This window comes from Podarcis liolepis (genome assembly GCF_965112155.1).
Source record: "Podarcis liolepis genome assembly, chromosome: 3".
NCBI classification, from domain to species: Eukaryota; Metazoa; Chordata; class Lepidosauria; order Squamata; family Lacertidae; genus Podarcis; species Podarcis liolepis.
The window spans coordinates 92,481,689-92,553,777 of record NC_139557.1 but is presented as its reverse complement, the minus strand read 5'-3'; the positions used below and the strand labels follow the sequence as shown (position 1 = coordinate 92,553,777).

At 45.0% G+C, this 72,089-nt stretch overlaps 2 protein-coding genes across 3 annotated transcripts in view; one reads left to right on the top strand and one right to left on the bottom strand.

Moving 5' to 3' along the window:
• Nucleotides 1-3,561, top strand: part of H3-3A (H3.3 histone A) — a 7,209-nt gene extending 3,648 nt beyond the window's left edge. For both annotated transcript variants that reach the window (XM_083493886.1, XM_083493887.1), the window contains one exon: nucleotides 2,909-3,561. In XM_083493886.1, the coding sequence (XP_083350012.1) occupies nucleotides 2,909-3,037 (129 nt within the window). In that variant the 3' untranslated portion in view covers nucleotides 3,038-3,561. The remainder of the gene's footprint in view (nucleotides 1-2,908) is intronic.
• A 27,510-nt stretch (nucleotides 3,562-31,071) lies between these two features.
• Nucleotides 31,072-50,440, bottom strand: ACBD3 (acyl-CoA binding domain containing 3). Its single transcript, XM_083496110.1, has 8 exons — nucleotides 49,835-50,440; nucleotides 40,900-41,041; nucleotides 40,470-40,610; nucleotides 38,803-38,961; nucleotides 37,649-37,823; nucleotides 36,093-36,282; nucleotides 35,320-35,604; nucleotides 31,072-33,377 (listed from the first exon to the last, which is right to left on the bottom strand). Exons 1-8 carry the CDS (start codon nucleotides 50,166-50,168, stop codon nucleotides 33,166-33,168), a joined length of 1,638 nt encoding a protein of 545 aa, XP_083352236.1. The 5' UTR covers nucleotides 50,169-50,440; the 3' UTR covers nucleotides 31,072-33,165.
• Nucleotides 50,441-72,089: the final 21,649 nt, after the last annotated feature.

Genomic DNA, 72,089 nt, shown 5'->3' with positions numbered 1-72,089 from the left:
AGATTTGTCAGGAATATGATCTACATTACGCTGCATCAGAATACAGTGGTGCCTCGCAAGACGAAATTAATTCGTTCCGCGAGTCTTTTCGTCTTGCGATGTTTTTCGTCTTGCGAAGCACGGTCCGTCGCAACTGCGCCTCTTCAAGTGGCTTTAAGAAAAAAGCGAACAAACTCGCAAGACCTTTTCGTCAAGCCCATAGGGAAAATCGTCTAGCGAAGCAATGCAAAACCGAAAAACCCTTTCGTCTAGCGAGTTTTTCGTCTTGCGAGGCATTCGTCTTGCGGGGCACCACTGTACTTAGCAGCTTCTGCCTTTGTCAAACCTCCAAGTAACTTCCACACACCTTTCCTCTTTCCACACATCATTAGGAAGAGCAAGGGGTACCTGTTAGGATGTGGTTGGGATACACCTGGTATGTGAGATGTACTTTTTGAGCCCTTTTATTATAAGATAAACCATTGAAGGCAGAATGCTGCACTGGAAGGACTTTGGTCTGATCCGGCAAGACAATCTGTATGTTCTCCAACAAAACACAAAGCTTGCATTAGTGTTAGATGTGGTGATTTCCAAATATGGAGAGGGAACTCGTGCTGTTTTCAAATTCTCTTTCTTGATTTATTTCCACAAATTACTGATGTGTAAGTAGCTATATGTGAAGAGCATGACATTGCCAATTCTAGGCAGATCCAGTGTATTTTCCAAAAGTAGAAAGGCACATTATCCCTTTTCATGCAACAAGAGTGATGTAAGCTTGGCTAGGTTGTGGTGAGGACAGCGACTTAACAAGGGAGAAGCAGCCCTTAGTTTGTAAGCGCTACACTCAGGGGCCTTGTTTAGTCGTTTAGTCATGTCCGGCTCTTCGTGACCCCATGGACCAGAGCACGCCAGGCCCTCCTGTCTTTCACTGCCTCCTGCAGTTTGGTCAAGAGCATTTAATACTTTACAGACCTATTTGACATTCTCAGAAACAGTTCCCAGACAGAACTGATTTGTCAGTCATTGGACTCACATAAACCGAAATGTTTTGCAGCATGCTTTGCCTGCTCTGTATCATGTAACACTGTCACCTCCTGCTCTAAAGGGACAGAGGTACAAGAAAGAAGTCCATTAGCCATCCTAAGAATAATGTCGGCATATCACAGGATTTGTGCGTGAAACATGTACAGTTCTACACAGCACATGCAGAATTCAAGCTAAAACAGGTGTCTAAAAAATTCAGCACAGCCTAGAATCTAGACTCTAGATGAAGCCTGCCTTATTTGTGGCCCATCAACTCTTAACACAACCCACTGTGTTTGCAGTCCCAGACTGATGACCAAAGAATAGGAATTTTATTGACGGCCGTATAGGGTCAACAGGCTGCACTTGTCTTGTGTACGGTCCTCCAGCCAGGGTGCTATGAGGTTTCTGGCTAACCATTGCCAGATTATGATTTTTAAAGCAAGACTGAATGGCTGAGAAATCAGAGTGCAGTATGGACACCAAAGAAATCGCTTTATTGCTGGTAAAAAGTAGCAGTAGTGGTGCTGCTGCTTCATAAAACCCATAATACACGTACGTTCCTTGTCCAATCCTGACCTTATTTTAATCCCAGGATGAGCAGGCATTAGGCTTTAATTTTTATACCACAGCCCTGAGACCTACCAGCCATAGCCAGGTGCATATAGTGGCTTAGGAGGGATAACATAATGAGAATTAAGGACAGTGTACCTCTGAGCATATGCCTGGTCCATATTAAAAATCCACATCTATCTTCCTTTCTTTCAGAAGCCAAAATTAGGGTGGAGTGGGAAATACCTATTAATTGTTGGTTTTGCTAGATAGTTGGGAGCCAGAAAACTTGACTGTCATACTGTAAATCCCCCAGAGATGTCTCAGTAGATCCTGATCTCCCTACTGCTTTTCCTGTGAAGATGGATTCCAAAGTTTTATACAGTGCTTGTGCAAGCAGAAAACAGCTTGCACAATCAGCCTTTCCTCTTGCCTCCGTTCTGCAGAAGGTTTTTTCCCTTTAATTTGGGGTGGGGGGTGGGGAGCATCTCCTGAACAGTGGGGCTTTCAGTCATGGCTGCTGTGGGAACATGCCCCAAATCAGGCAGAAAGGGCTTGCATCCCACTGAAGGAAGAGTCCCTCTGCCTGATTTTGGATGATTCTCCACCCATTTCACTTCAGTCCTTACAACATGGCCCCCATTATCCAGGAGGGCCCCCAACCCTCTGAAGAGAGTTTTTGGAAGATACAAGTAGGAGGACGGGAATATCTGTTGTGTAAAGAGCATTATGCTCATGTAACTACTCAAAACGATCCTTTAACTGTTGTTCCCCTGTGGAAGAGTTAACTTGCTGCAAACCAGCTTAGTGGTGGATCAGGATCCAGAAGGGGCTTTTGTTTTGCAAGCTACAAGAATGTTTTGGAGAAGATAATACATACGTTAATTATGATGGTTAATGCCCAATCCAGGTGTGGAATCAATCAGAGACAGGATTTTATAGATGGGTGTATCAGAACTCTAGGGCTACAATGCCTTGTTTTCTGTTTACCAACATTTGTATCCCACTTGATTTTAACAAATGATTTACAAGGAACATCATGTAATTAAAACATGGAACACACATTTAAAATCAGCAGTAAACTAACCAGAGATTAAAGCATGCCAAGATCTATGTGTGGATAGGCTTTTTGGCAGGTGCCAAAAAGGATACAGCAAAGGTATCTGATGTCAGACATCAATAGGCAGAAAGCGCCAAATTGTAGGTGCTATTGCACCAAAAGATCTATTTCCCCCTCCCAATTGCATAAGACAATTTAGAAGAGAGACATAGCTAAAGTGTGCCAATGTTTGTAATTATTTGAGAGTCCGTGCACTATGGTTAAAACATTCGAATTATTTTCTTCTCTCAACAGGAGGCAAGTGAGGCCTACTTGGTTGGCCTCTTTGAAGACACCAACCTGTGTGCTATTCACGCCAAACGTGTCACAATCATGCCAAAAGATATCCAGCTAGCACGCCGCATACGTGGAGAGCGTGCTTAAATTCTTCTAAGATGGATTTGTCATTCTCAAAACAAAATAAATCTCTTCTTCCTGTTATTGGTAGTAATGAACGTTAGATATTTTTTTCCATGGGGTTAAAAGGTACCTAAGTATATGGTTGCAAAAATGAAAAAAAAAAATAGAGGACAGAATCGGGTATTGGCAAGCTCTTTTTCATTTTCATTTGTGTGTGGATTTTTAATATAAACGTGGGGACATATAATGCATTATTGCTATCAAAAACCATTTCAGTGAACATATTTCAGCAGTTCAACTTTATAACAATTATAAATATGCCAGTCAAACTTTTCTGGACAATGCCAGCATTTGGATTTTTTAAAAAAATAGGTAAATTTCTTATTGATGGCAACTATATGGTGTCTGTAACATTTTTATCATACAGTAGATTCCATCCATTCGCTATACTTTTCTAACTAAGTTGTCCTACATGCAAGTACATGTTTTTAATGTTGTCTGTCTTCTGTGCTGTTCCTGTAAGTTTGCTATTAAAATACATGAAATAACATTTGTTTTTTGCCTTTAATTTTTAACCCTGCCACATTGACTGCTAGTTTCTGTAAGTCAGCACCAATAGAAATTCAAGAAAGATGCATCTCTTGCACTGCTTCCAAACTAAATGTAGGAAAGTGTGCATTTCTGACTCATATTGAGATCTGGAGCCATACCAAAATTTATATGTGGTGGGAAAACACACATGGATGTAGTTACTAGTTCGCACATGTGCGCATCCACTTCAATAATGGCAGTAGCACTTTCAATGAACAAAGCTTCCCTTCCAGCCAATTCATGTGAATTGATCTTTTGGATCCCTCTTTCAGTTTACAAGTATAAAAGTAGCACACTTACTACACGAATTGGCCACCACCAGAAGGAATGAGTGTCTCACATCTCCTAGGTGGTGTGTGCCTGCAGCTTATGGTGTGGAAATTAGGAATCTGTGGTCATGACCCTCTGGTTTGAAATTACTATTTTTCTAGCTTCACTTTAATCCTATGGGGGGAGGGAGGGAATCTGCTTCCTGCACAGACTGAAAAAATCCCTAAATGTAGCTGTGTGTGAATCTTGACTACTGAGTCGGAGCTTCCATTTTGAGTGTTTTCAAACTCTTGCTGTTTCCAGCCATTTTCCAGAGCGTATTCAGTGGTACCTCGGGTTAAGAACTTAATTCGTTCTGGAGGTCCATTCTTAACCTGAAACCGTTCTTAACCTGAGGTACCACTTTAGCTAATGGGGCCACCCGCTGCCGTCGCCGCACGATTTCTGTTCTCATCCTGATGTAAAGTTCTTAACCTGAGGTACTATTTCTGGGTTAGCAGAGTCTATAACCTGAAGCGTCTGTAACCTGAGGTACCACTGTACTCTAGCTAGTTGGGTCAGTTTCTCAGATTCAGCTGATGTTCCGTTTTCTTCTGTGATTCTTCCTTACAATCATGCTGCAAACTTGCACAAATCAAATTGCACTTCCATCCTACAGAAACTAATATACAGTTGTACCTTGGAAGTCGAACGGAATCTGTTCTGGAAGTCTGTTCAACTACCAAAACATTCAGAAACCAAAGCGCTGCTTCTGACTGGCTGCGGGAAGCAAACGAACAGGCACTTTCAGGTTTGCGGCGTCAAGGAGCCAAAATGTTCGAGAACTAAGCTGTTTGAAAACCAAGGTACGACTGTATACTCTTCCCTTGCCTCCAACACGGTTACAATGATGCAGACCTGTTGATGGGTCACCCTGGGAGAATGCTCACAGTTCATGGGTCGGGCCCCCAGCAAATGGTTACTGTAATGGTTTTAGGGGTTGCTCGTGCGTAAGTTGCCGCCACTCCTGGCTAGGTTACCTGGTTAACCCTTTCTGACTGAACAGCCTCCAGCATCGTGACTGTCTCAGTCGCTGGCAGAATCCGTCAGTGGGCGTTTCTTAAACCTTTTCCAGCATAAAAGCTGTTTGATGCCAAGTCTCCTCCTACTCTCCCTGCGCGGAAGTCTTCTGCGCAGGGAGGGTGTGGGTAGCGGAGGACCCGTACTCTCTCCGCTGGTCTCCAGTGAAGAGTCTTGGAGATTCCTCTCCGATTCCCCCATCTGCCCCCCTTCTCCACTGGTGTTACGCTGATTTCCTTCCCCAGCAGATGGGCTGCCTCTCTCCCTACTGGGACCCTCTCCTGCATCCCTTTGGAGCCTTCCCTCCGCCTCTAGCTCCGATGGCAGTTCCCTGACAGTTACCCACTTCTGTATGCCCCATATATGGAGTGGGGGAAATACATTTTTCACTCTTTAAATTCCTAAATCTAATCTCGTGCATAGTTAGGAATATTGAAAGAATTAAAACATCTTCGAGGAAGGTTTTGCTTGACACTTATTTAATACAAATTCATTTTGACCCTATTTTCAACAGTCAATCAAGTCACAGTGGATAGAAAAATAAACCTTGAAAGCGAGAGGTTCTAAGAGCAGCACACCAGAAAAGACTGGTTTTGAAGCAAGTGGGTTATTAGATTTAAGATGTTTTTTTAATGCTACCATAATGGGTGAAGGAACATTCACAATGATGTTTGTTAAATAATTAAATGGCTTTCTTTTAAAAGGAAAGAAGTTCAATGTAATTTTATCTCAAAAAAGCAGAAAACTTGGTTGTTGGTACTGCCAATCAATATAAGGGCAGTTATATTGGAACTTGAACTGTGTTGGTTTGTGGAAGGAGACAGTAATACAAAGAACAGAAAGTACTTGGCCAGCACGCAGCAGAGTATTAATTTATGCATTATGTAGCATGGGAGTCAATTCACTTTGTAATTGTTGGCATCCCTCTGTCTTGAGAGGCAATGGAGTGAACCCCCAGTGGTGAAGTCAAACAACTGTTAGCAGCACCTTAAACCCCCCCTCACACCTTTGTTTTGGGCCAGAGGTGAGGATCCTGTGCCCCTTTAGATGACATCAGCTCTAGCCATCAGGGCTAATGATCAAGGATGTTGGGATTTGTAGTCCTCTAATGTTTAAAAGGTTGCAAGTTACCCATTCCTGGTTAAGGACATGAAGTTCAGACAGTTTACCAGTAAATCAGCAGCCATACAAAATTCAGCATGTTCTGGCAGTGTGGAAGCTATAGCTCTGTGACACAAAGTAATACAAATCTCATAAACTATTTAATTGATTCAGAAAATATGAATTGCATTGATTTTAGTTGGTATGTGTGTGTGTGTGTGTGTGTGAGAGAGAGAGAGAGAGAGAGAGAGAGAGATGTTTTAATATGTAAAGGTAAAGGACCCCTGGACACTTAAGTCCAGTCAAAGGCGACTATGAAGTTGCAGCACTTGTCTTGCTTTCAGGCCGAGGGAGCCGGCATTTGTCCACAGACAGTTTTCTGAGTCATGTGGCCAGCATGACTAAACCGCTTCTGGCACAACGGAATGACGTGATGGAAACCAGAGCGCATGGAAACACCATTTACCTATTTATCTACTTGCGCTGACGTGCTTTCGAACTGCTAGCTTGGGAGGAGCTGGGACAGAGCAACGGAAGCTCACTCCGTCGCGGGGATTCGAACCGCTGACCACCTGATCAGCAAGCCCAAGAAGCTCAGTGGTCTAGACCACAGCGCCACCCGCGTCCCTTTTTTAATATGTCCACTCTTCTGTCAGGTGCCACTGAATAACAGGCCTTCTCCAACTAACTAGTTGGTCTAGGAGTAGCCAGTGCTGATAACACACTAGGAGCCTGCACCCTTTAATCAGCTCAAGGGCAGGGGGGTCTCAGAAAAGATTTTTTTTGTGGGGGAAGGGGAAGAAGGTTCAATAGCACAAGGATAAGCCTTTCACTGAGAGAATCTTAGTGCTGTGTTGATTACAACCCATCATTAGTAATATGGACTTACCTATCAGGGGTGTGAGGGAACAGAGGCCAAGCAGCCTAGTCTTGGGTAATTCTGAGGTTTCTTCGGGCTTTAGTAGGTTTGTGATTATGCTGTGAGAAATTACTAATTGCAGATTTGTAAGATAAGTTGCACACATGCACTGAAGGTATGAGACGGCAGGGAATGGAAGAGAAATGGGGATGTGCGCCAACTAGAACAAGAAAGGAAGGGGCAACTCCCTATGCAGGGATATGGGGGGAATCTATCTGTGTGTGACAGTGATGTGAGTGGCTTCCAGATAATTTCACCAGATAGCAGCTGTCTAATGAGATGGGCATTAAATGGAATGTCAGGGAGGAGAGCAAGCTCTTGGAATAGGTTAAATTCTCCTCTGCAAAAAATGCAATATCCACTGGTATCCAGGCGATTGCCAGATGGTATCTGAGCATCTGCAGGGGATAGTGATTACTCTACATAGCAAGAGGAGAAAAGGGAGGGTGAGGGGCAGGAAAGTAGGGTGAAAACACAACAAAAAGATATTTCAGAAAGGCTTCTGTGCCACCCTGGGATGCTTCTCTTTTTATTTTGGGAATTTCCATTCCACCCCTTAAAAAAAAAAAGTCCTTCAGGTGAGATAAAAGCAACAGACCAAATATACATCATCATAAAAGCATAATAATAAAGCAATTGTAAACCAGCTATTTTAAAAGCAGCTGAAACCATTTTAGACTGCTGAGGAGACCCCCCCCCCTTTAAGCTTTTATGTAGTGCTGAAAGGAGAACAGTGCTGGCACTAGCCAAGTCTCCTTGGGGAGGGAATTCCAAAGGTGGAGGCCACCACTGGGAAACTTGCTCTTTCAGGCACCACCTGCATTGCCTAAATCCAGAAAGCCTTGATAGATAATTTAATTCCAGGGGCAGGTTAGTGTGGCAGCAGGCCTTTATTATTTCACATGCTCAAATCCAATGCCATATACATCTTTAACTGTGAGCACCGGCATTTTGACTTCTATTCTGAATCAGAGCACAAAGTAATGAAGCTCTCCAAGTAAGGATGTTGCCAGTGCCCAGCCGCTTTTAGTAAAAATATATAACAAATAAGTCAGATTCATGTGCTTTTTCATACAGCAGCAAGGTGAGGGGGAGTGACCTAGCTAAGCCTGGCAGAACATCTTACTCTATGATCTTAACCCATTCATGAATTAATTAGAGTTGAGCATGATGGTTATAGGAGACTCGATATCCCATAATATGCATCTGATTTAGGCCGATGTTTGCCAGCCTACCAGATATGTGCACATGTGATTGCTTCCACATAGTCTAGGAATCTTCTTAGTTTAACAGAGGGTCGTGGGGATAGGGGTCAAAAGAAAAAAAACAAGGGACACTAGAGTATAAATAACAACCTTACCCTGTTTGTTGATTGATAGCTACATGGTCATTTAAAGCCAGGATGATCACAGACATTTTTTAAAAAACCAAAACCCTGGTTTTACACCAACGATCACTACCTAAGTGTCCCCACCACATCCACTATTCTCATTCCCTTTATTTTGATATTCAGAGTCCCATTGCTTATTTACCCAAAATGGCACCATCCGCTCACTGGATGGCAGTACCATAAGACTTGTGGGGAGCCCCAGGGTTTTCAGAAGCACAAAAATATTTAGAAGAAAAACTCAAGTGTGTGGGTAGGCAGGGGGAGAGAGACGGGGAGAGAATCAAAGCTCCCCAGTGAGGACTGAGCATGCTCAGCGGCCGCAGACTCACAGGGGGGTGGGGGGTGGAATCAAAAATTTGGCACATGGAAAATGGAACAAAGTGGCTGGAATATTGGAGATCCCAGCATTCCACATTGCAACCATTTGTTGCCGGTCCCACTTACATCTTGTCAAAGACTCTCTTCTACCTGCAATATAACATATTAATTTACCCTATAGTCATCCTTCCTACACTGGATTCTGAAGCAGGTGTTCCTGACTGGCACAGTTGTTTTTATTTCAGCTACACAGGCACGGTTTAATAGAATGTCTTGATATAACCACAAGCCTGAAACTCAAACACATTCTGCATCTGGGTAGGTAGTTAGAGGAGAAATGATGGAAAGGAAGTGACTGCATATTTTCACACAACAACAGATATTGCAAAAATGGGATCTCCAAAATATCCCATGAGACAAAATGGGAATAATGATTTATGAGGGAAAGAGACCAGAAAAGGGGGGGAGGGTTTCTATTCCTTGTACATCAGTATTTATTTAAAACATTTCCCCTCTTCTAAAAGGATTCTAGGTACATAGGAACAGTTGGGGTTATGTATAGATTATTAAGTACTGGGGGCAGGGGGGTGGAGCTGATAGCATATTCATATTGCCAAGCTATGCGGAGTTCAGCACCTTGTGAAACAGTCACGACTGACTCTGCCAGAGCACAATTCAACCCAGATTTAATGTGCTGCAAACAGAGCATGCGGTGAAGGAATCCTACAGCCACGAGCTACCTGCTTAAATCCTGCCGTTTGAAGTCTGGAAGGAATGTCAGGCAGTACTAATGTGGACACTCACTGGCACATATACACCCTCTGTTATTGTTTCTACAAACATGGGAGTGCCTTTATCTCCAGCGCTGCCTTTGATCAGAATGTGGGACCGAACCGAGAGCCGGTGTAGATGCAATTAGTAAAGAGAACATGGATGGTTCTCTGCTGCAAAGTGAAGCGAGCCAGCAAAGCTGATTCTGCCCACAGTCCTTAGTCACAACCCCTCTCTAAATGCATGAGTGCCTGGCAGCTGTGACCTTGTCAAACAGCTTGTGAAAGGGGTCTTCCCAGACGAGCGCATGAGCTGGATGTGGGGGACTCAGCGGCTGTCACGTGAGTGCTGTGAGCAGTCTTGCCACTGAGCGAGGCAAGAGGTCCCATCTGGAAGCAGAACTCAGGACAGATTAGGGAGAAAAGCTGCGCGACAATCCACGTCCCCGGCTGGAGCAACTTCAAACAATTTCCATGTGCCAATTCATTTGAGACTTTTCAATCTGGTGGCTGTGTGCTGTATGTTGTAGAGGACAGTCCTCTGTTTTGGGCATCTCCTCTTTCAGGGGTGGGTGACCAAATACAGCCGTCTAGGCCTCTGGTCTCTTTGGACATGAGACTTAGCAAGCACACAGGCCACATGCTTGCAGTCTAACCCACTATGGTGACTTGGTTTTACATTAGAATAATTAATTATAAGTTTGCATCTAGGTGTGTGCATTATCCTGTGCGACCTTTATGCAAATCTGTGCCCTCTTTTGTGGTAATGTGTAAGAGGCCGCCCTGCTATACTTATGGGGCAGGCTGAGCACAGTGGAATCCCAAAGATGCCCCCCCCGCCCCCAAGTCTCTACAGTACAGTGGTACCTCGGGTTACATACGCTTCAGGTTACAGATGCTTCAGGTTACAGACTCACTAACCCAGAAATAGTACCTCGGGTTAAGAACTTTGCTTCAGGATGAGAACAGAAATCGCGCAGCGGCGGCACAGCAGCAGCAGGAGGTCCCATTAGCTAAAGTGGTGCTTCAGGTTAAGAACAGTTTCAGGTTAAGAACACACCTCCAGAATGAATTAAGCTCTTAACCCGAGATACCACTTGTCAGGGGTTCAGGAGCAGAGACGCAGAGAAGGGAGGAGACAGAGAGCGAGGGGGAGGAATACGAAGGAAGGATGAGTGGGGATGACGACCCGAGATCACCGAGCCTGTCTAGCGAGTCCGAGGATTCCCAGAAGGGAGCGCCAGCAGCCAGAGCAAGGGGGGAGAGCAGGGGAACACCCCAGGAAGAAGGGTCCAGAGAGGGATCAGAAAGCAGCAGTTGGAGATCGGGACCCACGTTCCCAGCCGGGAGCAGCGGGGAGAAAGGGGACCAGATATCGGGCTCCGGAGACTTTCAGAAGGAGGGAGGGCATGAGTCAGGAGTAGTCACGCCCACCTCGGGGAGCGAGGAAACGATCAAGAGGAAAGTGGAGAGTTGGGCGCGCGCGCCAAGTTCAAATGTAACGGAAGCTGGCGCAGCCAGCAGCCCAGAGAGTGAACCGAGTCCCAAAGCCCGCCGCAAGGAGGCGGAAGGGTCAGGGGGGTCCGCGTCAGAAGAGAGTAGGAAAAGAGAGACCCAGGGGGGCAGGAGGACCCAGAGACGGAAGGAAAGGCGCAGGAGGTGGAGCAAGGCTAGGGTATTAAGCTGGTGCGCTAGAGGCGGAGACTCAGACGGGTCTTCGTCGTTCTGACCTAGAAGAAGTAGGGCTGCACGTTGCAGTTTGGAAATGGAACCTGTAATCCAATAAAGACTCTTCGAAACTGAACGCTGGCTGACTTGGTCCTATGTGAGCTGGGACTGGGCGGCAGCCCTGACAGTAAGACCCGTCTCAACAAGCTTCTGACACCTGATACCTCGCAGCGGAGACAGAAGCAGCTGGAGGAGGGGATCGGTGTGTGGGAGCAAGCTCACGACGGTTGGCAAAGATGACGGAAGCAGAGAAAGTTTCAGCGCTGCAACAGGCAGTTACCCAATTGAATGCGGAGGTACTGGCATCCAAGAAAAGGGAGGAGGATGTGGCAGCCGCCTACCGAGATCTCCACGCCAGGTTTGAAGCATGGGTTAAGCATGGGCAGCCAGGACCCAGACCGGAGGGGGTTGGGTTGGCACGGAGAGCAGGAGGGCTGGTGGCTCACTTCGATGGGAATTTACAACAGTACCCCAACTTTCGAGCAGATGTGATGTGCGCACTGCAACTGCTGGCAAAAGACTTTAGAGATGAGCAAGAGAAAGTGGGGTTTATACTGTCCCATTTGCATGGGGATGCGAAGGCGTGGCTGCGCAATTTGTGGAGGGATAAAGATCCGGCGCTTCAGAATGCAGATGCCTTTATCAAAGCGATGGATGCATGTTTTTTGTCTACCATTGATGTGGATCTTGCCCGACGGGAGATTCATGGACTGAAACAAGGGAGGGCGAGCGTCCGACAGTACCACGCCCGCTTTTTTGCGCTGGTCAGTGCATTGGAATGGGACCGGGACTCGCCCCCAGTCAGGGACCTGTTCTGGGAGGGTCTCAGCTCTGCTGTGAAGGATGAAATTGCGAGGGGGGAGAGGCCCCGAAGCACGCAGGAGGTGGTCCAAAGGGCGCTGACTGTGGGGGTGAGGCTGGAAGAACGTCCATGGTGCAGAGATGAAGGACGTGGAGGGCGCGAAGCAGCGAGAAGTTTCTCTTTCGTTCCAAGGGAAGCAGCGCGTGCGCAATCCACACCTCCGCCAGGAGGGGGAGTGGAACCTATGGAAGTGGGAGGCGCCAGGGCTCAGTCAGCTAGCAGAGCCTCTGCACCGACAGCAGGCAAGACTAAACCTCCTAGAGGGACCAGGAAGTGTTACATATGCGAGAGCCCTCAACACTTGGCGAAAGAGTGTCCCCAGAGGAGCTCCAAGCACACTGCAGCCTCCACAACGGTGAAAGTGGCCACACAATGCAGCGAAGACCAGCAGGGAAACGACGATGTCTGGCTGGAGACAGAGGCACTGGGGCCCAGCCAGACGCATCAGTGAAGCAGTCCCCAGCGATATTGCAACCCACGGACCCCCTCCCACCCAAACCAGTAGTGCAACTCACAGCGTCTCTCCAGCTACCCAATGGAGTCACCATCGAAGTGCCGCTTTCTGTGGATTCTGGAAGCAACGCAGACTTTATAGCACAGGATTTTGTGGAGCAGCACGCTATAAAGCTGCTGCCTGCCACTCTGCCCCTGCAAGTCGTCACAGTGGATGGCAGAGAGTTGCTAGGGGGGCAGGTGGTGAAGCAGACGCCACCAATGGTGATGCAACTTGGTAACCACAGGGAAGTCATCAGTTTTAATGTCACCCGACTGTCGGACACGCCCATTGTGTTGGGCATGAGTTGGCTGGACAGGCACAGTCCAACGCTGGCTTGGTACCAGAGACAGCTGATCTTCGGCTCCTCTTACTGCGCAGAACACTGCATCCTGCCCAGGCAGGAGGGGGAGGAGGAGGACTCACAACTGCAGTTGGGAACGTTGCAAGCAGTTCCCCACAAATACGCGGACTTTCTGGAGGTCTTCTGCGAGAAAGAGGCAGACAAGCTACCACCGCACAGGCAATATGACTGCAAGATTGACCTCCTGCCAGGGGCGACGCTGCCGAAGGGGAAGCTATATTCCATGTCTGAGGACGAACTACAGGAACTCAAACAGTTCATCGATCACAATTTGCAGCGCGGTTTCATCCGGGAGTCCAGCGCAGTAGGGGGCAGTCCTGTTTTCTTCGTGAAGAAAAAGGACACGCCCCAAAAAAGATTGGTCGTGGATTACCGCCTCTTAAACAGAATGACCAAGCCCTCCGATTTCCCTATGCCCAGGATTGACGACCTGCTGGCGACGGTGCGCAAGGGACGCGTGTTCACCAAGTTGGACCTGCGAGGAGCGTACAATCTCATCCGTATGAGGGAGGGCGATGAGTGGAAGACAGCCATGTTCACGCCTCTGCGCACCTACGAATATAGAGTTATGCCTTTTGGATTGCAAAATGGCTCCCACGTTTTTCAAGCTTTTATGCATCACGTGTTGGCGGGACTCCTCTACAAGAAGTGCGTCTGCTTTCTGGATGACATCCTGATATTCTCTGACTCGCAGCAAGCACACGACCAGGACGTTCGGGAGGTGCTGAAGAGGCTGCAGCAGCATAGACTGTACGCCAAACTGGAGAAGTGCCAGTTCGACACGACGGAGGTGGATTTCTTGGGTTACAAGCTGTCGGACAAGGGGCTAGCCATGGACAGCGCCAAGGTTCGTGCGGTGTTGGATTGGAAGAGCCCGCGCAACCGGAAAGAGGTCCAGAGGTTTGTCGGATTCGCCAATTTCTATCGCAAGTTCATCAAGGGGTTCGCGATGCAGACGGCAGCTATTACGGACACGCTAAGCTCCAAGAAAAAGAAATTCATCTGGACGGAGCAGGCGGAGCGGTCCTTTCAGACACTCAAGCGTCTCTTCGCGTCGGAAGAGCAACTGCTGCATATCGACCCCAGCAGACCGCTGAGGGTGGAGACAGACGCGTCCGATAGAGCAGTGGGAGCGGTACTGCTGCAGAAGGACCCGCAGGGGGTCTGGAGGCCGGGGGCGTTCTACTCCAGAAAGCTCAGCAAGTCGGAGCAGAACTACACCATCTGGGATAGGGAGCTGCTTGCCATTCATGCAGCTTTCAAGGCGTGGAGGCACTTCCTGATCGGCGCCAAGCACACGGTGCAGGTCTGCACGGACCACAAGAATCTGGAGCACTGGCGCACGGCTCGGTTCCTGAACCAGAGGCAGATCCGTTGGGCGGAGTTCTTTGCTGACTTCAATTTCCGAATTGAGTACGTCCCGGGCGACACCAACATCATGGCGGATGCCCTGTCCCGAAAACCGCAGTACCTCGAAGAGGCGACGCCAGCGGCGGCCATGCACATCTTCGCGCCAACAGCGTGGGCGTGCGCTTCAGCCACAGTAGACCTGGATGCGGTGCGAAGGGCGTTGCAGGACGACTCCTTCGCGCAGGCGAAGATGGCAGAGGTGCACAAGGGCACGGCGAAGGGCGACGAGTTCCAGATACGAGACGGCTTGCTCTTACGTAAAGGGGCCGTCTACGTGCCGGGAGACGAACTTCGCGCCCGGGTACTGCAGCAACTGCACGACGCACCCACGGCCGGGCACTTTGGCACAGAAAAAACGGTGGAATTGGTCGCAAGAGACTTTTGGTGGCCCAGACTGAGGGGGGAAGTCGCGGACTACGTCGCGAGGTGCGACACCTGCCAGAGGGCCAAGCCGGTGCACAAACCACCGGCGGGACTGCTGGAACCGCTGCAAACGCCGTTTGAACCATGGGAGAGGGTGGCCCTGGACTTTGTCACGGATCTACCCAGCTCGAGAGGCAAGACAGCTGTACTAGTGGTGGTGGACTTGTTCACCAAGATGGCACATTTCATACCGTGTGCGAAGGTGGCCACGGCAGAACAAACAGCCAAATTGTTCATAGATCACGTGTTCAAAGTGCACGGGCTGCCACGGTCTATACTGTCCGACCGCGGACGCCAGTTCATCTCGAATTTCTGGCAAAAGCTGATGGGCTTCCTGAACGTCAAGATCAACCTGACATCGGCAAGGCACCCGCAGACCAACGGGCAAGCGGAGAGGGTCAATGCCATCATGCAGCAGTACCTGAGATGCTATGCCAATCAACAGCCGGCGACGTGGGTGGATTACCTGCCGCTCGCCGAATTCGCCTACAACAACACGAAACACGTATCCACAGGGGTGACGCCGTTCTTCGCCAACAATGGGAGGAATCCCAGAACCTTCCCGGGACTGGACAGAGTGGGGGAAGGGGAACCACAGACGGCGGACGCTTTCGCATCTGAGTTGCAAGAGGTCCACGATCAACTCAGACGGCAGCTGGAGCTGGCGAAGCACGCATACAAGGTCCAAGCTGAAAAGCACAGGCGAGTTGGCGAGGAGATCCGAGTGGGAGACTGGGTCTGGTTGGCAGCCCACGCGGTGCCGACCCGATCGTTAGCCAAGAGGAAGCTAGGGCACAAGCAACTCGGTCCATACCGAGTCGAAGCGCAGATCAACCCGGTGGCTTTCCGGCTGGTGCTACCAGAGGGTTCCAGGATGCATCCGGTGTTCCACAGGTCGGTGCTCACTCCCTACAGGGCACCGCACAGGTTCCAGGAACCAGGAACGGCACCGAGTCAGTCTCCGGAGCGGACGGAGGTGGGAAGATTGCCACAGCAGGACCCCATCAACGAAGTCACGGAGATTTTGGACTCCAGATGGGGGGAAGACGGAGTAGAATATCTACTAGCAAGGGAGGGCACCCGGGCCAGTACTAATAGCTGGGTGCCGGACTACGCCTTGGAGGAACCCCTGCTCAAGGATGAGTTTCATGCCCTTTTCCCACACAGACCTATGCCAGCGGGCTTCTTCGACGACTGGTTGTTCACGCCCACGCTTTCCTCCAGCACGTTCCATGGCTTCGACTCGGAAGGGGAACCCGCACCGCGCACACGTTCCCCAGAGGGGTCACCGGAGGGTTCGGCGTCCGACAACTCGTATTGGTGGGACGATCGGCCAGAGGAGCAGTGGCGCCGGAAGTGGCAGGAGACACCAGGTCCAGCGACAGACGCAGAGACGGACATGGACGTTTGCGGGGAGGACCTTGGTTTCGAGCACGGCGGCACCGAGATGGAGGCGGAGGAGACCACCGTTGACGAACGCGGGGAGGAAGACTCGGAGGTCTTCAGTTGGCGGCCAGCAACGGGGAGCGTACTGTATCCGACATTCACTCCCGTGATGACGGAGCACCCACCAACCACCCTTGAAAGCGGGGAGGGGGGAAGGGGAGGCTTCGAGGGGGGGATGGATGTCAGGGGTTCAGGAGCAGAGACGCAGAGAAGGGAGGAGACAGAGAGCGAGGGGGAGGAATACGAAGGAAGGATGAGTGGGGATGACGACCCGAGATCACCGAGCCTGTCTAGCGAGTCCGAGGATTCCCAGAAGGGAGCGCCAGCAGCCAGAGCAAGGGGGGAGAGCAGGGGAACACCCCAGGAAGAAGGGTCCAGAGAGGGATCAGAAAGCAGCAGTTGGAGATCGGGACCCACGTTCCCAGCCGGGAGCAGCGGGGAGAAAGGGGACCAGATATCGGGCTCCGGAGACTTTCAGAAGGAGGGAGGGCATGAGTCAGGAGTAGTCACGCCCACCTCGGGGAGCGAGGAAACGATCAAGAGGAAAGTGGAGAGTTGGGCGCGCGCGCCAAGTTCAAATGTAACGGAAGCTGGCGCAGCCAGCAGCCCAGAGAGTGAACCGAGTCCCAAAGCCCGCCGCAAGGAGGCGGAAGGGTCAGGGGGGTCCGCGTCAGAAGAGAGTAGGAAAAGAGAGACCCAGGGGGGCAGGAGGACCCAGAGACGGAAGGAAAGGCGCAGGAGGTGGAGCAAGGCTAGGGTATTAAGCTGGTGCGCTAGAGGCGGAGACTCAGACGGGTCTTCGTCGTTCTGACCTAGAAGAAGTAGGGCTGCACGTTGCAGTTTGGAAATGGAACCTGTAATCCAATAAAGACTCTTCGAAACTGAACGCTGGCTGACTTGGTCCTATGTGAGCTGGGACTGGGCGGCAGCCCTGACACCACTGTATTTGGTTGACTGCTGTTGCTTGAGTGTTGTCACCCTGTGATTTGCATGGCTGCCACCAGATGGCACCATAAGAGAAAAGGAGGGAGGGGGGAAGTGTAGGAAAAAGGAGTAAGGTGAAAATGCAGGGTGCATTGTGGTGCTGCAGGATAGAAGAAATTTTAGCAATTGGGAAGTGGGAAGTAAATGCATGAGGTGGGGAGATCTCAGGGATTACATAGGCATCTGTGCTCAAAGGAGAATGTGCAAAAATGGAGCAAGGTGGAGACAAGACTATGGGGAGAAGGGGAAAATAGGGTGTACAAAGAGGGTTGCAGAATAGAAGGGGTGGTGGCTTCAGAAGGGGGGGGGGGTAAAAAAGGGGCTTAGTAGTTACAATGTGTGGGATGAGGAACATCCAGAAGGTTGGTCCGTGTGCAAGTGGTTGGTTTTATTGTATATGCAACGATTGTCGATGTTTTTGGATGATGCCATGGCCTTTGGCTAGTGCAGTTAAGTTTACGATGGTGGTGGTGGTGGTGGTGTACAAGTGTGGTGGCGGAAAAGAAGGGGAAGGAACAGGCATGGTAATGAGGGTGAAGGTGGAAACAGGAGTGCAAGCAGGGCTGAACAATAGAATAATAATAATAATAATAATAATAATAATAATAATAATAATAATATTGAGAGACATTGCTTCAGAAATGTGGCTGGGAAGGTTGAAGAAGGGCTTAGTAGTTGCATGGTGTGGGAAAGAGTTGGTCAGCAGAGCGAGTGGGGGAGCAGAGCCCCCCAAGTTTGTTATATCTCTTGGGAATGCTCTTGCTTTGGATTTCCTGCTTTGAGCAGGAAGTTGGGCTGAGTGTTCTACAAGCCCCAACTCTATGGTTTGATGAGTCTGATGGCCTGCTTCTCCAGGTGCCATCTTCAAACACCTGAAGGGCTGTCCCACAGAAGATGGAGGAAGCTTGTTTCTGCTGTTCCAGAGGCTAGGACCTGAACCAATGGATTCCAATTACCAGAAAGGAGATTCTGACTAAACATCAGAAATAACTAGCTGTTCATCTATGGAATGGACTCCCTAGGAAGGAGGTGGACTCTCCCTTGCAGTGGCGTAGCATAGGTTGTCAGCACCCAGGGCAAAGCAAGTAATTTGCGCCCCCTAACCCGTGGATTTGCACCCCCTAACCCCCAGATGTTGCGCCCAGTGCGGCCGGGCCCCCGTGCACCCCCCACGCTACACCACTGCTCCTTTGCTAGGGGTTTTTAAGCAGAGGCTGAATGACCATCTGTCAGGGCTCATTTAGCTGTGATTTCTGCAGAGCGGTGGGACCAGTTGACCCATCACAAAGAGCAAATCGGTTGAAAAAGCATCATTAATTCCAAGGAGAGAAGAAATATTTGAGGGGAAGGGAGGACTATCGCCCTTCTCTCACCTCCAAGGAAACAGCAACCTATTGAGTGATATATCCAAAGTCAAGAAGAAAATTGGTGGGAAAGCTAGGTACTTGCTATATATCTCTACGAAGTTGCAGCCAGCTGCTATTTATCTGCAAGATCTGTTTAGGAGAATATTTTAAGGCTCAGCTCTTCTGTGAAAACAGATGTTGAGGTGGCGTGAGGAAGTGCAACTCTCTGAAAATGGTCAAAATTGGATGAGGAACGGCTAACTTTCCTGATACAAAAACAATGTTTGCTGAAAAACCGATTGAACGGCAAGACGTCAACATAGATGGCTGTAATGCTGGTGAGTTTCAGGCAGCGATATTGTTACATCTGGAGCGTGATTGGGAAGTGGGGGATGGGATGGAAAGCTGGAGACGCATGTTTTCGAGTCTCATGTGGAATAAATCTGCCACTCAGGAGAAAAGCTTTAATCCAGAGATCTGACATTAAGGTCGTTCCCTCGCCCTGACTCTGCCCTTCCATCAATAGCACAATACTGAACATAATACACGCCCTTAGCAAAAAATGGTTTTGCAGCTGCACCAAGCTAAAGGCCTGCAGTTCACAGCAGTGTGGCATTGACAGGGGTGATTAAAAAAAAGTTCAAAGAGGGTAGTGACACCCACTAAGTTCACAGTAGAAGGAATCAGGCACTGCTTGCTTTAGTGTCGTAATGCTGAACTTCTACATCTTCATTCCAGAGCAGCTCACAGGCAGATCGGGGTCATGTCTGGTACTGTTCCTTTCAAATATGGGCTTTCCTTGACATGGAAGCAATGCAGAGGAGGACACGAAATGCCTGGCCAACTTTGGCCAGCCTTTGCTAGCCTGATGCCCTCCAGATTGTTTCAGAGTACAACTCCCCACCAGCCCCTTCCGGCACAGATATTGGGAAAAAGTTTTCAGAGAAGGGAAACCAAAATGATCCAAGGGGATGGGGCAACTGCCCTAGGAGGAAAGGTTAGGACATAATGGAGCTTTTTAGTTTGGAGAAGAGGTGAGTAAGCAGGGACTTGATAGAGTTGTGTGAGGTTATGAACAGTGTGGTAAATCTTATAATTCTAAAAATACTAGAATGCTGGGATGCGGGTGGCACTGTGGGTAAAACCTCAGCGCCTAGGACTTGCCGATCGCGTGGTCGGTGGATCGAATCCCCGCGGCGGGGTGCGCTTCTGTCGTTCGGTCCCAGTGCCTGCCAACCTAGCAGTTCGAAAGCACCCTCGGGTGCAAGTAGATAAATAGGGACCGCTTACCAGCGGGAAGGTAAACGCCGTTCCGTGTGCTGCGCTGGCTCGCCAGATGCAGCTTGTCACGCTGGCCACGTGAACCGGAAGTGTCTGCGGACAGCGCTGGCTCCCGGCCTATAGAGTGAGATGAGCGCACAACCCTAGAGTCTGGCAAGACTGGCCTGTACGGGCAGGGGTACCTTTACCTTTTTACCTTTTTACTAGAATGCTAGATATTCAAGAAAGCTGAATTTTGGAAGATTCAGGACAAAAGAAAGAAAGAAAGTAATAATTGTGGATGGGGAGAATGCTGTTGCACTAATGCCCTGATTGTAGGCTTCCTCTAGCCTAGAGCGTTTTTAAAACAGAGTGGTAGTTTAGATGGGCCTTTGGCCTGATCTAGTACAGTGGTACCTCAGGTTACAGACGCTTCAGGTTACAAACTCCGCTAACCCAGAAATAGTACCTCAGGTTAAGAATTTTGCTTCAGGATGAGAACAGAAATCGCGCAGCAGCAGTGCGGCAGCAGTGGGAGGCCCCATTAGCTAAAGTGGTACCTCAGGTTAAGAACACTTTCAGGTTAAGAATGGACCCCCAGAATGAATTAAGTTCTTAACCTGAGGTACCACTGTACACTCTTCTTATGTTCTTCAATAAGACTTAAATGAAACCAAGTTTTAACAACATAGAAGTGATTGATATATTTGTAAAATATATAAATGTATTTTGCTCTTTGTGAAGAACTCATTATGATGAGTTATAAACGAACTTGCATTTCATATTTGAGATGCTTCTCAATTAAGGTATTTGCAACTGAACTCAAGCATTCAGATTTTGCCCACTCTATATATTCCTGTAGAATAATGTTGCTATAGTGATTAATCTTCCCAGCATAAATGAATAAGACATCTTCTCAACTGCACTGACACTGTATAGTTGCTTGCCTCTCACTACCTTGAATGCCCATTGTAGAAATTCTTCTACTTTCCCTTAAAAAGCCTTTTACTTCATGACTTCAAGGATTTTCATACTGAAAGTCATCTGAACTCAATAACACCAGGCACTGAAAGCCAAGACTTTACATTATGTGTTGTAGATCGCCACCTGCTGGCATGATGTCTACATTGCTACTAATATTGAGTTTTGCTTGGCAATAATCTTTTTTTTTTTTGGCAGGGGAATATACAGTCAGCTTCTCATCTTTGCTCAGTTTTGTGAAGCGGAATTGTATTTGAAAGTTTCTGATACATCTGCAGTGGCTTTTAGTTGGGGAGACAAGGGAATTTAGTGATTAAAACAATAGTGTTACTTTGGGTGAAAATAAATGTATTGGAGTAGACAGCAAATATTTCATCACTAATCTAGCACAGTGTTTCTGAACCAGGGGCCATGTAGGCCTCCAGGATATTCCAAGGGGGCCACAGGTGAAAAATGCATAAATAGGGGGGAACAGCATGAGGCTAGGGGGCCACAGAGAGAAGTGAAGGGGGGAAATTGCTGTAAGGTGACTGAGGGTCAGGCAGCAGGCCGATGGCAGCCCGACTCTAGCCTTTTGGGCTGAATCTGTAGGTTTCCCCCTCTGTGTCAAATTTGTTGTCGTTTAGTTGTTTAGTGGTGTCCGACTCTTCCTGACCCCGTGGACCAGAGCACGCCAGGCACTCCTGTCTTCCACTGTCTCCCGCAGTTTGGTCAAACTCATGTTGGTAGCTTCGAGAACATTGTCCAACCATCTCGTTCTCTGTCATCCCCTTCTACTTGTGCCCTCAATCTTTCCCAACATCAGGGTCTTTTCCATGGAGTCTTCTCTTCTCATGAGGTGGCCAAAGTATTGGAGCCTCAGCTTCAGGATCTGTCCTTCCAGTGAGCACTCAGGGCTGATTTCCTTTAGAATGGATAGGTTTGATCTTCTTGCAGTCCATGGGACTCTCAAGAGTCTCCTCCAGCACCATAATTCAAAAGCATCAATTCTTCGGCGATCAGCCTTCTTTATGGTCCAGCTCTCACTTCCATACATCACTACTGGGAAAACCAAAGCTTTAACTATACGGAGCTTTGTCGGCAAGGTGATGTCTCTGCTTTTTAAGATGCTCTGTGTCAAATAACTGGGGTCAAATAAGTGTTGTTTACTTTTTATAATACATGGAAGATGGATCTCCCTCTGGAGGTTCTGGACTCTCCTTCCTTGGAGGTTTCTAAGCAGAGGTTGGGTGGACATCTGTCCACGATTCTACGTTTTTCTGCTTCAACAATATTTCATTATGTTCCTATCATTTGATGTAATTGTATTTTGTATATTTACAAACACAACATTTAAATAGCTACCTTTCTACCAATAGGATGGGGGTTTTTGTTAGGGGGGCAGAACCTCAGATTTGTATTGATTCGTGTTGATTTTGTACTTTTGGGGGCAGCTGCCCCCCCGGCTATGCCGGGGGAGCACAGGAAGAAAACAAGGTCGGAAGGGGGTCGTGGTCGGGAAAAGGTTGGGAAACACTGATCTAGCAGAACATTCAATCATCATCATACATTTAAAGTACATTCATTAGGAATATTCTCCTTTTTATCATGATGGATAGATGTCATTCTTAAAGGCACAGGCAGAGCAGTCCTATGCACCAATTATGTTGCAGGGTGGAAATAAGCTGGTGAAACAGTCACCGTATCCTATACATTCTCAGCTGTGGGGAGGAATACACAGTAAGTAAATACAAAATAGCAAGAAAATAGCAGGCATACACCCTGCAGCATCCCTCAAAACATATTCTGCTTGTGGTACAACAGTCATATTTTATAAAAATATAAATAAATACATACATACATACATACATACATACCCCACCCTCCCCGGCCAGAGCCAGGCTCAGGGTGGCTAACACCAATAAAATTACAATAAAAACATAATAGGGAAAAAATGAATTTAAAATATAGGTTAAAATACAATTTAAAATGCAGCCTCATTTTAAAAGTAGTCCATAGATCAAAACTTTAAGGGGAGGGAAATATTAGGGTCAGATTGAGTCCAAACCAAAGGCCAGGTGGAACAGCTCTGTCTTGCAGGCCCTGTGGAAAGATGTCAAGTCCCGCAGGGCCCTAGTCTCTTGTGACAGAGCGTTCCACCAAGTCGGGGCCAGTACTGAAAAGGCCCTGGTCCTAGTTGAGACCAACCTAACCACCTTGCGACTTGGGAACTCCAAAGTGTTGTCATTTGTGGACCTTATGTCCTCTGCGGGGCATACCAGGACTGGCGGTCCTGTAGGTACGTGGGTCCTAGGCTGCATAGGGCTTTAAAGGTCAAAACCAGCACCTTAAACCTTAAATGTCCTTGAGGAGGCAATGTGTCCTTGGTTCCCCTGCCTTTCCTTCCTATGTTCTCCATCCCAGCTGTCCACCATCAATTTGTAACATATGCAGTGAGTGGTGATGGTGGAGGCAGAGGAATGTGCAATCTGCATAGCAGGAACTGTTTTAATAAATGGGGAGCGAAGGGAAGGTACCTGTCTTTGCAGTGTCCCAAACTTGTTTATTTTGCTCATTTCTGTCTTAGTGTACAGGTTGATGGCCCCCTGGTGAAAGATGTGCATTCTGGCATGATATAAACTATTGGGGCTCAGAGGTCAGAAATTGTGCCTCCCCACATACTGGAGTCGCAATGTAGTTTTGTTACTATTAATTTTTATTATTCGCCAAGTGTTCACAGCCTCATTTCATCATCTCAAGGAATTACAATAATTCCCTCCCACCTCCCCACCCTTGGTTCTATAGCAGTGACACAATTTCAGGAAGTGGTGGCTTTTAATATTACATTCCTGGCAATATGGTTAAGATCTATGCGTGGGAAATGTCTGCTTTCAATAATGCCAAGAGATTCAACAGCTGAGTTTAATTAATGTATGGCACCTAAGAAAGCTATTGGATGAGTCCCAATCTGCACTATACATCTAAAGCAGTATCATGCCACTTTAAATGGTCATGGCTTCCCCACTCTCAAGTAATTATGGGGAATGTAGTTTGCTAAGGGTACTGAGAGTTGGTAAGGTAAAGGTAAAGGGACCCCTGACTGTTAGGTCCAGTCGCGGACGACTCTGGGGTTGCGGCGCTCATCTCGCTTTATTGGCCAAGGGAGCCGGCGTACAGCTTTCGGGTCATGTGGCCAGCATGACTAAGCCGCTTCTGGCGAACCAGAGCAGCGCACAGAAACGCTGTTTACCTTCCCGCCGGAGTGGTACCTATTTACCTACTTGCACTTTGACATGCTTTCGAACTGCTAGGTTGGCAGGAGCAGGGAGCGAGCAACAGAAGCTCACCCCGTTGCAGGGATTTGAACCACCAACCTTCTGATCAGCAAATCCTAGGCTCTGTGGTTTAACCCACAGCCCCACCCGCATCCCACTGAGAGTTGGTAGGAGACCCCTATTCTCAGAGTGGTTTGACAATCAGTCTCTCTTCTCAGAGAGCTCTAAGAATTGTAGCTCTGTGTGGGGAATAGGGCTTTCCTTTTTCAGGGAAGGCTATGACTGTTTGAAGTGTTATAATCATAGCATTGTAAATCTATAGTGCAGATAGACCAAAGTCTACCAAAGGAAGAACAGAAGAGGAGCTCCGTGGGAAAGCATCCCAGCCTTCGCCAACCTGGTGCCCTCCAGATGTTGTCAGACTGCAACTCTGACAACATCTGTAGGGTGTCAATTTGTTGGAGCTGTTTTTAAAATTGTGCTTTAATGTTGTGAAGGGCAGTGAATGAATGAATGAATGAATGAATGAATGAATGAATGAATGAATGAAAGCAGTGGCTCTCCAGCATCTCAGAAACAGGATCCCTTTTGCATCATCAGCTAGTTCATACCCTCCAACATTTCTCTGATGACAATAGGGACTTCCCATTCCATAATGATAATTTTACTATTTATACCCCACACATCTTACTGGGTTGCCCCAGTCACTCTGGGCAGCTTCCAACATATATAAAACATAATTAAACATTAAACATTTTTTTAAAAAAAAACCTTCCCTATACAAGATTGCCTTCAGATGGCTCGGGTATTGGATAACGCCATACCCTCCAACATTTTTCCAACGAAAATAGGGACATCCTAAGGAAAACCGGGACATTCCAGGATCAAATCAGAAACCTGTGATGGTAAAGAATGTGTGTTGTTTCTGTGGTGATTTTTTTTTAATGTAAAGAAAATGTGTCTGCAAAACCAAATGAAAAACAGATTAAAAAATGATTAATAAGGGCGAAGATATAGCCTAACAGTTATATATATTATGATGGCTAAATCAGGGGCAGCAGAAGGTAGATAAGAATGTACTGGTAAATCTAGCGTTGGTTTGAAGTAGATCAGCAAGGATTTGTGACTCCCCAATTAATTATCAGTGACAATGGTGTGTACTCAGCAACAACAACTCTTCTATATTAATAAATGTCCCATAGGAAGGAACAGACTACATTACCATTTCAGAGCCTGCTTAAACTTTCCTGTTTAGCCAGACATTCCTGGCTTCATAACATCTTGATAACAAATGCTTCTGATAACTCTGTAAATTGTATTACATCAGCAACTGGTGTGTTCTGTGTTTTACAGTTTTCTATGTGGTTCTTTTATTTCATTATTGTTGACCACCTAGAGATATTTTGACATACAAAGCATTCTTACAAAATTCCCCAGAGAAAAATATAAATAAAAGACTCTAAATGCCAAAGCATTTAAGTTAGCTGAAACCAGAGTTTCTTCATAATTATGACAGGTATGAAATCAGCTGCAATAAGAACAACACAAAGATCAATTTCTTGATGGACTCAGAAAATTGTAATTTGTTTCAGGTCTAGCAATAATTAGCACTGGGCAAGGAGGGGGGCAGCCAAGGCCTCTGTAAGCTCTAATAATAAGTTTAGTGCCTGTGTGCTTTTCTAACGAGTCCCGTTTTAAAAGCCTTTAGCTGCAGGCCAGTTAATAAAACGGAAATGCAGATTCTGTTGGGGAAGATGAGGAGAAGAAAGGGTCCTTTTTCATTCAGGACGTGGAGGGAGCACAAAGGCAAGCTGAAGTGAAAGGGAAATTGGGCTCCCGGATTAACTGCAGGAGATCTGTGTGAGTGTGTGCGCGCCTGCACAATGCTTGAACTTCACGTGCCAAGAAAAACAGGGCACAACCTCTCTGGGGCCTGTAGAGGCAAAGTAGCTCTCTGCCCAGCAGGCCTTCAGCCTTTCCACATTGTATGTGTTAAGGGGAGTGGGGAGAGAAAGGATAATCCCCCTAACCAGGTTATAATGTCAGGTCACCTGCTGAAGCAGAAGATAACCACACCTCCAGCCAAAGTGTTCATCCTACTTGCCTTGCTTCTGCCACCTCTCTAAAATACAGAGTCCTTAACATCAGCAGTCAGGAGCGCTTCAGCCGTGTTTTTGAGTCTGTTTGAAACTTAAAACCTCAATTTCTTAATAGGGCTATGTTTAAAACTTGTTTGAGTCTCTGCCCTGTTTTTGAGTCTGTTTGAAACTTCAAACCTTTATTTTGTATTACTATTGCTTGGTCCTCCTTAACAGGGCTATGTTTAAATATTGTCATTGAGGTTTTCAAACCTTTAACATCAGCAGCCAAGAGCGCCTCAGCCCTGTTTTTGAGTTTGTTTGAAACCTCAGACCTCAATTTCTTATTACTACTGCTTGGTTCTCTTAAATAGAGTTATGTTTAAAACTTTTTTGAGTTTCTGCCCTGTTTTTTGAGTTTGTTTGAAACTTTAAAACCTCAATTTCTTATCACTACTGCTGGATTCTCTTAAATGGGGCTATGTTTAAAACTTGTCATTGAGGTTTTCATACCTTTTTTGTAAACTCGAGGAAGCATTTTCAGCCCTGCTCTTGAACTTGTTTGATATCACTTAAAATCTTATTTTTTCTTTATTTCCTTCTGAGGAAACTGATTAGTTCAGTGAAACGAGTTTTGTAGCCGGCATCTCGTAAAGTCTTTGTTTAAGTCTAGTTAATTTTTTGATTATTGTTATTCTATAGTCGATTACTTCTTGTTTCAGGGATTTTCACGGTAATTTTTTGTTTTGTTTTGTGTAATGTCTCTAAAATACAGCTGTTAGAGCATCTCACAATATTAGGAATGTTTTATTAATACAAACACGAATCAGGAGCTGCTGTTGCAATACACCTAGCTTTAAGATCCCATCACCTTATTATATAAGTCATCCAAGAGGCTCAGTGGTTTAGACCACAGTGCGACCCACGTCCCCCTCTTGGGCTTGCCAATCAGAAGGTCGGCAGTTTGAATCCCTGCGACCGAGCTCCCGTTGCTGTGTCCCAGCTCCTGCCAGCCTAGCAGTTTGAAAGCATGCCAGTGCAAGTTGATAAATAGGTACTGAAAACGGCATTTCTGTGCACTCTGGTTTCCGTCCTGGTGTTCCGTTGCGCCAGAAGCAGTTTAGTCATGCTGGCCACATGACCCAGAAAGCTGTCTGTGGACAAACGCCGGCTCCCTCGGCCTGAAAGTGAGATGAGCACCGCAACCCCATAGTTGCCTTTGACTGGACTTAACCATCTGGGGGGTCCTTCCTTTTTTATTCTTATTCTATAAGTGCTTAAGAGCAGTCATCTTCAGCCTTTTCAGATCTGGAATCCAAACATTTATTTGAAGACCTACATAAACAGCAATCCAAACTATGGGAACCTGGCACACAACATGTCCACTGGTCTAATTTTTGCTGAATCCTAAGTTCATCTAGTATCTGGGGTTTAGGTTGTAGGTTCCTTTAAAAAACCCAACAAACCCTAAATAGATGTCTGGTTATCATGCTACTGTTGCACCCCATATGAGGGCTGACTCCAAACTGTTGTGGGTCCTGATTCACCGGTTGAAAGTCGTTCTTTTAGAGCATGCAAAGTGGTTCACAATGCTACATATTCCTTCCTATTACCATATTGATTCCATTCATTCTTTTAATATTAACATCTTAGCTCCCTTTCTAATTTCCTTCAACATCCCACAAGAGAATCCTGTTGGGATACTGCCAGGGAGACAAAGTCCATCATGGCCCCAAGCCGTCTGCCGGACAATCCATCGATCTCCCGTAGGCACGCAGTATCAGCAATTAGCGACATGAGTTTCTAGAAAATATCTTGCCACATTCCAGAGCTCATGCACACTCTTATCAGCAGATAATGCACAGCAAAAGTCGCACTCAGGAGAGCACTATTTATAAGTTTTATTCAGCGTTGATCAGAACAAAGAAAGACATGACTGCCTGCGTCAGTGTCTCCGACACAGAGAGAACAAAAGCAAAGACACAACAGAAACATCCTGTGAAAACAGGAAATACGCAGGCTGTGACACAAACATCCTGCTCCCTTTTAAGGTGAAACGGAAATGCCCTAACAAATCCAGCATATGGGGAGGGACTGGAACTCAGTTATAGAGCATCTGCTTTGCATGCAGAAAGTGCCAAGTTCAATCTCTGGCACCTGAGGCAAACCACAGAATGGCTCCCCACTCCCTACCAGGGAAGAAGGGCTGAGTGAAGATCTACATCAGGAACAAGGGGGAAGGAATAAGGATCTACATTGGGATCTTCCGCCCGAGGCAGTTGCCTCACCTTGTCTCATGGGAGGACCAGCACAGCTGGCGTCTCCAGGTAGGACTGGAAAAGTCCCTTGTCTGAAATTCTGGAAAGCTGCAGTCACTTCACGTAAGCAATACTGAGTTAGATGGCTCCAGCTTATAAGCCAGAGTTTCCCAAACTTTGGTCTCCAGCTGCTTTTGGACCACAATTCCCATCATCCCTGACTACTGGTCCTGCTAGCTAGGGATGATGGGAGTTGTAGTCCAAAAAGAGCTGGGGACCAAAGTTTGGGAAACCCTGTTCTAAGCGGTTCCCACTCCTTATTACATCATTGCATTCAAAATTGTTTTTTCTTTGCCACCAAATGGTAAGCGTGTTGAACAGCAGTCGGCTTCTGTAAATTAAGGCCACTATACAGATGGGGTAAATTGGGAAAGGGTCACATGCTGGGAAGAATCAGCTGGAGAGAGAGAGAGAGACTTTAAAGCACACTTGGCCATTTTTAGCCCAATGGTTCCCTTAGCCACCAACTGTCCTTGCGTGGCTTGATTCAGATGAGAGAGAATATGGAGTCATTTGCCAGCTTTACATTATTATGTAACTTTAATCTCTGCAAAGCTGAACGGAATGAATACATTTTAGCCCTCGGCGTGTTTCGTTAAGTAGTGGGGGGGGGGTATATGGAAGAGGGGGAGAACAAGACACAAGAAAGCAACAAAATGAGAAGCATCCCAGATGGAAGGAGACACGTTTCAGAACTTTATTACAGTGGTACCTCAGGTTAAGTACTTAATTCGTTCCAGAGGTCTGTACTTAATCTGAAACTGTTCTTAACCTGAAGCACCACTTTAGCTAATGGGGCCTCCCACTGCTGCTATGCTGCCGGAGCACGATTTCTGTTCTCAACCTGAAGCAAAGTTCTTAACCTGAAGCACTATTTCTGGGTTAGCGGAGTCTGTAACCTGAAGCATATGTAACCCGAGGTACCACTGTACTAGCAAGAACTTTAGGACAAGCTCAACTGTGTTTGCAAGAGAATTAAACGTGATACTGTACCCGTACGATGCGTTTTTTAAAATTGTGAACCTGAAACATAGTTCTGCATGGGAAAAGTACTCTTCCCCCACCAAGGTTGAGACAGAGAGGATTCTTGCCAGCACATTCAGTTTGCAGTAACCTCTTGAATCAATGGCTGCTTGTGTGTTCTGCTTGGGTTTGCCTCAGAAAGCAACCCAGAAGCTGTGGCTAGTGAAGATTCCCTGAAGCTAAATTTCCCAGGCAAGGCTGAACCACAAGGAGCATTTTACACCTATTCCATTTCAGCTGCCTATTAGCTTTCATTTTGAAGTGGAGATGCTATAAAGCCCTCAATGGCCTGAGCCTTTCTGGATCTGGGGCACATTTGGTACAATAACCATCTCACAGAAGAAAATGATGCTCAGGATCTCCCCTGCCCCAATAGGCAACACACCTGCACCCCCCCCAAAAAACCATATAAATGGTCACAAACAAAAAGTTTAATGTCTTTCTTTTTTAACCGGCAGAGGCAGGTGGTCTTGTTGAGGACCCATCGTAAGGGGGTCTACTTCTTTGTGAACCTCCTTGTTCTCAGAGATGCTTTCTTCCACAACATTGCTCAGAGGTGGGGAACACTGTACAGACCAAGGGCCACATTGCCTTCTGTGCATCCCTGTGTGGGCCACGTGCTGTTGGCTGCTGGCATCAGAGGCAAAAAGCAGGCAGAGCAATGAATGTACTTTTCACCTTGGCGCAGTAGGCTGCTTTTGGCACATACACAGACTTCTCTATCCTCCATCAAGACAATCCTGGGGAGAGTCCTAAGGGCCAGACGGAAAGGCCTGGAGGGCCACATTCAGCCTCCAGCCCGGAGGTCCCCCACCCAGTCCTTGCAAAGACCCTCGAGGGGTCAGTATTTTTTCTGCAGTGGCACCCACCCCCTAGAATACTTTATCCTTCTGATGCCCTGAAGCTTCTCCCGCTTAATCTCTGGTCACGTTTTGTCACCGAGCAAAGTGAAGCCATTCCTTGGCAAACTCTTTGATTTGGTCTGCTGCTTTCGTGGTTGCTGGGAGTTTTGAGCTCTTTCTTAACTCCTAGCTTTGGATTTTTTACCATTTCTGCCTTTTTCGTGAATTTTCCATTAGTATGTGGATTGCAATTCACTTGTGAGACCACCTAGTGGCTGAAGGCACAGGCCGCAACTTGCAATAGCATGTAAATCACCATCCCTTCCCCCTCCAGGCACGCCTGGGAGCTACGTGCCTACTTATAATCCTTGGCAGAAAGCATAATGTACACACAGCTGTTCCTTTCTACAGGCTTGGTCGCTCCCACTATTATTCTGCACCTCTTTTTCAGGATGTGGCCACCGTGGCTCAGCTATTAAAAAAGAGAGTAAGTGGTGGCCCTCCGGATATTGCTATACTACAACTCCCATCATCCCTGATCACCAGTCATGCTGGCATGGGCTGCTAAGTGTAACTGCTGCACTGCCTCCCCCTCCCAGAAAAGGTTCCATATTCCATGAAGTAATCTGAATTATGGAAGCAGGAAAATATTCACAATTGTAATACACCATGCAAAGTTGATACTAGACACATGTCTGCAAACGATGAAACCACTAGTCCCCATCATCTCAGTAGAGGTCAAAATTTTGCTTCTGTAAACTCTCCGTGTTCCAAATCTTATTCTTCAAACTGTAGTGATGCTGGTAGTGCTAAGAAGAAGCCAAGCGATTCCATATAAGCAATTTTAATTCAGATTAAATATATTATTCCAAGGTATTTCGAAAGCGCACTTTTTCTGTACTAATCAACAGTCAGAGGCATTTTTCTGGAGTTTGGATACCCAAAGCTTGACAGTAAAAATTACTGCTTTTTACAAGAAAACATATACCGCTTCCCAACAGTTGTTAAATCATAATTTTGTATGGACAAAAAAGAAATCTAATGTGTTAAATGGAATTAGTGCCTTCCTCTATTATTATTTTTTAGAACCTTTAAATACAGCTTTAAAAAAGAAGCTACATCCTAACTCCATGTGTTTATGTACATGTGAGAATGAAACATGTTAGAGCAGAACTGATCCGAGTTGACTGGAGCAGCACTAACTAGACAAAAGCTTGTAAGGCAATGCTAAAATCAAATGAGCTGGAGCAACTTAGTGCTTTTTAGAGAACCACCTCCATAAGGTGAAATAAGGGGGGAGGGAACCTCAAATATAAATGTATGTACAAATATTCAAACATAAACCCCGCTGAATCCCAACAGACCCACTTCTAGTAGAATATATATGCTTGCAGCTAATCCATAGATATTTTGCTGCAAAACAAACTTTTTTTTGGGGGGGGAGGGGTTTGCATTCCTCATGCATCACACATTTACACAAGTCATTTCCGAAATACCTGAACTCCACCTTGTTTCTCAGAAACATGGTTCTATACAAAAGTTACGTTGCTGCAAAGGCCCAAACCCCCACCGACCTTAGTCACAGCTGAGCAAACACACAATTTTGCAGTTTCGCTCTAAACTCACTATGCAAATTAGAACAAAGCTACTTGTTTATCTGAAAGAACATCTTACATTTCTTTTCAACACGTAATTACCAACTAGGATTAAAGGGTGCTAGAATGAGTGCACAAATGCAACCTGAATAAAACTAAAATGAGTGTGTTCCTGGCAGTGATTTCCATAACATTAGTGCAACATTAATTCCTACAACAGTTCAGACATTCTTTAATTATGTAGATGCACAAAGTGCCAACTCGGGTTTACAAAGAAGGGCCCCAGACAAACTTGAAAAGCTGTGCAGGCAACTGGTTCTAATTTGAAGCCTACCCATATGATTGCAAGAGATAAGTACGGCAACAGAATGTCTTGTACACATACCTGACTTTTCACCAACTCAACAATAAATTGCACACAAAGGGAAAACCCCTTTATTTGAATGTGATATGTACAGGAACGCTTCTGGGGGATTATCCAAATGTCAAGGTACTTATGATCCAGCTCAGAAGTCAAAATCCTGCACATAACTTGGTCTCAGGATCTGCAGCAGATATTGGGGAAACAAAGTCTCGTGTAGTTGGCACCCTAAATTGTTACTTTTCTCCAAATTTTGCAATTAAAAAATAGTAATTCCCTGATGTGTACATACAGACTTGTTCTTTGCTTGCACGCGCATACATACCTTCTATGTCTCATCCAGCAGCATGATGTTTGGCCAGAGAGGTGCCAGATAACTTCTTGAATGAGAACACAAGACAAATCAGTTTCTAAACTGCATCCACTAAAGGTTTCAAGTTTAATGGTGTAAAAATCTGGACATTCAAATACAGCTTTAAGAAACTTGCTTGCTACAGTGCAGATTGCATCTGGCTCCCCTCCACACACACCCTCCACAAATAAGGCGGATACCCTCAAATGAACAACTAACAGTTTTTTTGTTTCAAACGGTCGGTGCTTACTAGGGCAGGTAACATCATACCGACTGCCCCCCATGAAACATTTCCTCCTTTGTGTGTGTGTTTAAGAGTTTGAGGGTTTTTAAAAAGTCCATCTATGACATTTTGCATGACCTTCTGTCTGAAAGCTCTGGCAAATAACCAGGTCACCAGAGAGGACCGGGGTGGGGTGGGGAGATCCTAACCTCACTAGCTGCATTAACACTGAGCTGCAGAAGAAAGCTCAACTCCCAGTTTCCAAGTTCACACACACGCCATACAGATATACATCAGACAGAGTAACAGAGTCAAAAAGTCCAGTATGCTTGACCGAAGTTCCAAACAACATGACGTCCTCTGCCCAGCCTCCAACACAACATAATGATATTTATCTAGTATAATAGACTCTGTAGTAAACTGTTTTTGACCTCCATAATGAATAGGAGTTGTCAAATTTAAGGAGATAGACCCCTCTTCCTGGGTACTGATGGCTGCCAGCATATACTTCTTCATGACAGTCCCGTCTGTACACAGGCACGATTTCATCTAGTTGAGGCTTGTTGGCATTCTTTTTGGCTTTTTCTTCACTACTAGCGTTTTCTGAGAAAAAGGATCAGAAACAAAGCATTAGTCACTAAATGCAGCAGGCCAAACAAACTCCGCAACCAATTCTTCATGGTCAGTGCGGATTAATCCGCAGGAAGCACAGCAAAGACACGAGCAACTTGTTTAATCTAACAAAAGCAAAACAGCCCATTTTCATCGGGGCTACAACTATCAAGAAAACAGTGATGACCAACTGTTCACAAGGAGGATTTTGAGCAAGATTACCAAGGCACAATGCTTAACACATCAACATTTTGATAGAAGCAACTGAGGTTAATCCCTTCTTTCCCCTCTTGGGAAACCTTATCCTGAACAAGCTGGGCTGCTGTACTGCAGGCTTCGCCAACATGCCCTGAGAATGGAGGTGTTAGTTTTGTTCCATCACTTAATAGCTTATTTTTCCCTTCCAAATCACGCATTTCTACCACTATCAGGGAGCAATAAAATTATGCTCTAAAGGTCATGGCTTTGCGTCTTCCTTTACTACTAAGAGGTACCATACCTTTGCATACATGGTGAACTTTCTGTAATAGTTGATGCTAAAGGGGAATTTTAAAAATTGCTTAGGTGACTTATCAGCAAACTCCCAGTTACTGATTCTAAGACCAACTTGATGTCAATAGGAACAGAGGTCCTCAATCACTTGGACAGAACTGGTCCACCCTACAGCTTGTAGATATACCGTATTTTTTGCTCTAAGACTCACTTTTTCCCTCCCAAAAAGTAAGGGGAAATGTGTGCGCATCTTATGGAGCGAATGCAGGCTGCGCAGCTATTCCAGAAGCCAGAACAGCAAGAGGGACTGCTGCTTTCACTGCACAGCAATCCCTCTTGCTGTTCTGGCTTCTGAGATTCAGAATTTTTTTCTTCTTGTTTTCCTCCTCCAAAAACTAGGTGCGTCTTGTGGTCTGGTGCGTCTTATAGAGCGAAAAATACGGTAAATCATAGCCTGTTATTCCCACTAGGAAATAGCTGAAAATGGGCTACTATTAATTTCAACACTTTATTTGTAACTAAACTGGGACATGAAGTACACAAGAGCTACTGTCAAAGATGGCAAGTCAGTCAGCCCAAGTGTCATGTTATATGGAAGCTGATAAGATCCTAGCATGAAGTTGGAGTGAGCAAAAAACAGGTGTACAGCTCCAACATCCACAGATGTTCTTTCCTCCCACACTACAAGGACCAATACTTCCTAGTCAAAGGTTTAGAATCTAAGCAATGTACGGAGGCAACAAAGCACAGCATCGCTCCATTGGATAATGGTCCCGCAATGCAATCTTCCCCAGTTACAAGGAAGAGATGCCAAACAGGCCCTTTGAGTGAGTAAAAGCTGAGGAAACAGAATATCTGCAAAGTCACACATAACCACAAAGGGTAAGGAAGAAAAGTTATTAGGCAATTACAAGACAGTAAAATCTGAAAGTGGGAATTGGAAGCAGATTAAGGGCCTACACACAAACCTGTATTCTTTGAGTTTAGAGCCAGGAGTGTCATGGCAACTTGAACAACTGAGCTCTAAGCACTGAGACTTCATGTTTGTCAGGGACATACATGAAAGTGTATTGAAATAACAACTTTCCAATTAATTTTAATTCTGCAGTGGTTTGGAAATTCCCTCCAAGTTGAGAAGTCTCCTGTTAAGGCTATATAGCAGGAGAACCACCACCATCCTGGAACCTTGCTGTCAATCAAGGCTGCATAAAAACACAGCGAAGGCCATTTAACTTACCTTAAATGGCTCCTACGAAAGATTTCTTTTCCTACACTAGCTAACCCGCCAACATTCCAGGGTTTTCCATCACTATGTCTCACTTGCCTGCACACACTGGACACCACCTTTCTAAATTCCAAGATGACAGAAAATGTAATGCAAAGCCTGCTACAGCTTCTTTCGTGACTCAAAACCCCTACGAGGTATATAAAATAAAGATACCTTCCTCCTCTTCCTCGTCCTCACTGGATTCACTAACATGTACGCTGACTGCTGTGTTAGGGGAGTCTGTCCATTCAAAATATACCCCAAAACCAATGTCATAATTGTCTGTAGCAAACTCCCAGAAGAGATAAGAGCCCTCTTCATGAGTTGGTACACGAACGGTCACGACTTCTCCTCTGCCAACCGTTATCACAGAGTCTGCATCCTGGCGGATCTTCTCTTTGAAGTCTGCAATCTGGGGTCGTGTCCACATGGATGGTGCTGCTATGACTGGAACAGATTCTAAAAAAAAAGGAGGGAGACCAAAAAATGCTCAGTTTTATAGTTCAGACAGAGAATTGTGTTGCAGCATCCTAGAAAACGCCTCCTGCAAATAAGGGGCAACACAGCAAGGCCTCCCTCCCAAAGATGCTCCTTGCAGATTACTCTGAAGCCGAGGAAAATCAGCCTCATCTGGCCACCATCTCATAGCCTTTCTCACTTGAAGGCTGGTTTAACCAAGTTTGCTTTTGTATATTTCACCCTATACCATATATGCTACCTTACAGCCCTGCAACAACGTGGACACAACAGGAAAGTGCAATACCCGAATTTTTCTTCCAATGCTCCTTAGTTAAGCAGTGGGAAACCCTGGTTCAGAGATGAGAGAATGTGTTTTGCATGCCCATACTAAGTTGGGGTCATTAGTTGCCAAAGGCAGAATGCTACAAAAGATTCAGCCAGAAACATGGAAGTAGTTTCTTTCAGAGTAGAAGAATCTTTACTCTTACCTTTTGGTCCATTCTCCAGTGCTTCTTCTAAAGCATCAGTTTCCGGGTCTTTTTCAGGGCTGTCTGTATGTGCACTAGCCTGTCCATTAACTGATGGGATTTCCCCTATGTTAGGTGGGCTTGCTTTTGATACAGAAGTAACTGAAGTCCCCGCTGTGGCTGCCGCTTCCTGCTGCTTTTGTAAAGCTGCCTGCAAATTAAAAGCCAAAGCAAAACATAAGGACAATGAAAGATGCAGAGCACATTTTGGAGAAGTTTGCAGAGTGGGAAATATGGAGGTGGAAGTTGCACGGAATCTACTACTGTGTTTTAACAGAACAAAATGAGACAGCCAGATTCCAGTAAGTCAGTTTGAAGGGGATGGGACACTGGCAGAGTTAAAACACTAGGCAGGAGCATGACTTGTCAGATCGTTTGAGGCATATGGGACTGAGAGATGAAGCATCAAACCCCCTGATGATAAGAGTAGCAGTGTTTATTGCTATGCAGAGTAGCAGAAGCTGGATTTCCACTTGAGAACTGAGCCTGAGTGTTAAGTTTAACACAGCATAACAGTGATCCACTCCAATCTCTGAATGCTTTTTTTTTAAAAAGCAATCTCTCCAGTAGTTGTTATGTCCAAGGTGTTATGTGTTTATTTGCCTGAATTGCTTCTGAACAATATATAGTTCAAGCTAGTCTTGGAAAGTGCCTATTTTACACTGAAGTCAACCAAACCTCATCTGGGATGCGGCTAACTTGTGGCGCATGGGCTGGATTGGGCCCCTCAAGTCACATGAAGTAGCCCTCAAAGTCCCATAGCAAGATTTCCTGATCTGATCAGGAGATAAATGCTATCTCTCTCTGCTCTTTAGAGAGCAATCACTAAAGAGCAGACAGGGTGTTCTATTTCCTGATGGGCGCATAAAATCTCTCTAAACAGCAGTCAGAGGGGTATTTTATTTCTGATCTCACTATGTTTTTCTAGGAGAGGGGTGGGCAGACTTCAGTCTTGCCAGATCTATTTTGCTTTTTACTAGAACCCCAAGATTTACTAATCAGAACCAGGTGTGAAATTTGAATTAAAGAAGAGGGTGCATCTCAGAATATTCTGAGTTCTGAACATTGTTTTCTGCAAAAGAACCAGTTCAACAGTACTTTCACACAAAACGTTATTTTGTGAGGGAAGTTACTTTGCTGTTTGCTACTGTTTAGCAGTTGGGAATCAATAACCCTTGCCAATCTACTGAAAATCACCCTAGAGATCCCTCGGAAAAGACCCCCACTCTAGTAACAAGATACCTGCTTTCAAGATTTCTAGAAAGGTCTGAGAAATAAGGTCAGCACAGACAAATCATTGTGTGTGTGTTAATAGATTCTTAACCTTCTTCAGAAAGAATGCAGAAACGCTGGATACATTTTCCAGAAAGAATTTTATAGACCCGATACACCATTAGAATTTGTATTTCCACCTTCACCATTAACTGCAATATAGACAAATGGTCTCACTGAAGTCTCCAAAGTCAGCTATACATCTATCATTTTATAAGCTGCACTGCCAAGATTGTGCAATATACCTGTTGCTGTGCAAGCTGGACCTGATAAAGTTGCTGCATGTACTGTTGATAGTGCTGTTCCTGAAGTTGCCGAATCAGGACCTGCTGCTGCTCGTAGTTGCCTGGGTACTGCTGGGCTGCATACTGTTGGAACTGAACAGCCGTCTGAGAGTTCAGTGCTGCCATGATCTGCTGTCTAGATAAGGGACAAAGTTACCCTGAAATGCAACTGTGAAGGCCTATTTGAGGAGTAAAATTTTCAAACATAACACACTGTTATTGCAATTTAACTATGAAACACTTGGCATTTATTTCAGGAAACACAATAGTTGAGTAAACATGACAAGGATGAGTGGAGTGCTAGGGGACACCAAATCATAAGGCAGAGCCTCGTTAGCTATGAAAGACTCCTTCCTACACAATGCAAATCCACAGATCAAATTTTCTAAACATGGCTGGTTTCTAAACAAGACAGATTCTAAGGGGACTTACTGCCAGAATGCGCCTTCTGTCTAACACTCACTTGGTGGTTCCAGCTTCTGTCAAAATGAAACTCCCTTGAGGTTCTGCATTACAGTCATTTCAGGGCCCACTTCTGGAATAGACAACTCAACCATGAGAAAGTGTATCATTCCATAAGTGGTCCTATCCATCATTTGGAAAGTTCTCTTGTAACCAGCCAGATAAGGAATTTCTACTTCATAAGTAATCCAACCTACAACTTTCATTACTTTTTCAGCGTGTGATTTTTCATATAATTATAGCCCTAATTAAATACTCATTTTTATAAGCAAATTGCCATGTAGGCAAGTAATATGCCCCTTTTAGGATTTAAGGGGCGGGAACAACTGGACTCATCACCAAGGAAATGCTTTGGCTATACTAGATGGGAACGTTAAGCTTCTGATATTCGGTTTAAACTACAAAGATATGGAGGCAGGGCAGATGTTTAAACCACTGGTGTAGGGTATATTGCACAGACAGCGGAATTTGATACAGGTTCAAATCCAATCAGCTGTAAAGCTTACTGTGTGGCCTTGGGCAAGTCACCACTTCCCCAGCAGTAGATTACTGTGAGAATAAAAGGGGATAACCCCATGTACAGAGGTTATTTTCAGCAAGATGGGATGGAAGGGTGATAAATGAACAAGGGATGAGTCCTGCTGACTCCTTACTTCTGCTGCTCCATTCGGAGCCTCTCTTCTTCTATCCGCCGCCTCTCTTCCTCTTCTCTTCTCAGCCTCTCCTCTTCTTCTCGTCTGCGTTTCTCTTCCTCCTTTTGCAAACGCTCTCGTTCTTCTTCTTCACGTTGCCTACGTTCTTCCTCTTCCCTCCTGTAACAGCCATGTTTACCAGACATTTGGACACCAGGCAATAGGAATCGCGAAGAGCTGCTGTTTTACCCTCCCATTTAATGCAGTTTTTTGCTTCTGTTTTATCTTCTAGGCAGAAATTTGAAAAAGTTAAGCCTTTTCTCATGCCACACCCCATGGCAGCCGTTTTGTGACTGGCACCCCCAAAATTCATTAATAATAATAATAATAATAATAATAATAATAATAATAATAATAATTAATACCCCGCCCATCTGGCTGGGCTTCCCCAGCCACTCTGGGCAGCTGCCAAAAAAAATATTAAAATACTGTGCTACATCAAACATTAAAAGCTTCCCTAAACAGGGCTGCCTTCAGTTATCTTCTAAAAGTCTGGTATTTGTTGTTCTCTTTGACATCTCTTTGACATTAAGTGTTGGTGACCCCTGTTCTAAACTCTTATAGAAAGGAACCGTTTCCACGCAATATGAAATATTGTGAAGGATGGCACCAGCATGTAAGCAAAGGAACATGACTGACAGGAGGTACAGTGTAAGGCACAAAGTTCAACTTTTCAACAAGTATCCAAATCATATACTGATATCTTCCTAGAATTTCAGTTAAACAGATGAGGCTCCTAATCTAAACCACATGTAAACGTTAGATAAGATTCACCCATAATGGTAGAAAAAGTAAAATATCCGGGTATCATGTAAAAACTTTTACCCTGCATTTTCCTGTAAAACTATTATTTTCAAGACAAGAAACTATCTGCCTTCAAAGCTAGGAAAAACTGCACTACAATTCACAGCTCCATAAAAAGATTGTTAAAAATCAATTGAAAACAGTTGAAGAACTGTATCAGAGATGGGGAATCTCCAGTCCACAGGCCAAATTATTTTTAACAAACTTATTTAACGCAGTTCCCAATTGGGTCCACAAGGCTGTCTTCCCCAAAACATGCCCACCACCCCATACCTGAAGTCATACATGACATCAGATGTGGAGCAAGTAGAGATGTGGTTGTAGTGAAACAACGGGGAGCCTTAAAGTGCACTGATTGTTCTTTGGCAAGGGAGGCTTGCCATCAGTGCCAATCAGCTGATCGCCAGTTATAGCAAGCGCCATGGGATCAGCTGCATGACAGAGTTCACAACTGCACTACAGAGTTTCATAGCAGAGTTGATCCCTGTCCAAACTGGGCTTGCTGTCAGCACTGACCGCAGGCCCAACTGGGCTTGGTACTAACAGAAAGTCCAGAGCAAGGGTTGCTGTAAGCACAAATATTCCTTTGTTTTACCAGTATGAATTCAAGCTGGTGATATAAAGGATGTCGCTCTGCAGACATGGCTGGAGCTATACCCACAATGGATAAATGTAACTCTGGGTCACCTCACACCACTATGATGTTCAGTGATTGACAAGAATGGCCTACAGGGATCCAACAAAGTGACTGTTAGATATGAGAGCTGGAACACAAACACACTTTATGAATTCCCACCCAATTTCAGAGAGGCACAAGAGCTTACCTTTTCTTTTCCTGTTCTTCTTTCTCTATTTTATGGGAGGTAACATATGTTGAGAAGAGATGGCAGCACCTATTTAGGAGCTTTACAAACTCTATCATGGAGTCTTGCTTTGCCATGTTTCCAAGGGCAGCCCATTCTTTCCTGCAGGTAGGAAGGCAAGTAACATTGCATTTTGTCTGGCAAACAGCATGTATAAACACAGAATGAAAGCACTGATTTATCAAATTGGGAGATAATACGGGAACTATGCTTGGCTTCTGAAATCCTGCACTATGTGAACTGAATAGCAATCTCTCCTTAGTTTAGCCAAAGGGAAGAGAAATTTGACATACAAGCTATATCTGCAGAGAGGATTGGAAAAAAGATTCCAGTCAAGTAAGCCAAAATTTCTATTCTACAGATAGATCCATAAAATCCAATAGCTTTTTACCTTCTGTCATTCCCCAGGACATCAAAGAATCCAACTTCAGGACATGTGTCTGGATTGTAAGGCCCCAGAAGAACCTGCTTATGCAGCGCCACAAGTCTGAGTTTTTCTTCGTATGTTGGATGAAAAGCTTTGCCATCTTTTTCTGAAGATAAATGATAATATTACTTTAAAGACAAATATGGCCAAAGTCTGTGTACCAGACCCTTGATCATCTTGGTCACCCTCCTCTGCACAAGTTCCAGCTTGTCAATATTCTTCTTAAATTGTGGTGCCCAGAACTGGACACAGTATTCCAGGAGTGGTCTGACCAAGGCAGAATACATCAGGACTATTTCTTCCCTGGATTGGGACACTAAATTCTGTTAATGCAGCCTAGAATGGCATTATTATTATTATCTGCTGCATCACACTATTGACTCATGTTAAGCTTATGGCCTACTAAGACCCATAGATCCTTTTCACATATAATACTGGGTCAGTGCTATTTTTTCTAGAAAGAGAGGCGCCAGAACTCATCATGAACACCTTCCTTGTTCTCTTAGAATGGCAATGGTGCCAACCTGAGAGGTGCCAGAACTGAGTTCTGGTGAGTTCCAGATGAAAAAAGCCCTGCTACTGACAATCCAGGTTTCCCCCATCTTATATTTGTGCAGCTGGTTCTTTCTGCCTAAGTATAGAATCTTACATTTGTCCCTACTGAAATTCATTCTGTTAGGTTTGGCCCAGGTCTACAATCTGTTAAGGCCATCTTGAATCCCAATTCTGGCATTGGCTACCCCTCCCAGTTTAGTGTTATCTGCAAATTTGATGAGCGTCCCCTTGATACTTTCATCCATGTAGTTTATAAAGACATTTAACAACAATGGGCCTAGGACAGAAACCTGTGAGGGAATAAATCAACTCATTGGGATCTACCTCAAGTAAATATGCAGAAAATGTGACTGAAATTCCTACCCTGACACACTTGCTAGTTAACCTCACTGAGCTTTGTGGGAAGCCTTCGAAAGGAGTTGCCAAAAGCCTCAGTACACATAATAGTAGCCGGTATCTTATGCTGTCTGTGCTGAACAGAAGTACTGCTTCACAATGACAAAAGAGAGTCATCATGGCGTAATAAAGCAGAACAGGGGGATCCTGGGTTCAAATTCCCAATCAGTCATGAAGCTCACAGGGTGACTCTTAGCCTATCCTACCTCACAGGATTGTTGCAATGATAAAAAATGGGGGGTGGTTATGTATGCCATCTTGAGCTTCTTGGAAGGATGGTATAAAAACATGACAAAAATAGAAAGAGAAGATTGACATTGTATAGACAGGGCCATAAAGAATGAGCTCTTGTCTTCTATAAAGGTTCTCTATATCACATTTTTGTTCTCTATAGAGGTACCTGTCTGCTGCTTTATGGTTTCCATTACTTAAACCCTGATTTTGACTATTGGCTAGACTTGAAGCTTGCCCAGAAGTTAATTCTTCATGTTATTTTATATTACACATTCCAGAATATGATATAGATAGTAAAATTACCAAAATGTTAGTGGAGCAAACAAGTGGTTTTTACTTTCAATTATTAAAAAGCAGCTTAATGAATTATTCACAAAAATGGCTGCTAATTCAGTTGCAGAGAGTCAGAGACGGGCAGACCTGAAAGGGCTTCATTAAAAGCTGCACAGCAAATAAATAATAAATAAATAACAACCCATTCTGCAACTTTAACCTCGCTCTTCTGTACCAGGACCAAAAGAAATGCCACCCGTTAAGTTCTTAAGTGTCCCAGAATTATAAATTCAGCCTCAAAAGATTGACCCCCCCCCCGCAAGTGTACACCAAATGAAACTGTTTACACTCCACTAGAAAAGAAAGAGCATGCTATAATTCAGTTTCAGTTCTATTTTAAACTCTAATCTGGGCTCAACTTTGAAACAGCAGTCAATCTCGCCCAGCTGTAAGAAAAACAAACTTTGGTTTTTGATGAACGTTAAAACCAATGCTAGCACGTTTAATGAGCCCCCAAAGTATATGCAGAAGCAAACACTGGTAAAAATGGACCAAGACTACAAAACATGGATCAATAACACAAACAACTGGCTTCCTATAGCTACCAGTTGGTCTCCTATAGCTCCCATCTGAAATGTATCAATGATAACCTAAATGAAACAGATATAATTCAAGGCCGGTGACAGATGCATGTCCTTCCTCAAGTGAGCCTCAAACTCACCACCACCAAAGGACAACTTTACAGACAGCCCTAGAGAGGCGGTCCTCCCAGCTAACCCAGATGCTAACTCTGTACCTTACCCACTCAAGCAGCATTCTTACAAGACCTAATAACATTGCAGATTCATTCACCACGCTCCAACTGCATCCTCCTGCACTGAGCAGGTCCCTTCCAGCAACAGGAGTATGCATCACAATATTATTAGTAGTGATAACACTAGCAATAATACAAGCAATAATGCTGTTCTTATCTTTTATAAATTATGCTCTACATGGAAGTGTCACTGATAAACAGTGGAACCCAATGCATTGTATGATCTATTGCCCCTTAGTACAGTGGAACCTCGACTGACATCCGCCTCTTCTTGTGGATGTTCCAAGTTGCGACCGTGGCAAACCCAGACGTAAACACCGGGTTTGCCGTGATTCGTGCATGTGGCTTCTGCCATCTGCGCATGCGCACAAGCGGCTGCCACCATCTATGCATGCACAGAAGCGCGCTGCCGCCGAATGCGCATGTGCACAACAGCGCCTCTACTAGCATCCAGTTTTGCCCAGCAGATGGGCCTCCGGAACAGATGATCATAAGCAGAGGTTGTACTGTATTTACAGACTCCCTCTCTGTTCCCAAGAGATACTACATTTTTTACCTTTATCAAAGGGTCACACAAACACATATAGGTATTTGGCAATACTTTCATGTATTAAAACTTTTTAAAGAACTGTTCCTCAAGCTCCTCTAAGAATTGTTTGGGTATATAAGGAGAGGAAAAGCAAGTGCCTTGCTCATCATGGGCAGAAGTGCACATAACTGTCAGAAACAGGCACAAATCTACTCGGGTAGTGCTGGTCATACTTTTAGTGACTTGTTTCTAGAAAACAGCTTGAAGAATTACAAGAACTTGAAAAGAATGAAAGCACACATTGAAGGCAAGGGCAGCTCTACAACACAGCCACCCATCCCTGGAAAACAGCAACTGTTTTTACCATCTTAGATGGGGACCTGCTAAAATGCATTAATAGCTGCAGATGATGTGGCTTAATTAAGGCAGACTTTTCTGGGACATATGCCTGAACAGTGTTTGCTGTCACCCAGATGGTAATTTCCTTGTGGCAAGACGCACAAGCCCATTAACGATACCAAAAAAATAAATAACTAAATGCAAATGCCACATTACAGATTCAGCGTAAGAATCAAGATTAAAAGTGTGCCTGTACAGAAGTTCGTTTTCTGTCATATGGTGTCAAGCTTCCAACCGGGGACTTCTCTGTAATGACCAAGTTAGGCGTAGATCAGATTCCAGTGCTCAATGGAAAAAAGAGCATCTGCTCAAGGATGCTGTGGAAAATGCAAGAAAGAACTAAGCAAGTGATTCTGGGGTGAGGGCTTGGTAAAATTACAGAATCCACAGTAAGGCAATACGTTAATTCGGCCAATCAAAATGTCAATAAATCGTGAGCAAGCTTCTAAGTACTCCAGAACCCTTGATAAGGCTAGATGTAAAAGAAAAGCAAGAGATGAGAGAAAGAAAAGCCATTTCCTCCTGCATTGGTCTCAGGTTGGAAACAAGCTGTCAAGGTTCACAATGCAACTGCAAGCAGAGTTTCAGAAATTTCTCAAGCCATGATGGCTTTAAAGGGCTTAGGAAGGATCTATAAAATATGGTAGCTACTTACAAGTTTGCAGCCATTTATTTCAATCAGGCAAATTAAAACACAGGACTGTAGGAATGTTCACTACTCTGAAGAAACTCCCCAAACTATCCTTTTGTCTTAGGTCATATTTGAAAATAACTGTTAACTGCAGGATGACTACCAACATGAGATCCTGAATAACCTTGTCATACAAAGCTTGTACTGAACAGTAAATTAGGATTTGGATGGCAATAAAGAGGCTTCACTCTCTTTGGCCTGCATCATGTCCTCTATTGAATTCTTTGCTTAAACAAAATTTGGATTAACTCACTAAAGTTTTATTTTTCGAAGAATAAATATCATCAGAACCAACACAACTGAAAGTTGCAGTGTAAACAAGCTCTACAAAGAATGTGAGGTTCAGGTTCTTTTTCACCAGAAAGATGCTTGAGAGGAGGAAACAAGAGTCAGAATCAATTAAGAAAGGAAGACCTTCACTGAGAACAGATAAAGGTAATCTGATGAGAGAGAATGAAAAGTTCAAGGGCTTGTATCAAACAAAGTGTACTTTCTAAATGGCAACCTTCTGTGCCCCTTAGGAGAAGAGGCTTCTAGATTACAACCTACTGTATATTATTTGAATTCATTAACACACATGAATCTCCTAAATGCTCCTGTCTCCAAAAGTTCAGCATTTTAATGCAAAGATACCTCATGTGTTTCTGGAGACATTACACTGCACTGGGTTTTTGCAGGGGACAGACGGGGGAATCAAATTTGAAAATATCCTCATGTCCTACAACTGACTCTGATCTCATCTAGAATATGTATTTTATTTAGAAAGAAAATACAGTATGCTTATTTTATATAAATTTTGAGTAATTTTTCAAATAGTCAAAACTACGTAGTAGAAATGAAATATCTGATAGCATGTCTTTTAAAAAAATCTGAATTACCGTACATGTAAAGCTTTCTTTAGAAATTTGCTTTCATTAGAACGCTTGTAAATATTTTAAGGCACAATTCCTCAAATAATGCTGTTACATTTAAAAATAATAAACTAAGGGACTGAGATATGTTAACATACTGGTTTTAGGATGCCCAAAGCATTGTACATGGCCCATGTTTCATTGGTATAATCCGCTTCAAAAGGTTACAAGTTTGAAACTGCCCAATTTCGCTGGTACTGAGTCCATTCACTGTTATTAACATTATGAAGCAATCCATATTTATAGAGGAAAAGCAGCCAGTGGAAAAATTTCTGCCCTACATTTCATTTCACTCCCATTCAGGTCTTCCCCAAAAACTGAGGATGCCAAAACTAAACTGAAATCTCAGAGTCAGGCCTCTCACTCACATGTTTACAGAAACACCAGCTTTAACTTGGCTGTTAAAAATCAGCCCCATCTAAGAATGGCCCATCAGTGCCATTCCACATACAGTGGTGCCTCAGGTTAAGTACTTAATTCGTTCCGGAGGTCAGTTCTTAACATGAAACTGTTCTTAACCTGAAGCACCACTTTAGCTAATGGGGCCTCCTGCTGCCGTCGCGCTGCTGGAGCACAATTTCTGTTCTCATCCTGAAGCAAAGTTCTTAACCTGAGGTAATATTTCTGGGTTAGTGGAGTCTGTAACCTGAAGCGTATGTAACCCGAGGTACCAGTGTATTCTATTGTGTTCACTGAACAGTGACCATGCCTCATCTATTCAAGCTTGCTTACGCTGTAGCTGGTTTGTGTATTAAGGCCTTGTGCTGATTTATCCAACTTGTCCAGATCGAGGTTTACTTTGCTGTCTCCACAAAGTATACAGTGTGTTCTCAAAATGTTGGGAGCTCTTTATACCTAGTTCAATATTTTTAGGAACTAGGTCAGACGAAATTAGAAAACGCCCCAAGACAATTCTAGGAGAATGATGGCAGCAGCCTCCCCCCACCTACCTCCTTTCCTTGCCCTAGTACCAGAGATTTTCTAAGTCGGACGCTCCAGCCAGCATGGCCAAAGATCACAAAGAATGGGAACTGTAATCCTGAAGAACTGGAGGACACCACATTTGGCTACCCCCGGCTCAAAGTGGAAACGGCACAGTGCCTAAACTTGGGACTTCACTGCTGAGTCATGGAAAACTACCCTGGCTACAAACTGTAAATCCAATTTTGACTCTGTATGAAAATAGAATGACAAGTGTCTATTTAGTACACAAAACTATCTAAGAGAAGATAAGGAATGTTTTATACATACACTGCATTGTGTTGATAATATGTTATCAAGGAAGTTAAACTAATGCATTTCCAAACTCCCAATGATCACACATACACTGTTGGTTAAAGCATTGATAAGGAACAAACAAGGTACAATATCAGAGGACTGTGTCTTTTTCAAATACAGCGGTACCTCTAGTTACAAACTTAATTTGTTCGGGAGGTCTGTTCTTAACCTGAAACTGTGCTTTCACCGCTGACACACCATTTCCATTCTCATCCTGGGGCAAAGTTCTCAACTCGAGGTAACTCTTCCAGGTTAGCAGAGTTTGTAACCTGAAGCGTTTGTAACCTTAGGCGTTTGTAACTCAAGGTACCACTGTAACTTTATTCACACCAGAGAAGTATTCATATTAATTTCTGTAAAAGCAACACAGGATACTAAATTAATTTAGTAAAGTATGAAGTTTCAAATGCAATAACCTATTTGATTAAATGCAATAGCATTTCTTATAAGATCCCACCCTGCTAATATTGATAGTAGGGTAGGATCTTATATTGTTTGAATTATAGTATTAATTAATTCATGACAAATGATCTGAAATGACAGCTCAGGCCATGCTGCTTCTGAACAATACATACTAATGCATCCAAAACTCTCATCATGGAGAGTGAGGCAGCTGACTATTGCTGTGCAAATGGTTAGGGCAAGCAAAACTATTTTTTTGAGTTCAGCAAGTCACAGTTGTGGAAAGATCATGAACATTTATACAAAAGACAATATCCCAAATGTGACCATCTGTGGAATATTGACATATTAAATAAATGCATTTTAAAACCATATTTTTAAAGAAATAGCATATTTTCTGTCCAGGGCTAGATCACGGTGGCAATCCTATATCCATTCTTTGGTAATTTGCTTTTCAAGTGAAAAGGCACAGGATTGTGCTGCCTCACAGAAGAACACTATCTAGAAAGAAGATAAAAAGGGCAATTCATATTTCTTGAGTGTACTCATGACTGTCTTAACCTGGGATGCCTAACATTTTTTGGCCCACCTTTGGCCAACCTTCTAGAAGCCACATGCCAGTGGGTGTGGCCACTCCACATTCTTGCACACATATATTCATATGCATGCATACACAAACATGCACACCCCTTTCCACTCACCCACCCCACCACCAATAGTTCTTTTTTCTTTTTGAAGTTCTCTCTGAAGGATATTGCAAACTGGCATCTTTTTAAAAAAAGATTTTGCAGATCACTTGATAACAAGATGTTGACTCCCCATTCCTTTAGAAAGAGTCTTTCTTGGGTTTCATTTAGATATTACAAGTGCATTCTATTAATCAAATCTCCTGGGAAAACAACTATTAATGTGAAAGCCACAAAATCTATTTCCAAGAGAACATCCAGGAACAGCAATATAGCAGAAAAGACTGCTGTGCTTGCAAATGTAATATGAGTTGCAGAAATGAGTCCACAACAGTAATTTGTTGTTAGGTATGCTGTACTTGTGGTTTTGATGCTTCATTTTTGATTCTGTGAGCTGCTTTGGGTCCATTTTTTATGTAAAAGGAGAAGGGAAGAGAAGTTATTAAAATTAAAATAAAACAAAGCAGGGCCTAGAGAAGGGTTTTTTTATTTTAGGTTCTTTTATCCAGCCATCAGATGGGCAAACTCAGTCTGAAAAAGGCAACTCACCTTGCCTTTATTTTCCTCATGATCAGCTCATCCACACTGTGGGAGAAGTGGAGAGCAGTAACACTTCAGCAGAGTAACACTCTTTTGCTTTTCATGCAAAATAGGAGGCTCATGAGTACAAGAAATTTGTTTTTTAAAAACTTAAGCTGCCACTGACAAAATGATATTTCTCCCCATGGCAAGTTAGTTTAATTGAGGGCAGAATCCGAACAAGCATGATGTAAGTAAGCAGTGCTTTTAAGAGCATCATAGCACCTTATATTTTCTTGATTAGCACAAAGATGCTTCCATTTCACACAAAAATCTTAAGTGCTTTAACACTAAGTAGTCCAAATCACTGCCATTAGTGCCTCGAATAAAAGCTTAATTGAGCAAACAAAATCAGTAAGTAAGCGATCCCTTCTGTCATTGAAACATGTGCTTATCTAACTCATCCTCATATTTATATTACCCACTGCACTTCTCATGGTTTCCTTCAACTTTACTTAAGGGCATACTTTGTCATAAAACATCCTGGGGAGACTGAGTTGTTGACCAGGACCACACAGAACCAGTTTCACCTTTGATGACGTTTTCAGGCAAACAGCCATCAAGCTCTATGAATGAATGAATGTTATGAGGCCCTAAGCTACCATCTTTCTTTAAGAATAGACTACGTCTCCTAAAACAGTTCATATTCCACATACCACTCAATATACCAGAGCCTAATTTCCAAAGGCTACTCCTTCACAGAATAAACACGGTTTGCAACCACAGCTCACATCATATTAACAGCCCCATAGATATAGATAGATGTGTGTGTGTGTGTTTTAAATATCCCACCAACTCATTCTACAGAAAGCAACTCCCCTTTTACTGCAAAGTAAGACGCTGTCATTTCTTCACAGCAACCCTTTGAAGCAGGCCTTCTCCTCACCTCAAATTTGCACAAGGCACAGAGAAACGAGGCGAGCCTGCAAACCAGGGCTCGAGGTTGCAAAGAAAGATTAAAAAAAAAAGACTTTGGAAATGGACTCTGTCAGGCTTCGGGGACCGGGGTGGTGAGGGAGGAGGGAGGAGAGAGAAATCTCCCAAGCCTCCTTCCCCCCACCCACCCGCTCCTTGAAGGATGGCCGGGAACGGGGGTCGGGATCGGGGGGGATCGCAGACTTCCAGCTCCCTTCCCGCCTCCTGCGCGGTCACCTTTGAAGAAGCGCAGCGCCAGGCCGTACAGCTCTTCCAGGCCGAAGCCCCAGCGCCGCTCCAGGCTCAGCACCCCGCCCTCGTCGTCGCCATCGCCGCCGCCGCCAACCTCCCCGTCGCTGTCCCCGCCGCCGGCCTCGTCCTCCTCCTGCTGCTGCCCCGGCTGGGCTCCGGCTGCCCCCGCCCGGCCTCCTCCTCCTCCGCGGCCCCCCGGGGCGAGCTGCGGCCTGGCCTCCGCCTGGCCCGGCCGGGCGTCCTCCGAATCCGGGCTCAGGGTCAGGCCGTCAATGGAGACCTCCAGCCGCTCGGAACTCAGCGCCGCCGCGGCCGCCATCGCCTGCCTCGCCCCCCGCTGCTCCGCAGGGCGGCCACGTCTCGACTTCCTGCTGCCGCCCGGCGACCCGGATCTTCCGGCACCCGAAAGGGCCTGGCGGGGCGGAGGCAGGGGAGGAGCAGGAGTCGCGGCTGCGGGAGCCGAGGCTTCCGGCGGGCCTCGGAAAAAGACGGGGGAGAAGGCCTCGGCCTCCCCAAGGGACCTGCTCCAGAGGCTGCTGCGCCAGAGGCCTTAGCGAGGCGCGGGCTCCGCTGAGCGCGGCGAGGCTTGCTTGCGAGTAAGCACGCGCAGGGCTGCCCTCTTCATTTCCGGGAGGCGGCGGCGTCTCTGTGACGTCCGGCAGCCGCGTGAGAAGCAGGCATTCAACAGGTGCTGCTGCCCTCGCCCTCGCCGGCTCTGCAGAAAGGGGAAGCAGCACCTGTTGGTTTGCTCCACAAAAGCACCGGGAAAGGGAGATCGGCAGCAGGGCGCCTGTTTTGCATGCAAAATGTCTCTGGTGCATAGCTGTCAACTTTTCCCTTTTCTTGCTTGGAACCCTATTCGGAATAAGGGAATTTCCCTTAAAAAAAGGGAAAACGTTGACAGCTATGCTCTGGTGCAACACGCACACACGCATATTCAGGTAGGGCTGGAACTGGGAGAGATTCCCGCCCGAAGCCCTGGGGAGCCTCTGGCGGCAAAGCTGAGGTAGAGGGGCGAGTGAAATTGACTCCAGTGTAAGGCAGCTTCCTTTGAGGAGGGGGCAACATCTTAACACTGGATTTGCTTCAGAAAAAATCTTGCAAGAGCTGGATGCTCCCAGGGATGGGGAGATCCTGTGGCCCTCCAGATGTTGCATTCCTTCTATATGTCAGCTCCCATCAATCCCAGTAAACAGGGCCAATAGTAATGCATGATGGAAGTTGTACTGCTGCAGCATCTGGGAAGGAGCACTCTCATTCCTCATCCCTGACTTCCAGGTGAAATAAATAACCTTTGTCTCCCTGCTCCGTCACCCAGTACTGATAAAAGCTTACAGCCCAGGCTACACATCTCTTAGTCTGGGACTTAAAATATTTATCCTTTTTACCGCTCCATGCTTGGGCACTGGCCATATATCATCCATGTGACAGGGGTGTTGTTAACAACCTGCACTGCAGATCCTGCACTGATTGAGGGGGTTGGCCTGGATGACCACGAAGGTGCCTTCAAGTTCTCTGATTCTAAAGTCATGCTAAAACATGCTGTGAATCAGTGAGAAGCAGATTGGCAATTTCTCTGAATACATTCATATATCATCATCCAAGTGGATAGCTCTGATGGGCGGAGCGTGGTGCTGATAAAGCCAAGGTTGCAGGTTCGATCCCCATATGAGACAGCTGCATATTCCTGCGTTGCAGAGGGCTGGACTAGATGATCCTCAGGATCCCTTCCAACTCTACAATTCTATGATTCTAAGCTCTTGGAAGTTGAGATGTCCTACTCAGGCCAACTCCAGGTTTGAAGATGCCCTGGGTAAAGAGGGGGTCCCCTCTTCTGTTGGTGGACCGCCCTTGGTCTTAATTGGCTGTGGTGGCAACTCTTGATAGCACCAAATAGATGCATCTGTTGTTGTTGTTGTTGTTTAGTCGTGTCCGACTCTTCGTGACCCCATGGATCAGAGCACGCCAGGCACTCCTGTCTCCCACTGCCTCCCGCAGTTTGGTCAGACTCATGTTTGTAGCTTCGATGCATCTAGTAATCTCTTCATTCCCCACAATGCTTTAGAGCAGGGAAACTTCCAGTCTGCGGCCTTAGTTAGGTCTGCCAGGCCTTTCTGTTTGGCCTGTGAGGCCTTTGGCCAGGCCATGCCCACCCACTCTACACATGACGGTCTTGCGGGCCTAATTTGGCCTGGAAGAAATTAAATGGGTGGCTAGGTGCATCTGGCCTTCAGACATAGCTCACAGAGGCTAGAGGAGATAAGGATCCAGTTCCCCATTCCTGTTTTAAAACTGATGCATGCCAGATGGAGGGCATGCTGGTAAACTTTAAAATGTGGCTAGAGCCAGCTACCTGGTATTGACCGCTTAGAGGTCTGGGTCCGGGGGGGGGGGGAATGAAGGGAAACCCGGGCCAGGCAACAGCAGTGGGCTCTGGGCTCTAGCAGTTGCCCAAGAATATCAGATGTTGACCCCCGTTCTGCATTCCAGCAACAGAAGTGCTATACAAATGTAAGAAAAGCCTACTGGATCAGGCCAACCAGATGCCTATGAGAAGCTGCAAAGAGGACCTGAGCATCTGCACTCCTCCTTCCTGTGGTTTCTAGCAAATGGTGATCTGTTGGGATAGGGAATCTGTACCTCATTGAAAAACAGAGCAAAAACTATAGTACTTACTGTGTGGAAAGACCAGTGGTCTTTAAACCACACAGCCAGTTTCAATTTTGACAGGATTTTTTTTGTTTTGTTCCAAGTTCTTTCCAAGTTGAGAGCAGTGGCATGCATCCCATGGGAACAGATCTTGATGGTAGTTAAATGCAAACCCTCCCCAATTAAAGCATAGCTATAAAACCAGTGGCTTGATGTTTCCAGTTTCATTCTTGCCGGTTTGTCATTGATATGAAGGCAATCCTCTAGAAAGCTACAGCTTCTGTTATTGTTTCTGGGTGATACTGCAGTGCCTGGGGAAAGAGTCTCTCCCACCCCTTTTCTCTTTTGTACAAAAACAAGCTTCAGGCTTTATGGAGGTGATGTAATGCCATCTTCAGCTCCTCTGGGACAGTTTATTAAGTCTTCTGTGTAGTATCAGTTTTATGATTCAGGAAATATGTCCTTCATATCTCATGCAATTAATCCTGGACCATCTGCATGAAAGCAAATGAGGGAGACAAAAATGGCAGTGCAGATGTTTCAGACAAAAATATGTTTACACTACTTCACTCTCCTGTGACTGAAAATCTACAGCCACCGCCTTCCAGTTTATGAATTGTTTCTCTGGGTGTATTGCTGGGCTATCCTGAAATGTGTCAGCCAGACTGAAGTCCTAAACTTCACAGTGGGAGAAATGTTACCCAAATTACTCATTTGAAAGTCTGGCGCTTCCACCAACACATGATGCCAAATATTTAATGCTTCACCCTTTAAGCTCCTGCCTACCCTGTGGCTCCCCATACATTTTCCTTGTTTGTCTTCAGCTGCTGCTCTTTGGGCTCTTCCCCTTTTAATTAGAATTGGATTATACCTTCTTCATGGTTGATTTTCAGAGACAAGAGGAGCAGTTTGGGGTCAGTGTTGCCAAGATTAATGACCATTGTGGTGCTATGCTATATCCAGTGCACTAGCTGCCTGCAAATATCCTACCAAGCTGCACTTTTAAGTCTTTAGCTAGGCATGCAATTTATTTTAGAAATAAGTAGCAGCATTTCAGATGTGCTTCTAATGCTTTACCCTTTCATCAGGTTTTGGGGTGTTGTTGTTGTTTTGTATTACCAAGAGTCTGGTGATTCTTGTGGTGCTAGAAGTTCAGAAGAGGAACAGAAATGGCTGCCACCTCCTGGAGAGAACTAAGGAGAACTAAGGACTGGGCTGTACACAATATTTTGCAAAAAGAGTTAAAATTGCCCAAAATTTTCAGAAAGCCACATGTACGCTTCTTAGATACTGCCTGCTTTCCTTTGTTGGTGTCAGGGCCGTCTTGAGCATATCCAGCGCTGTGGTGCAAAGATCCCTCCGGCGCCCCCCCTTCCCATAGTTGTCGACCAGTTTTAAGGGCTGGAGGAGGCGGGCAGCAGGCTGGAGGACGGCTCCTCTGGCGGGGAAGAGGCGGAGGCTGGACGCGGCGCCTCCTGGCTCAGCTGGCCACTTCATGCCACGGTGGAAACGGCAGGCAGCACGCCGAACGAACGGGCCTGTGCCAAGCAAGCAAGGGCGCATGCGCTGCTCCCAATGAGCATCGGCTCAGTTTTTTCTCTTTTAGCCTTCTGGCGCCCCACAGAATTAGGCGCCTGCAGGCTAAAAGGGAAAAAACCAAGCTGATGCTTGGCGGGAGTGGCGCACACACCCTCGCTCACTCCCCAGACTCTCGCCTGGCACCCTGCAGAACTTGACTCCCTGGTGCCCTGCGCCACCAGCCTCTATGGGTAAGACGGGCCTGGTTGGTGTTGTTCAAACTCTAAATTTGAAAGGGGGAATATTTAATAAAAGATGAGTATTTTTTTTTTTAAGTAAGTTGATTTGTGCACAACGGGGGTTGGGGAGGAAACAAAATCAAAAAGAGGTCTGTTTTGTAAAGACCATCCAATTAACCGATCTGATTACCACTGAATTAAAAATGGTCCCAAGGTACAGTCTGTGATGCTGTTGCTTTGCTGAAGTTAGAATGGATGGTGACTGCCTGGGAACCACATGCCATCCTTGAAGGAAGAAACATAGGAAGATAGATTTATTAATTTTTTTAAAGAGAGATTAAGGATGCAATTGTATGATAGAGTAATGCATTAGTGCACAGGATATGATTTGATGGAAGACCCAGTATGCTGGGTATACTGAGGCCACGTCAGGTTTTTTGGCAGGACAGTTCAGAAGTGTTGGTGGAACATTCCACCCATGGAACTGTTCTGCCAGTGAAGATATACTAGCAGAACAGCTGAAATGGGTGGCACCAGGGAGGCACACACTTACTCCAAATCTTATATTCTTTCAGGCTACAGCTGTGCCCCCATTGACAATGCTGCTGTATAAGGAATTACCCTCCCATTGACTCCACTTGCTTAAACAGATGAAACATTTGACCATAAATTGTGAGAGTTAAAGGTGTTCTGTGTACGTCACAGAATAATAGTGCTTCAGGCACTCCTCCTACTCTTAAGTGGTGAAAACTTTACAGGGTAAGTGTCTTTTGAAGGAAATAGTACTGATTATCCACTATTTTTTCCAGGCCATGGTTGGACTACTGAACTAGATGAGTCTTTGATCTAATAAGCAAGTCTTTTGTTCTTACTTGTGACTTGCAGTGTCTTTGTAGTGATTACGTACAAAGGTACATGTCGATCAGGCATTTATAAGGACATAGAAGCAAGCACACAGGCAGGAAGTGCCAGTCCTAAAGTTATATCTGCAAACCAAAAGTTTCAATCAGCTATGTCCTTCAAAACCGAAGCCTTTGAACAGGCCTCTTTGTTTGCACACCCTAGGCTCAGAACATTTACACTTGTTCCAGTTCCATCACCTTGCAGATGGGTGTGGCTCACACTCCATTCCAAGGCGACTTGACAGAAACTGCTGTCAAATAGCACTGATGATTCATCACCTGCTGTCAAGCAATGTTAAAGGTGGCTGTTGCTGTACCTAACAATATGGTTGTGACAAAACGTGGGAAGGAACTCGTGGATCATCAAACCCAGGCCTCTGAAGTCACATGAGGTAGGAATTCCTACCTCATGTATTTTTGTTGGAAGAGCTAAATGCGATTCTAAAAGAGAGACAGTGTGGTGTGCGGTGTAGGACTAGGACTCAGGTTCAAATCCGCATGCAGCCTCAAACGCTTTCTGGGTGATTGGATTTCTATCTAAAACCACAATCTACTGCTTTCTAAAGAAGAGGGAAAAAGTTAACATGAAGGAGCAGAGGCCTTGATTTATCTACCCACATTTCTTGCAACAGATAGCCTTCCTTAGATGTAACTTTGGGAATGACTTTAATAGCTATTTCCCTTTATTCATGGAGTCCTCCTAATGTAGGGGTGGGGGAACCTGTGTCCAGTTTGTGACTGGTGTCCACTGGGGACAGCTGGTGTAGAAGGCAGGGATACCAACTGTAGTGGAGCCAGAACCAATGGCAAAGCAACTAATTCTCATTTTATCCCCAATTAGCTCCACAAGAGGGGGAGACTGAGGTTGTGCACACACTATACCATTAAAGCACATTCCAAGCACATTCTTTCCCTCAAAGAATTCTGGGCAGTGTACTTCATTAAAGGTTGCTGGGAACTGTAGCTCTGTGAGAGTTATACTACAGTGCCCAGAATTCTTTGAGGGAAAGAATGTGCTTGGATTGTGTCTTAAAGGCATAGTGGGCATGCAGCCTTAGGGCAACAGACACACTTGAACCCACTTCAGTTGTTCAAGCGTAAAGATCTGTTATGCCAGGGAACCTTTGGCCCTCCAAATATTACTGAACTACAACTCCCATCAGCTCCAGCAAGCATGACCAGTGGTCAGAGAGGAGGCCCACTAGCCACACTGACTATGTTTTATCTCTACTGTTGGATGCAATAAACCCCTGGTGGTGCTCAGTCCTGTGCAAAGTTGGCTTGAAAGCCCAGAAATTAGAAATCAAATAATACAGTCTTTTATCTGCCTCCATAGAATACTGGCTTTTTCCTGACTTGCCCTCAAAGTAAACTCTAAGCTGCCATGACTTGCCCAGTAATCCTGCAGGTATTTACACAGGCAGATTGCCACACATCGCCTTCCCTCTCTTTCTCCTTCCCCTTCCTTTTTTGATATTTTTATTATGACACATAATAATGCATTTTCCTTCTTCCTGCTCTCGACACAAGAAAACGTATCACCCATTATTTCTGGGGATGCTTGCAGCCACTTTATGTGTTTATTTATTTATCACATTTGTACCACACCATTTATCCCCAAATGATCTCAAGAGTGGTTTACAAAGATTGGTCCTAAAACAGTCTGAGGCTGTATGCACTCTATACTTTTAAAGCATCTATAGTCTGTTGCAGGGGGAATTATAATTCTGTGCACCGAATTCTTTGAGCAAAAGAATGTACTTTGACTGTGCTTTAAAGACGTAGTGTGTACACAGCCTCAAAGAAGAATTCCTTCTCCCTTTAAAAAATAGACTCTTGTGGGTTTGGAAAGTGATCTAGATTGTCTGTGGATCACATAGAAAAAAACAAGTGCAGTGGAACCTTAGTACTTGAACGGTTTAGTTGACGATCAAATCGGCTCCCGAACGCCGAAAACCCGGCAGTAAGTGTTCCAGTTTTTGAACGTTTTTGGACAGCCGAACATCCAATGCAGTTGTCGGCTATTGTTTCCAGGCGCCTGCATCAATCAGAAACAGTGCCTTGGTTTTCAAACGTTTCAGGAGTCGAATTTCGAGAACCAAGGTTCCACTGTACCTGCTCTACATTGATTCTAGAATAAAATGTCATGTGTATGCACTTGTTGATAGCTGGGTCAGTAGAGCATGAGACTCTTAATCTCAGGGTATTGGGTTCAAGCTCCACATAGGGCAAAAGATTCCTGCATTGCAGGGGGTTGGACTAGACCAGGGGTCTGCAACCTTTAAGACAAAAAGAGCCACTTGGACCCGTTTCCGAAGGGAAAAAAACTGGGAGCCGCAAAACCACTGCAACATTTAAAGCATGCACGCCACTGCCCTCCGATCTGACAGTGGGCGGGAAGGTGACGGCGGGACAGTGCGTGACTAACGCACGCACCGCCCCCATGCGACGTCACAGCCAGTACAGCGCCCACCACAGTGGGGAGTGTCGGGGGCACAATGCGCCTCCTCCCCTCGCTAGTATCCGCCCCGGAGCCGCGGCAAAGGTGTAAAAGAGCCACATGCATCTCCGGAGCCGCGGGTTGCAGACCCCTGGACTAGATGATCCTTGTGTTCCCTTCCAATGCTATGATTCTATGATTTGCAACACACAACAACTTCAAAGCACATTCAAAACACATTATTTCCCTAAAAGACATTCTGGGCACTGTAATTTACTGGTCACAGAGTTACAGTTCCCAGCAACCCTTAACAAACTACAGTGGCCAGAATGTTTTGAAGGGGGGAAATGTGCTTCAAAGGTATAGTATTTACACAGCCTAAAAATACATGACGTATGAGGAAAATGGAATGGGAGGGAGGAGGGGGGGAAAACGAGTTCCTTAACCTACAGGTCACATACTGCAGTTATACTGGTGAAATAAAATTTACATAATAAATAAATACTAATAATATTTTACTTTCTTGTAATTTTATTCTTCCTGCTTTTATGACTGTTTTTATTATTACTTTGAACTTGTTTGTTTGAATAAAAAATTACATACAATTTATACAATTGGATATAACCTTATACACATTCATATGAATAGACAAGGCTTCCAATAAAAACAGGCAGAGCACATGGCACTTTTTTGATAGCAAAAGTTATGCTTTCTATTATTCTTAAAAGTACAGTTCTTCGCAAGGTAATTGATTGGATTTTGGAAAGGGGCTGCCCTCTTGTGGCAAACTTAATCTCTAGCAAGTGAATTCTTTGAACAATTTTTCTCTTTAGACTTTTTTACAAAGTCATTCTGATAGGCAGAATGCCCTCAAATGCCTGGCTTGGCTGGGTTATGGACTGTGCAACCCACTCACCCCATTCTGCAATATCTCAAAACCTGGAAATAAATATTGTGTGAGAATAATGGAAGCATTTGAATTGAACTTGTATGGATGCTGGTAGAAAATGTTGAGCCCACCAAACAGGAATTGGGAACCCGTGGTCCTCCAAGAGAGTGTTGGACTACAACTTCCATCATCCCTGACCATCGGCCATGTTAACTGGGGCTGAGGGGTGTTGGTGTGCAACAACATTTGGTGGGCCACAGGATGTTATAGAAACAACACATTTGTTGTACATAAGGCATATTTGATCATACTCCTAATCATATCTGGGCCCTTGGCTTTTAGAAGCTAAAGAGGCAGGCCTTCTTTATTCGAAGAGTAGCCATTTAGACTAGGGTATATGGCAAACAAAAGACAAATATGGTTGGTATGATGTCCAGAAGATACTATTGAAGTAGCTTGGCTTTTGCAGCTGGTGCAATTTTCAGTAAGACTGAATCACAGAGCTTTTCTGCAGATGTGCCAACTAAAATAGCCCTTATTTCTCAATCCTGCACCTTGATGTCAGGAACCATCATCAAACAAAATGTGGTTATAATATCTTAAGAGGGGTCCAAATGCACAGCAAACAAACAACTTTCAACTATATATGTAGAGTAGATTTCATTTATATCTCACCATTCCTCCAAGAAGCTCAAGATGGCATATTATGTCTCCACTCTTCCCTATTTCATCTCCTCAACAACCCTGTGAGATAGGTTGGGCGGAGAGCTTCATGGCTATTTGGGGATTTGAACCCTGGTATCCCAGGTTCTATCATTTGTGAGAGGCAGCAAAATGCATTGGGATAGCCTTGATTCCCTACACCTGCTGAAATTCCCTCTTCTACACCACCCTTAAGGCTACAGGAACCCTGTTCCCTTTTTCAAAAGGCCAGCACCAGCTAAGACAGTCAAGAATATTCCTGTTTTCTGCTACAAAATACTGGCGAAGCGTATTTACAGGCATTTTATTCAGCATTAGGACAAAGGAAAAACATGCCTGCTCCCCTTCATGTCCAAGCAAAAAGCATAAGGCAAAAGCCATAAACACAATGGAAGTTCCCAGCAAGCTGTGCTGGAATGTAAACAGACATGTGACATACAACAGCTCCACACATCTGTTTAGGTGGAACAGAACATCAATATCCTAACAGCTAACCCACACACCCCAAATGTGACAATTCTTATCCACTGTCTGCCCAGTGTTCTTGCTTGTTGCCGCTGACACTAAGCGAGAAAGGACAGGTCCAAAAAATAAGGCAAGGGGCAAAGGGGAGGTTAGAGAACAAGGCTTTGGAGAATAATTCCAACCAGTCCAGGGGTTACAACTACAGGACAGGAGCAAGTCCCAGCTTTCCCTCCTCCCACCCCACCTCTTAAGGGTGACCTTTAATGTTCAGTCCTTCCTGCAGCATGCTCAGCCCACATCATGCTCCTCTGGTTTTTTCTTTCCTTAATTTACAAATGAATTGTTTTCCTGCCTACCTGTAAAGGTAAAGGTCCAGTCGTGGCCGACTCTGGGGTTGCGGCGCTCATCTCGCTTTATTGGCTGAGGGAGCCGGCGTACAACTTCCGGGTCATGTGGCCAGCATGACTAAGCCGCTTCTGGCAAACCAGAGCAGCGCACGGAAACACTGTTTACCTTCCCGCCAGAGCGGTACCTATTTATCTACTTGCATTTTGAGGTGCTTTCGAACTGCTAGGTTGGTAGGAGCAGGGACCGAGCAACAGGAGCTCACCCCGTCACGGGGATTCGAACCGCCAACCTTCTGATCAGCAAGTCCTAGGCTCTGTGGTTTAACCCACAGCGCCACCCGCGTCCCAAATTTGGGGACTGTAGAGTCCCCAAATTGTGCAGAAACCACCTGTGTTATCTGTAGGCAGCGTCGTTTGTCTGCTTAGCTGATAGATGCTGACTACAGAGTTCAGCATTGAAAGGAAGAAGTGTGTTGGGCAGGGGCAGGGGGCAAAATATTTTGGGACATCTCCAGCCTCTAGCAAGAGTTCTCTTGCTTAGTACTCCAAACAGGTGTAACAGGAATCTTGAAGGGCAACAGTTCCCCTGGCACACTGTTTATTTAAAACAGAAGTACGCTTTAGACCAGGTGTGGGGAACATTGGGGTTTCCTGGTGTTACTGCAGCCCCTATCAGCCCCTGCAAGCCTGGACAATGGTCAACGATTATGGGAGTTGCCTGGGTTTGGTTTGTTTTTTAAAGAGAAAACAAAATGCAAAAGAAAGAGGAATTAAGGAACATAAGAACATCCCAAGCATGGAATCAGGCACATGTCACAAAAGATTCATACAAGTATATACTACACATATCTAACTTCTTTCATAAAGAAATGTTATATTGCCCAAATGGCTTTGGCAGGTGCTGGTTGTAGATTGTACATCAGAGGTAGAAGTGTAGAAAATAAAACTCCGCCAGATGGCGCTGAATGACTGTGGATTCTCTTTGCAAGATTGCTGTAGTCCAAATGTTCCTACATAGGTTTGCCATACATTCGGGATTTCCCAGATGCGTCCGGAATCGGACTGTCAAAATGGCGTCTCGGTGGATTTTTACCAAATTGGCGAAATGTCCAGGATAACCTGGACGTATGGCAACTAGGGTGATTTTTTTAAAAAGAAAAATGCTGTAAAAATGTTTTCTCAGCAAGTGAGACAGGCAAAGAGCGAGCATGCTGTAAAAAAATGACTTTTTTTTGGGGGGGGGAGGATGTTTGCCTTTGTAAATGCAAATCATCCAAAGTTTTCAGCTGTTGAACCACAGTTTGATGAGCAGCAATTAAAAGAAACACAAGCCCTTTGACTTTAACATAGTTGTGAAATGGTGATAATAAAAACAATTCAGGTCCACTTCTCTGCCACTCTGGTCCCGATGTGGATAATGGGAGGCATTGCAGATACTTCTCTAGCTGTTGCTAATCCAAGTGACAGACCAGAAACAAGATCTTGGAGTGATAGTTAATAGCTCAGTGAAGATGTCAACCCAGTATGCTGGGGCTGTCGAAAAACAGATTCCATACTAGGGATCATTGGGAATGGAATGGAAAATAAAACTGCCAGTGTCATGATGCCGTTATACAAATCTATCGTGCCCCTGCATTTGGAATACTATGTACAGCTGAATGGCAACATTCAGATTTCAAGAGCAAATTGAAATTCCAAAATCTAAATATTTAAATGCTTTGTAATGTCTTGTAAAAATGCTTCCAATGCCCAGCATGTGCAATAAAATGTATATGTGCCTATTCAGAAGTCAGTCCCATTGAAGTCAATTGGCTTAAGGCCAGGAAAGTGAGTACAGGATTACAGCCGGAGTGGAATAAAGTGGACATGAGTAAATATGTATACTGCCCTTCACCTGTAGATCTCAGGGTGGGTCACAACATAAAAATACAATATAAAAATGTAAAATACATAATAAAAACAAGAACATAAAACCCCTCTATAACCCCCCTCCCACAAACACATGTAAAAGGGGCAGAATATGTTAATCATCCAAAGGCCAGGTTGAAGAGAAATGTTTTTGCCTGGCACCTAAAGGGGTATAATGAAGGCACCAGGTGTACCTCCCTGGGGAGAGTATTTCACAAATGGGGGGTCACTGCAGAAAAGGCCTATTTTCATGTTGCTGCAGCCTTCCAGATCTCCTGCATAGGAGGCACATGAAGAAGCGCCTCAGAGGATGATTGCAGGGTCCAGGTTGAAGAGAGGGGTGGTCTTGTCATCCTGAGCCATTTAAAGCATTATGGGTCAAAACCAGCACTTTGAATGGGACCCCTAAACTAATTGGCAGCCAGTGCAGTTGGGCCAGGATCCGTGTAATACAGTGGTACCTCGGGTTACAGATGCTTCAGGTTACAAACACTTCAGGTTACAGACTCCGCTAACCCAGAAATAGTACCTCGTGTTAAGAACTTTGCTTCAGGATGAGAACAGAAATCGCGCGGCGGCGGTGTGGTGGCAGCAGGAGGCCCCATTAGCTAAAGTGGCGCTTCAGGTTAAGAACAGTTTCAGGTTAAGAACGGACCTCCGGAACAAATTAAGTTCTTAACCCGAGGTACCACTGTATGCTCAAACTGTCTTGCCTCTGTGAGCAACCTGACTGCTGACTTTTGCACTAGCCGAAGTTTCCAAACCATCTTCAGAGGCAGCCCTATGTGGAACACAGTGAAATAAACTAACCTAGAGGTTATCATAGCACAGAAGACAGAAGGTAAGCTGTATCTGTCCAAATATGGTTGCAGCTGGGCCACCAGCCAAAGCTGATAGAAGACACTTGGTGCCACTGAGGCCACCTGAGCGTCCGGCAACAACAAAGGGTCCAGAAATACCCTTAAGCTACCTACTTGCTCCTTGAGAGAGAGTATAATCCCATCAAGAGCAGGGCCACCTCCCACCCAACCATTTTGCTCCCTCAAATTCCTGTGGTTGCATTTGAAGTTTAAATGCATCATCAGACACTGAACTTCACAGCAAATACCTGCTTGGAGGATCACACTTTATCCTTAGATGCAATCACGTGGAGACTCGGAGTTCAGGGAAAGAAGAAAGCCAAGTTGATTAAAGGAAATAGATGCATGTTTGATCTAACAAAAATGGAGATGCAAAGAGCTATGCTTGCTCTTTGCATGTTTCACTTGCTGAGAAACAAAGATGCCTTATCTCTCAAGGTAAGAATGACAAAGAAGTGAGAAAGAGGAATTGAGATCAGCACCAGAAGTGTCAGGGACAGGGCTGAGGAGGGCTTTGGTCAGGCACCTCTTTTTAAACTAGATCACTAGGTGGGTGCACACCAATTATAGAACTCACTTTGTGTGAAATAATTTTTTATGGAATGCTAAAAATGTGTGGACTGTCCCATTTGCACCCTTGCCCTTGAGCCATTTCCCCCTCCTGGAGGTTGTTTTTCCTAATCAAATGAAAGCTTCTTGCATTGAGAAAGGGCTCAAGATGCTTCCCCAGAAAGCTTCTTCCACCATCATCCAAAGTGACCCATTCTTTCTCCAACCAAGTGAGAAGGACCAGCCACAAGGCAGAACCAACTCATTGGCAGACAGGCTTACAAAGTTACTGCAGTGCAAATCAGGGCAGGCTTAGGTGGGAGGAAGTTTCAATGAACTCAGTGGGGCTTACTTTCGAGTAGACATGTCCTGGATTGTGAGATAACACTGTCTCCCTATATCCCTATCAAGTGCTCTTTCCAAAAGCAGTTTGATAAATAAGCTTCCAAGAGAAACCATCGTATTATCCTGTAGTAGTCATACTCTAAGTAATTCCATTTATATTGATGTGCATCACTAGCTTACATCCATTAATTTCAGTGGGTCTGTTCAGAATAAAACTTAAGTTTCCCCAAGCAGCAATTTTGTTTTGGGAAAACATGAATCTCCAAGGTAGGAGCGGAACACAAAAGTTGACTCTGCACCTGATATTTTGTCCCAAATCATGCAATCTCGGCTTCTTTCCGCAAAAGGTAATGTAAAGATCGATTCAACTCAATTAAAGGTGTATTTATTAAAAGTACTGCAGAAAGGCAGGCCGCACCTGGGCTGGACCTTCAGAGCCACAGCAGTGCCTCCTTCTCCTCACAGCCAGCTTCTTCTTCTTCTCCATATATCCTTCCACAGTGGGGACATTGGTTTCTGGGCAGGAGTTGATCACAGTGTGGATTTGCCAAAAGTGCCTTCCTCTTAGCACGTTTCTCCCTTGTGTCCTGAGTTTGAGTGCCTTCAAAGTCTATTACACCTTTGGTAAAGGCTGTTCTCCAACTGGAGCGTTCGCAGGACAGTGTTTCCCAGTTGTCAGTGTTTATACTACATTTTTAAAGATTTGCCTTAAGACAGTCTTTAAACCTATTTTGTTGACCACCAGCATTACGCTTTCCATTTTTAAGTTCAGAATAGAGTAGTTGCTTTGGAAGACGATCATCAGGCATCCACACAACATGACCAGTCCAACAAAGTTGATGTTGAAGAATCATTGGTTCAACACTGGTGCTCTTTGCTTCTTCCAGTACACTGATACAGTGGTACCTCTGGATGCAAACAGGATCCGTTCCGGAGCCCCATTTGCATCCTGAAGAGAACGCAACCCGCATCTGCGCATCTGCACATGCGCAGGTCGCGATTCGCCACTTCTGCGCATGTGTGTGATGTCATTTTGAGCATCTGCACATGTGCGAGCGATGAAACCCAGAAGTAATGTGTTCCATTACTTCCGGGTCGCCGCGGAGCACAACCTGAAAACGGTCGACCTGAAGCAACTTTAACCTGAGGTATGACTGTATGAGTTCGCCTGTCTTCCCAAGTGATGTGTAAACATTTTCGGAGACACAGTCAGCAAAGAGACACTCACCAATAGGTGGAACTCCAGGGTCTCCCTTCCAGCATGTGTCCTTGGGCATGGCATGTACCTTGTGATGAGAGCATGGAAAGGAGAGCTGTCTGCTTGACCAGGACCCGCTGGTGCCCACCCTCGCACTGTGCAGCCAAGGAGAGGCAGCTGGGGAAGGGCTGCGCTTGGCACCTCAAGCTGCTCTCCACCACCCTCCTCCTAGGCCTGCTGCAGCTGCAGCTCTGGTGCTGTTGGGACATCACCAAGCCCAACAAGGAGCACCAGCCACAGCTCACGCTGGGAGCTCACTGACCTGAGAGGGAGAACACAATGACTGGCAGGTGACCTCCATGAGGAACAATGGCGCAGGGGCTCAAAGAAGTATCCTGTCGTCTTCCACATGATCCCCGCAAATAGGTTAGGGAGCACCATCCTTGCCTTGACCCAGGTACTGTCAACGCAGGCTATGCCCCTGGCTTGGAGCCTGCATTTTTTTTTTAATAGATTTTTTATTGGTTTTACAACATTTTTTAAACAATACAAACAAATAAAAAGACATACAAACATGTATAATTTCATAACCTTTTTTTTCATATCCCTCACTTCTCGGACTCCCCCGAACCTCCCCTTCCTACATCCCAATTTCCAAAATTATTTCAGCAAATTCTAAATAATTTTATCAAATATATTTCTTCTTATTCTTTTCTTTAACTTAATCTTATGTCGCTGTAATCCTTTTCTTTCTCAAAACTTCGACATTTTAGCATTCATCAATTTTATAATAGTTCTTAAGATAAATTTTAAATTTCTTCCAATCTTCTTCCGCCGTCTCTTTCCCCTGATCACGGATTCTGCCAGTCATCTCGGCCAGTGTCATATAGTCCATCACCTTCATCTGCCACTCTTCCAGGGTGGGTAGATCTTGTGTCTTCCAATACTTTGCGATGAGTATTCTTGCTGCTGTCGTAGCATACATAAAAAAAGTTCTATCTTTCTTTAACACCAATTGGCCGACAATGCCCAAGAGAAAGGCCTCTGGTTTCTTAGGGAAGGTACATTTAAGTACCTTTTTCATTTCATTATATATCATCTCCCAAAAAGCCTTAATCTTTGGGCACGTCCACCAAAGATGATAGAAAGTACCTTCAGTTTCTTTACATTTCCAACACTTATTATCAGGCAAATGATAGATTTTTGCTAGCTTGACTGGGGTCATGTACCACCTATAAATCATTTTCATAATATTTTCCTTTAAGGCATTACATGCCGTAAATTTTATCCCGGTGTTCCACAACCATTCCCAGTCAGCAAACATAATGTTATGACCAATGTCCTGTGCTCACTTAATCATAGCTGATTTAACTGTATCGTCTTGTGTATTCCATTTCAGCAGCAGATTATACATTCTTGACAAGTTCTTAGTATTGGGTTCTAACAGTTCAGTTTCTAATTTTGATTTCTCCACCTGGAAGCCAATTTTCCTGTCCTGTTTGTAAACCTCCATTATTTGATAATAATGGAGCCAGTCTCGTACTTTGACTTTCAATTTCTCGTAACTCTGTAACTTCAACTTATCTCCCTCTTGTTCCAAAATTTCCCAATACTTCGGCCATTTGGCTTCCATATTGAGTTTTTTCAACGCTTTAGCCTCCATAGGTGACAACCATCTAGGGGTTTTGTTTTCCAACAGATCTTTGTATCTTATCCAAACATTATATAGTGCTTTTCTAACAATATGGTTTTTGAAGGCCCTATGCACCTTAACTTTATCATACCATAGATATGCATGCCAACCAAATGTATTATTAAAACCTTCTAGATCCAAGATATCTGTATTCTCGAGGAGCATCCACTCTTTCAACCAGCAAAACGCTGCTGATTCATAGTACAGTTTTAAATCCGGCAGGGCAAATCCCCCTCTTTCCTTTGCATCCGTTAATATTTTAAATTTTATTCTGGGCTTTTTGCCCTGCCAGACAAATTTCGAAATGTCCTTCTGCCACCTCTTGAAACAGTCCATCTTGTCAAGAATTTGCAATGTTTGAAATAAAAATAACATTCTAGGCAATACATTCATCTTAATAACTGCTATTTGGCCCAACATTGACAGTTTCAAATTTGACCATATTTCAAGATCCTTTTTAACTTCTGACCAACTGGAGCCTGCATTTTGTGAGCTGGTGAGAGAGCTTGCACACCAGAGCTCCCCTCCAGCTACAGACTCACTTCTCTCCATTGATGGAATTCAAGTTCAGTAGTTTGCTGCAGAGCATCGCATTGCACCAAAAGCTTTTCCTACATGTTTGGAAGCTGTGAGGGAAATAATCTGAGATCAAAGCTCTGTCCTCACCTTGGGCCCTTTGGCCTAGCTGGAATATACCCTTGAGCTTTGACCATCCCCATTGCTTCCCTTACATGGAAGCTGAAGTAATGTGCGTGGAAGCTCTGAGTGTGCAGAAGCTCTTCCTTTTTCTGAGTCCTGTACTGGATTATCCAGTAGGCAGGCTAAGCACATGCTGAGAGTGCCAAGCAAAGCAGGAGCAGCTGAGAAAATGATAATTTATTTTTGAACTAATCTGATATTAAGAAAGAAAGAAAGAAAGAAAGAAAGAAAGAAAGAGAGAGAGAGAGAGAGAGAGAGAAGTCATCATTGGGGAAAATCAGAAATTCATTAGATGTCATTACACACTCTTTCCACTATTTTTCTGTTCTCTTTTTATAATGTATCCTAAACCAGGAGGTATCCTACTAAAGAAATAATGTGTGGAAATCAGAACCTGGCATGTGTTGGAACAAATCACGTATGTATTTTTTTTACGGTTTAGTATTGAGTTTATTTTGAATTGCCTATAGAGAGGTACTAAAATCTTTCTAGCCCAGCCCTGGCTGAGTATCATCTTTCTGTTTTAACTCTGCCAGGAAGGCAGCCTAACCTGGAACCTGAGACACATGGCACTCTCCCTTGGCATTGTCATGAGTGTGAAATGCCTCCAGCAACTGTCTCAATAGGTGGCTAATTGGCAATGGGGGCTAATTGGCTATAGAAATGTAGATGATTTCAGAGCTCAGTGAGCTAGTCTCTGTGCAATGCACTTCGTCTGGAAGAGTCTGTACAGAGAGAGTTCAGCCTGCCCAGATCAAAGGGGTCACAGAGTATTTTGTTACAAACAGAGCTCTCGTAGGAAGGGTGTGAGTTTACTCAGTGTCAATGCCAGGCTATTTTGCACCCTAGGCAAGGCTAACTAACTAGTTGCACCACCATGACGCCCCAAAAACGGCAAAATTCAATTTCCAAAAAACCGTTGTCTTGTAGAAAAAATGCAAAGCACAAAACTTGAAACTGCTAAATAGATGTTAAATGGCAATAATAAATAATGCAACAATCTTTTATTATGTTTCTCAAAGATAAAAGAGCATGTAATACAGAGCACAAATAATTTCAAACAATCTTGTGAACTGTGATGTTAAAATTTAAGTCTCTTCAAAGTTTCAATTCCAAGCACATCAAAAAACTCTTCGAGTGTTTTCTTTTCCTTTAGAAATGTGGCCAACAATTCCTTCAACAAGTTCATGTGCTGATGTTCAGCCATGTTCTATTAATATAATTGCCAAGCCAATCAGCCTTTTTTGCAACATTGTTGAGCGTGTGTAAGTTTTTATAAGTTTGAGCTTTGAGAAACTGCGTTCACCACTTGCCAGCTGAAAGTGTGAGAAGAAATCTTTGTGGCAGCATAGACTCTGGAAACCTTCCAGCTATTTATATAAAAGTAAAACATTGTCAGAAATTTATAATATATAAGAAAAGCCAATCTAGATAAAACTGTGCGCCTCAAAGGTCTCTGTGTGGTCCTTTGAGGTCTGTCGCCCTAGGCGCCTGCCTCTCGGCCATGAATTTGAACTGTGCTTGGGCGAGTCCATCCGGGATTATTTCAGCCTGCTGTATTTGGAGCACGTAGGAGCTTGACTCATGTTATCTCTTCATTGAGGGAGACAATCGAATTAGAATGATTGGCAGCCCGTTGCCAAGCCTCAACAGCTGACTGAAAACTTGCTAATTATACTTGATTAACTCCTCATTGCAACACAAACCAACTTCCAAATCTGCATGGCTATGGAATTGGCGGTGAAGGGCCTCAATTTGCCTAATCTAGATCCTCTCCTATCTTCCTAAACATTCCCACAGTTTTAAGGAACCGACACAATTTCTATTCCCTCAACGAGCGATTATTTTTATTTTCAATTACCAACAACAGAAACTATATATTTAATTAATGTTCTGTAAACTGAAATGGCAAAGCTGTATTACAACTGAGAACTAACAAACTACCGTACACATTAAAAAAAAACTGCAAGGAAAGTGCTATTTGTTAGGGAACTGTCTTCAAACAACTTTGCATATGATTTGTTCTAACCTACCGACACTTTCTTAAACTTTCACTGATCATCTCTCTAAGAAGAAAAGTCGGCGTGTTTTATTAACCCTCTCCGAATTAATACACACACCTCAAGATGAACTTTCGAGGGAAATTTATGCCAAATGTGGGGGTTTTCGTTTCCAAAAAGAAAATGGTAAATTGCGACTTGTTGAAATCTGGGAACATAGTATAGGTGAAATTTTGTAACAATGCCCTGAAGGTCCACTTACGTGTAGTGCGCAACGTTAGAGAAAAACTCTTGCTACAATGTGATGGTCTGAGGAAACAAACTACATTTACTAAACTTGAATTCAGTAAATGGAGGGAAGCAAGCCCCTCTGGCGTACAAGTCCTCTCTTGCGTCCACCAGCTCACAAAAGCGCGATCCTTTGACAACATCCTCCAGGAAGAGAAAAAAAGCTGAAGAGCAGCTGTGTGAACCTGACATCTCCGGAAATTTTTGGCATTGGAGAGGAAATGGGTGCCACTCTCTTTCTTTTAAATGGTTTTTATTACAGGCAGCGTCTCTGTTGTGAGAAAGGGTTTCAAGCAAAGCGAGGTCGAGAATTGGGTTGCAAGCTCTATCGGGTTTAAAGAGGAGAGGCCAGACGGTGGTTATTAGTTTTAATTATTGTTGCTTAAGAAATTTATAAGATGCTTTGTACCGTGAAGCCATCGAAGGGGGGGGGGTCCAAATTTTAAAAAGAAGAAGAAAACGAACAGACCAAAAGTTAAGCTCCAAAAACGATAACATTGTTTCAACCAACTCCCAGGACAACAAAACCTTTTCTCTGGCTATGTCCTTAATATTCCATAAATGACTGGGCCACACTGCAGGGAAAGATACCTGAAACATAAAGGCAGGACCCAGGCGCCTGTCTCATTTCCGTGGGTAACTCGTTGATAAAAGGACAAAATTCTGCACACTTCTTATTGACATTGACCCTGTGGCAGCCACCTTTTCCAGCACAGTGCAGTGGCGCTCCTGCTAGGCATGCGTCTTAGTGGTCTGAAAACATGGAACTGGGAAGAACCATCAACTTCACTGGCTGATCTGGGGCCATTCCTGCTCTTCCAACCAAGCCTAATTTACAAGGTCGTTGAGAGGTTAAAATGACAGCGGGAAGAACCATTTCGAGCTCCTCTGGGGAGAGGAGCGGGAATATAATGCAAATGTTGGCGTACTGGCAGAAGGTTTGCTTCATAAACCATCCTCGTCCTGTCGGAAAACCTTCAAGAATTTGGAGCTGCTGCTCAGATCTTCCCCAAAGCAATATAAGTGTGTGTGTCTACTACTAGTCTGAAGAAAACTAAGCAATAGTTAACCCAAACTGGACCTTCCTGCCCTTACAGCAAGGTTGGCTAGTCCACTGTATATTGAAATAGGCTTGCCCTGAATGTGTTGGGCATGGGGAGGAGGCGTGGCCTGGGGCCACAGAAAGGAGAGGGGCTGCCAATTCCCCCTCCAACACAGTTCCAAGCCCCGCGGAGCACAGCAGAGGCCACCCACGCCAATCCCAAGCAAGTTCAACAGAGCTTGCTTCCCTTATTAAGCGGGCTTCGAATGGCAGCTTCAGATGTTCCAGGGCGCGCCCTTAGGGGACATCTCCCCAGCAGCAAACACGTTTTGGGAGCTGCAAAAAGTCACACCTGGTTGCAGCAGATTGAGAGGCGAAGGAGCCCTCCTCCCCAATCTCTCCCTCCCGACCCCCTGTTCAAACTTCTAGCCTTGATGGAGGACGTGGTCCCAGCTGAAACCCTGCCTCCAATTTATCCGGGTCCCTCTTGCTAAGCCAAGGCAGGACAGGAGAAACAAAGCAAATATCTTCCCCACCCAAAAGAAGCAGCTTCAGCAGCAGGGAAATGGGGAGGATGGGGGGCGGGGTTTGCCAATGCCCCGCCAGCCTACTCCTCAAATAGCTGCTTACCATTTGGGGGCATCACCTTGCCAACAAAGGTCCGAATAGTTAAAGCCATGGTTTTCCCAGTAGCGATGTATGGAAGTGAGAGCTGGACCATAAAGAAGGCTGATCGCCGAAGAATTGATGCTTTTGAATTATGGTGCTGGAGGAGACTCTTGAGAGTCCCGTGGACTGCAAGAAGATCAAACCTATCCATTCTGAAGGAAATCAGCCCTGAGGGCTCACTGGAAGGACAGATCCTGAAGCTGAGGCGCCAATACTTTGGGCACCTCATGAGAAGAGAAGACTCCCTGGAAAAGACCCTGATGCTGGGAAAGATGGAGGGCACAAGGAGAAGGGGACGACAGAGGACGAGATGGTTGGACGGTGTTCTCGAAGCTACGAACATGAGTTTGACCAAACTGCGGGAGGCCATGGAAGAGAGGAGTGGAAGACAGGGGTCACGAAGAGTCGGACACGACTAAACAACAACAATCTAATGCCACCGAACACAAACCACCTTTGGGAGGAAGTGGATTCCTTTTCGTACTCTTCTCTCTTCCCCCCTCCAAAATAAACTATAAAGGTGCCCCCGCCTAAGTCCAGAAGCCATTTCTCTTAAATGCTGCAGGCACTTGGAACCCAGTTTGAAAAATCAATTTTCCAGGATGCTTATCTACAAAGGAGGTAATGGTTTCACTGAGCACATTCTCTGGCATACCTTTCTTTTTCGTGTCCCTATTGATTTATTTACCGTACAGTATTTCTGTAAAAGGAGAACGCAGATTTGGATACGGCCCAAAATGTGTGCATGTGTTGTGCAAATCTGTATTCTCTTTGACTATGGGAGGGCAATACACGTATAGTGTATTGGGCCCAGAAAGTCCTGTTCCCATCCTTGGGT

Bases quoted from the DNA above. Each gene is read 5' to 3' on its own strand.
- ACBD3 (XM_083496110.1), bottom strand. From the start codon at position 50,168: ATGGCGGCCGCGGCGGCGCTGAGTTCCGAGCGGCTGGAGGTCTCCATT. The intron at 35,605-36,092 runs GTAAGAGTAAAG...CTTTTTTTTTAG, and splicing joins ACTGGAGAATGGACCAAAAG to AATCTGTTCCAGTCATAGCA. The intron at 33,378-35,319 runs GTATCTTTATTT...CCTTTTTCTCAG, and splicing joins GGACGAGGAAGAGGAGGAAG to AAAACGCTAGTAGTGAAGAA.